General features: G+C 41.9%; 1 protein-coding gene across 2 annotated transcripts; it reads right to left on the bottom strand.

Annotated features, from left to right (window-relative positions):
* Positions 1-38,751: 38,751 nt before the first annotated feature.
* SV2B (synaptic vesicle glycoprotein 2B) lies at positions 38,752-67,934 on the bottom strand. 2 transcript variants are annotated; one of them, XM_026074493.1, is made up of 12 exons: positions 67,406-67,934; positions 55,003-55,183; positions 54,176-54,327; positions 51,712-51,845; positions 50,865-50,954; positions 48,338-48,448; positions 47,144-47,232; positions 46,234-46,398; positions 43,468-43,601; positions 42,309-42,509; positions 39,816-39,975; positions 38,752-38,935 (listed from the first exon to the last, which is right to left on the bottom strand). In XM_026074493.1, exons 1-12 carry the CDS (start codon positions 67,932-67,934, stop codon positions 38,752-38,754), a joined length of 2,130 nt encoding a protein of 709 aa, XP_025930278.1. The 2 variants fall into 2 exon arrangements, with proteins under 2 accessions (XP_025930278.1, XP_025930288.1); XM_026074503.1 differs by lacking the exon at positions 42,309-42,509.
* Positions 67,935-72,089: the final 4,155 nt, after the last annotated feature.

Below are 72,089 nucleotides of genomic sequence, written 5' to 3'. Positions count from 1 at the left end.
TGTTTTAACTACACATGTGAATTTCCATGGTTCCAAACAAAGTGGGAGGAGAATGAATTCAATAAAAGAGCATTTAAATTTCAGACTTATTTTGGATTTTTTTAAATGAAAATTGCTGTAGCTAGAGTGCAGAGTGTCAGTGGAGTTTGTTTCTTTGTATTTTTTTTTAATTTAGACAGTCCTTCTGTTTAAAAGATCAAGAAGCTCTGGGCTAATGTCTAAGCAGAAACGTCAGCCATGATCCCCTCTTTGTCCTTCCCAGGGAGCAGCACTCCAGGGTGGGTTTCTGTCCCCGGGCTATAGAGAAGCCAGCTGCCATCTCCAAGTGGCAAAGCGGCTCTTGGCCCATCACTTAGTACTGGGACCAGGCAGAGCAGAATTACATGGATTAGTCTGGAGCATGTGGTCTTGCTGTTGGTCCTGGAGGGAGCAAGCAGGAGAGCAGGCTGAGCTTAGTGCTGGGAGCTCGTAGTGTCACAACTTGCAAGGGAATGTTCCTGATGTCCCTGTAAAGGGGAGGTACACATGGCCATGAAGCTGAGACCAAGCCTGGGAATCTTAACCCACAGCTCACCTACTGAATGGCCACTGCTGACAACGCTAGAAGATGTTGATGGACAGATGAATGGTTTGTGTTCACCATCACATCAGTCAGACAGTAACGTGCTCAATGCTGAGGACTGGCACATTGCCCTGTTAAAAGGGTTATATGTGGTTCCACCCTGCAGGGTTCCCTTGTAGCAAATGCAGTTTTGTTCTTAGCAGTATCATGTAACAGGTGTTCTCTTGTAATGCACTGGTAAATGACTGCCTCTCTAGGAGTGGCCAAGGGTTTGGTGCTTAAGGGAAGACAAGCTAGGACAGCTAATCCCAAAGCTGCTGCAGAATGTGGAGTCTGAAGACGGCTCAAACACCAGGAACAATTCCCATAAGAGATCAGTTTAGATACATGAGTGTGTGAATGCAAATCAAGACTGATGTGAGAATAGCTTCACATAAAATAAATTGACTATTTAGCCTGAACTTTCCTTCCTTTTTGGAATATCGAATAATCATATGTGATATAAAATAATAAGATACATCTATTTCCAAATCTACTCAGGCTCTTTAGAATAGGTGCAGGACTCATTCACATAGAGCTCACAGACTGATGGAAGGGGGATTCTGGGAGTTTTAGGAAAAAACTCTCACATTTTTGAATGAATACGGAGCCAGTAAAACTTGCAGGACAGTTTCCACCCCCTTACCCCTGCCAGGTTGTCCTCACCTTCTAGAGGACTTTGTCCAAGGATCATGGACTCCTTTCTTCCCACACTGATATCACCCTCATCTTTTGGAAGAGTTTGTTCCATCGGTAGTGTCAAGATCAGCTTGGTACTTGTATATGTCTGTTTCAGATTTTTCCTAGGCAGAATAGATTTTATTTTAAAAAGTGAAATTAGCAGATGGAAAGCTAATTTAATAAGCTGATATTATCTGTTCATTTTAATTAGAACACTACACATAGAGCTGTCTGCTTGAAATACAACCCCAACACAACTACACTATTCCAAAATTTCCAGATCTGATTTTTTCCAAGTAGGAACTTGAGAGTACTTTAATTTCTTTAAAAAATTATTGGAAAAGGTAATATTTCATTTACAATGGTGTTTTTTGAAAAAGATCAATTCAGGCACTTAGAGACATGGAAAATGACAAAGATAATAACAACTGAGTTGATAAAGAGTGAAGACTATCGTATGAACGAAGCATAAAATCTGCAAAGAAACAGACCAGTTTCGCCATCTAAAGGTTTGTTACTTTTTTTATAAGGCATGGGCAGAATGCTACTGTGATTTACAATACAGAGCTTATTTTAATATTCTGCTCTCTCTACACATATATTCCACAGTTGGGAGAACTGGGCTTTGTCTTAATATTGTCAAAGTATTTCCAGCACAAAAATAGCATACAAAAAAACAGACTGACTGGAATTGAATAGAGAGTTTAGGGAGAGAAAAACCTTGATAAAAATCTTGATAACAGTCAAGATGTACCTGCAAGAGAAGAGATTATGTAGACTCTCAAACATAAGGGAACATTAATTTTTCATGTGTACTTATTTCCTAACTCTGCTTCCATTGGAGGAAATTATAATTTATTTTTTTTAATTCTATTTTCATCCTTGGAACAAACTCAGAAACTTATTAGTGGACAGGAAACGTTAGCCAATAGTAATGTGGTTAAGAAGCACATTAGTGAATAATTGTTTTACCTGGGTTAAGACTTTAAGTGCAGGAAGAAATGATTTCTCACTCTTTTTTATCAGAGATTCAGCACTCAGAGCAATTCAGACAGGAGATAATACTGACCGTATTTTACATAGGGAAAAAGGTTGAGACAGAACATGTCACAGGGAAGTATTGGATGAAGATGCAGCCAGCTTTTGTGTACGTGGGGAGAGAGAAAAGAGTCAGACTCAAGGTGGGTTTGAGTTACAGGGTAGACAGTGATTTTATCATTAGGAGATGGAGGATTTTCCCCTTCCTAAGTAAAAATATTCACTTTTTTTCCCTACCACCTAGTACATGTTTAGTAGCCAATGTGAAATGAATTCATTGTTCTTAGGCTGCTTCAGAGTGCAAATTTCTGCTCCACCAGCTCTTGCTTAGCCTGACTTCATTGCAAAAGACCATGAAAATCTTATTCTCTGCTGCTACAGCTGAAGTAACTAGTCTGAGCTTCAGATAGTATGTTGCTGTTGTCCCTCAAGAATAAAAATTAGAGAATATGTTGATTTAGCTCCTTCCTTGAGCATTAGCTGATCTTCATGTGAGCTAGAGGCAAATCCAAAGGTTCATTCCCTAAGAGTCTTTCTTATTTGTCCTTTTGTGTGTTTGTCTTCTTTGGTTGCAGGATGCAAAAAAGTCACTTAAACCTGTCATTGTTACAGCACTATCACTTATTCAGGGAAAAGGCTTGAAAAAAGAAAATGGTTCCAGGAATAACTGCAATTCTAAGGACCAAAAAAGTCTGAGTGACCTCCTTTAAACACCATTGAAACATACTGACAAAGCTTTAACAATTGGGCTGTAAGATGAATATCCATCCACTCATGGTTAAATTTCAAATGAACATGATTTAACCAATCAATTGTTGTTTATTTAACATGCTATAACTACTCAAGTAAATCTAAATTAATGACATGAGTAATTGGATTCATTTAAGACCCTGTATTTTCCTTCCTTGTGCTCTGTTGCTCACTGCTGCTTAAACGGGAGCAGCCAAACTTTTTTTTTCCTCCTCTCTCTGCTCTGTGGGCCACACAGTCACAACAGACTGATCATCAGAATCTGGGTCCTTCTCAGCATTAATCACCATGAGCTAAAAATCTGTATGTGACATACCTTGTGATTAAACTTGCCAGATGAATCTGAGCTCCAGGACAACTCAAATCTGAAAAGATTTCTAGCAAAGAAAAATCAGGTGTACACAAGGAAGGCTATCAAAGGAAGAGGGAAAAGGTTAGCTTGAAGTTAAAAACAAGACTCTGGAGGCTCTGGCATGTGGTATAAATGTCTTCTGGAATAAATGCACACAGCTGAGCCTTCAGGCTGTGTTCAGCAGAAGCAGGATATAAGTAGGATAGGCTGTCTCTCTCTCTCTTTTGCCTCTGCTGTAGTTCAGAGGATGAGACATTGCTTGTTTGGGATAGCACAGTGAAGAACAGGAGCCCCAGCAGGTTTGGCACGGACCTTCTAGACACTGAAGTCTATAGTGCTTTGCACCTGAGGGCCTGCAATCCCAGTTCTTTAATATTCAGTGGTATCTGTTCTCCAGCAGGTTTTCTCCCTGCTCCCACCATGTATGCCTATCTCATGAGCCTGTGTGGTGTGATGGGAACATGTGTAAGTGTGCAAGAGGCCTACTCAGCTTCCCTGGTGTTGGCAGGGTGATGCCAACGTTCTCCCTGGGGATATGGGTCTGCATTATTCTTGGCAACATATCTTGTCTTGAGTGCCTACCTCTGCTGTGCAGCAGGGAACGTGTGCGTGTCAGAGGAGGAGGCTGGAGTCACACACTCAGAGCAGGTTTGCATGGTGGGGATTTAATAGGTTCTTTTAACCTCCACCTTTCTGGAAGGCCAAGACAAAAAAATCTCTAGGAAGCATTTTCCACTTGTAACTTCCTAAAGGCTGGCGTCAGATGAGAATCACTCCACTTTGTCTAGATTTTGTTTAAGATGAAGTAACCTTCCAAGTTACCCCTTTCTTTCCCACCCCTTTCTGTCACGCTCATCTGTGAGATCTGAAAGCCCTTTTATCAGTGGACTTTACTCTTCTCGTGCTCTGCAGTCCTTGACTGTCCTCTCATCTGACAACTTATCAAAACAGCAACAGGGAGCCCTCCGCAATCTGCTTTGTACAGCTGCTCTGTCCCCTTGCTGAGCCAAAAACAACCAGACTCCAGATATTTAGTTTTACTCCAGTCCATGTAAATGAGACACATCTCCTTGCTCTGGTATCTGCTGCTGCTCTAATTACCCCTACATGACGCAGACCTGGCTGGCCAAGAGTTGCCATTTTGGTCAGATATGAGATAGGAAAAGATGCTGATGCTAGAAACAGGAAAAGGTGGACCACAACTTTAAGTATTCCTAGAAAATCAGGAGTAGGAATATCTGAGCTTTAAACAATGAGGCATATAAGGTGTCCAGCTCCTCCTCCCTGCTGTCTGAGGAAACCCAGGCTCTCCTGGCAGCTTTCAGCTGAGTCAGACAGAGGCATCTTCACTGCTGCCCTGAGGAAAACCACTCTGTGCACTTGACGGGAGCCCACGGCAGAGCACTCACACGGTTCACGGACTACATCCAAGCACTGCCGTAGGAGGCAGACAGCTACCCAGGGAAGCCAGCTTTCCCAGTAAATGGCAGCATCTCTTCCAGAGCCTTCCCTGCAAAAATGAACTTCCCCCTCCCCTGGCTCTTCACTCCTTAATGCTCATGGACAGCAGCTGCTCTGAAATCAGGTGGGGATAGAGAGGAGAGAGCATCTGAAGCAGACAGCACCACCTGTTCATCGTTTAACCCAGGCCTGGGGTTTCTGATGAGCCTGTAATTCAGTTATCCAATTAGAAATCAAGAAAGACTGTGCTACACTTTCATTTTATCAAGAAAGGCAGTGGGGGGGGGGGGGCTCCCATTGCAATCCTATTTATAGCCTCCCTCCTGCCCCCAGCTCCTTCTCAGTCAAACAAAGGAACCTGAAGCCTGAGCTTTGGGCTGCTGCAGGGAGAAAGACAGTTATCTAGATAGCAGCTGGGGTGTCAGGTTTAGACAATGCAACATAGCTACTTCTAGTGTCTCCAAGAGCATCTCTGGAGGCTGGCTGTTTTCTCTCAAAAAGGATTCTTGACAGAATAGAACTTTTTATAGAAACAGAGTAGTTTTCACCTAAAGTCTTCAAGTTTCTATAAGGTCCTTTTGATCAAAAAAGGAGGAAACATTATTTTTATCAAAATATTTGGGGGGAGGGGGGGTGAAGCAATGACTTCCTGGATCCTCTGTCAACAGCTCTGTACTCTCAGTATATTGCTTTAAATTGCCCCCGTGGTAGGAAGGCACAGGTTTCCCGAGCCTGAGACCCCTGTTTGCTTCAGTCCAGCTGGAAAGGAGAAGGTGTAACATGAACGAGGATGGAGAGGCAGGGCAAGACAAGGGTGTTTTGGGACAGGAGCAAACTGTTGGAGTGGTTGATTTTCTAACTCTGACCATGCAATTACTGACTCTCCTTTAGGTTATTGTCCCTTACCTTCCATAAACACTAATAGGCTATAAATAAGCTCACAAAATCTTACAGCCAGGAAAAGCTAATGCTGTCGCATTTAGTGGTGTTTAGGACTTTCTTTTCATGCCAGATAAAATCACCTTAATGTCTGCTCTAAATTGGTTTGTAGTATCTGAAATCAGAACTTTGCTTGAACCAGCTCCAAACATTCCCCCGACTTTTGAATCAATGATCCTAGAGCAAATTTTCAAGAGCCCAAAGGAATTAGGAGCCCACACTGAAAGTTATTTTGGTCGTTTGGCTGCCAAGTTTGCCTTAAAAATGCAAGCCTTGAAAATGTACAGCTTTTCAACATGAAACCTACTGAACAGTCTTCTGAACAAGCAGAACTGGTTTTCCTTGGACTCTTACTTGAAATCTTTCTTTGGCTTCTGGTGCCAGCAGCAGGCAAGAAGCACCCACATTGAAAATACCTAAGAAGCAATTTTGAATGCAGCAGCTGCTTACAGCCTGCTTCTTTATTACCCTCCCCTGAAAAGCGTCATCAAAAACTATTTGCTTTCCCTGAGCAGCTAAAGAAAATGCTAGACAAATTATGACTCTGTGCAGATGCACGTGTCTGTCTCAACCTCTCACATCCACTCAATATCTTGGAATCTATCGACAAATTATTTCCTATCTGCCTTTCACAGTTGCTAGGTTCATGAGATGAGAGAGTCTTTATTTCTTTGCAGGGCAGAGCTGTAGTCAAATAGATTAGAAAATATTACTTTTCCATAGATTTTTTCCCTTCAGCTGTTTTATGGAATTCTATATTGAGGTACACTTAAAAAAAAAATCCACGCCAGATATATGATTTTCTATTAACCCCCTCACACAAAATTTCTTCAGACACATTTATTTTCTTTTTATGGATTTCTACAGAATTTTTCTATAAGACCTGAAGAAGTTTAGGTCAAATGAAAAGCAGAAACAAGCCATTTTTATAACTATTTCCTAATGTTCATGTAATTGTCCGTTGCTTTTCAAATGATGAGATTTTTTCAAAATACATAATCAAGTCGGAGACAGGGTCTTGTGAGGCTCAGTGGATTACTTTATAGAGCCCTTCATCACCAGGCTCTGGTTAAACTCCAGCCCTATGTGTTACTAGTATAAGCTTCCAGAAGAAAAGGATTCCAGGAGCTGGAATCACACAGCCCTGAATGGAAAGCTAAAGCTGGCATTTAACAAGAACTGGCAGTGCAAATAAAATCATGCATCGTGGACTGGTATTCACCAGACCGTTTGGAGTGTGTCTGCGGCACTTCTCAGCAGACGAGCCTGCCTGTAAAACATCATCACTGGAACAAGTAGGGAAATGGAGACAGGCAATATTCATCAAACTTTCTGAAACTTGAAAAAAAAGAAATCTATTTCATATATGGAAAAGGTTCGAGACACCTCTGCAGAGGATTTCATCTGCCTTTTCCAAACGGAGACTTCCCACATTTTGTTTGCATGAATACTTAGCAGAGCAATATACGGAGCATTGCCATCAGAGTCTCAATTGCTATTCATAATCAAATGCAACCTCATGCAACTCTGTTTGCTTCTTGGTGGGTTTTTTTTTTTTTTCTACCTGGTGTTTTCTCTCTTTCTCTCACTCTTGCTTTGCTGTTTACTGTGTCCTTTCAGGCATTAATTTCATTGCTGCTGAACATCATTTCCTACTGACTGAGATGGAATGGCAGTCAGGCCTGGATTTACGCTTCCAGTTCAATAAAACCAGTGAGAATTAATTTGTTAAATCAATGCAAGGAAATGCAGGAGGGGAATTTCAAGGAGTTCTGGGTTCATGGGCATGATTACATAGAATGGAAACAATAACTTTGATTTGTTTTGATATGAACAAATTTTTTGTGATCTTCACACAGTGACGGCAGTGCTTCTTTATAATGTCCCTTTTAATACGGGTACCTTTCCTTACCAGTAGGATTGCTTCATACCAGTACTGTCCTTCCTTCACTGCCCTCCCTGCCCAAGACATTTCATTACCCTTTTTCTGTGCCAAGGTGTTTCCTTCTACAAATTCGGGGTTGTTTCAAAGAAGGCTTTTATGGATATTCAGGTCAGTGGGCAATTGTGTTCAGTACAACTTAGAATGATCACACACAAGATGTAAATTCAGGATCATCAGGGCTGGAAACAAGACACAGTAAATCTCTAACCCATCTCCTCCCTGCTTTTGCTTTGTGAAACTTCAGGGCCTTCAGTAGTTTCCTATGAGAAGCAACTAAATGTTGCTCCAATATTCAAATGATCAATGTTTATTGTCTAGGATTTTATACTGAAGTCTGGAGAACTACTTAATTTCAAGGTAGTTCATATCCACACCTAAATCTAATGATTCAGGACGGCCTTCAGAAAACGGCCAGTGTAGCAACAACTCTGTTGAACGCTGGGCACTAATGTGAGAAGCCTGATTTATTTCAGCTAGGCTCCGTTCAGAAGGCAACTCAAAAATTATTAATCTTAATGAGATAGTTTAGGTATTGATGCTTGTATCAGTGTTTGATGTCATTAATTATTGTATTAGGAAATCAGCATTTCAGAATTATCTCTAGCTGTTAACAAATGCTGTGGAGTTATATGAAGTTACTGCCATTTGGACTAGAGCATGATTTTACCAAGTAGATAAATTTGGCTTTATGCTTGCTTTCCTTCTCCCTGGTGCATTGTTTACTGGTGCTCTGTTGCACTTGCCCTTCAGTGCAAAAGGATTCACCAAACACAGATTCACTCCTGTCCACACATCACCGTGTAGTAATGCTGTTATTTTTCTCTAAACTATATCCATCATTGGCCTAATGCACTTGGGGACAAGCACGGAAAAAAAGGATGCTCCAAAGACTTTTCAGTCTTCCTTAGATACGGCAATGAGGTGACCCACATGCAAAGATTGTGGGGAGATGTGCAAATGGAACAATGATTTGACAGATAACTGTCTTGTCAGGTTTTCTTATGCCTGTGCTTTTTTTAACTTACTCTATTTAAGTATTTGCCACACCCAATCCCATGGCAACTCCATATACATACAGACATACACAGATGCACTGTTACCAAGGCATCAGCAACACACACGTTCTCTGTTGCTATGGTGACAACAAATGTTATATGCTTTTTATGTATGTGTGTGTATACACACACATATATATACATATATATATATACATACACACACACACACGCTTGTGTGTATGTATACACGTCTGTTTTGGCTTTAGGCCTAAGTTCAACAAGACAGTGGCACACATGCTTAAGTTGCAGTAATTTAAAACTATGGAGCTTACTTTGAGTGTGGTGAAAGTTAGGCTTAAATTTTAAGCATGCTTAAATTTGCTTTTTGATGAGAACCTCAGTGCCCTAGTAATTCTGGAAGCTCAAGGGCAGTCAGAAAGCCAGGAGCAGTCAGACCATCTAGGGTAAACTAACCCAAATTGTCAAACTCCATCACAGAGCTTCCCATGGACCTTTCATGCCATATGCAAATAGGGCCAACTTCTGCAGTCTTAGAGCTGAGTAGTTTTGCTGTGTTCTTCTCCAAAGACTCTCACAAGTTAATGGGAGTTTCCTTGGCCATCTCCAAGCTATGCACAGCAGACAATGTAAATGCTTCTGAATTTCGCACTTAATCTAAAAAAAATTGTTGGATTATATTTTGGTACAAAGAGATATTGCCCTTTACCGTCTGTAACCCCAATGTTTTCTCAGATAATTAAGCCAATTTGCTGTTGGTAGCCATCACAAGGATAAGTCTTTCCAAGTTGATTAGGTGAACAAAAGAAATGGGCTTCATAACCAGAGTTGTCACTAGCCCTCCATCAACTTCCCGTCTAATTCCCATGCTGTTGCCCAACACCAGGTTCCCGTGCAAGGCTGGCCTCATATTACAGTGCTGACCCCACGCAAGAGCCTCATTCTGTTTGGAGAACATCTATTCCCCCTGACCCCAGGCAGATATAACAACGACTGGAATGCACAGAGTGCAGCGATTACCCATGCAAGTGTCAGAAGTCCTGTCCACAGATTTATTTACTCTCTCTGCTTTTAATTTCGTCCTCGTTCTGCATGCTCTAAAGGTCCCTGTCATGCTGCTAGGCCTTCCATGCCTGTTATTTATTTTATTTACTGGTGAGAAATGCAGAGGTGTATAAATCCATAAATAGCTAATGCAAGAAGTATTGCTGCTGTGACATAAATCTGGGTCTTTCTGCTTCTCGCATTGAATGAATGGTCCAAAGGGCCAGGCAGATCCATCCAGGTCTCCCAGGAACTGGTGACATTTAAATAAAACGTAGTGTTCAGTGGCAGAGAGGAAGAAGGGAGAGAAACTGAATGAGTTATGAAAATATAAATTAAGCTACACTGCTATTGATTTATCACTGTCTGGGTCACATTAGGCAGTCAACGTGTCTGTTCAGAGAGCTTGTCTTGTTACTTTTACATTTATGTAAACTTGTTTCAGTTAAAAAGAGAGCAAGAAGGGAAAAATCGATTGAAACAGAGGATGGAGATTTAATTTAGCTTGGGGGAAATCTGATCAAGGCAGGAAAATGATGGAGATAAAAGTAACCCCGTCCCAATGCAGAGAGAGAAGAGCTGGCTGGCTGGTGTTCATTAGAATTAATTAACAGTGTTCTGCTCTTTGGAGGCCCTGGAGGGTGAGAAGGGTGGGATTTGCTGCTGTTTTAAGAATGAATTAGGCACACCAACCAAAGGCAAAGGGAGCCAGGGATTCCCACTCTTTTATTTTTAAAGAAGGCAATGAGCTGAGAGATCTGGATTCAGACCGACTGAAGTGAGAGGGTTTAACTACAGACATTTCTCACCTCAGTTGCTGCCAAAAAGGGCAGAGACTGATGAAGTTATTGTAGTTTACTAGTAAGAGAGCAGAAGATGTCACTGCATGTAATGGGGAGGACAGAGTCTCTATTACAAGAATAATTGCCGGCCAGGATGAATCTGCAGCCAAACAAAGGAAGATGATTTTGAGCCAGTGTACCTAAGAAAATGAGGTTTATACGATCCACTCTGCACTCTGTTTGTGTGACTGTCTGTCTCTTTGTCCATGGCTCCCTAAAAAACATTAAGTCCACTGGCTGATTTGAACCAGATACATGAACAGACTGAAAGGTATTAAGTTTCTAGAAGGAAATAGGCCTGCAAGAGAAGAGCGTGTATTTGTGTGCAGGCTGATCCTAGAGCTGAATTTATATTTCTTATTAGACGCCAGAGAATCAACACAAGACAGAGCTATTATTAGTGTCCCAGACATGGGAAAAGCTGCAATCAACACCGTACTATACCCAGGATAATCCAAACACCAGACGCAAAATGGCAGGGAAGAGGTTGCATAAATTCAGCGGCTCATATATCAACACGTGGCCTTCTTTTCTCATCTATCACCAAGAAGTGTACTGCCAGGAAGCCTGTTTATGCCAGGCCTAAAAATACTGTCCATGCACTCAGTGCATGCAGGAGAAGGAAAGCCAGCCAGTCTGGGAGATTTCAAGATAACCAACAAACCTGCTTCCAAGAACAGGGTAGGCAGCTGAGTAGAGCTGCCTAATGACACCGGCTTTGTTTGCTTTGGATTGAAAAGGAAACTTCGTTTTAAACTTTGTCAGAGTTTTAGAGAGAGGGAAGAAATCAGTCTTTACCAAATATAGGGAAACAGTAAATTTTCAAAACTTTGAGGGGATCAGAGCTTAAACAAACAAACAAAAAAGTCACGGAAATTAAACCATGCAAATGTACTTGCCGTATTCCTTGTTCAGAAAATGGTGCCCAAGAACAGATAGTTCTTTGGCTGTTAAAATGCAACAGGATATTGGCAGCCTAAAGAAATAAAAAGAACCCCCTGAATAAAGACATTCTGTGTAGCCCGCATTGCCATGCTCCTGCCCTGTGCTCAGGATGTGTGAGGACTTTCAAGATGGTGATCACTGCATGACTTGCACAGTTCCTTTTTCAAAGGACAACTTGATGGGTACAGCTATAAGGCCGATCCCAGCCATGGCATCGGTCCCTGCAAACTGTTTCCATGTGATGCCTGTTCATTACATAAAATTAGAGTGGGTTCTCAGGCCATAACATCATTTACTACCTCCCCCATCCATTTAGAGAGGAATCAAGGTAACTTGCATTGTTCAATCTGGCATTCAGGAGAACCCAAAGGCAAGTGGAGCAATAGGATGGGGAAGAAGTGGAAGATTGTGTTAGTGTGCTTCCATCTCCACCTCCTGTGCTTAAGAAGGCAATCCACTGGGGGACAGATTTTGAAACCCCAGCACCCAGCAGCCAAGTATGAACTATGTTGCTGAGCAGTTTCTTTCATGACTAATCCTGCTGGCTGTTCTGAGAGGAGAAGTAGCCCTTCTGTCCTTGAGGGAAATGAAGCTCAGTCTAGGCCACAGTTTGCACATATAAATCATCTTGAGGGCAATAGCTGGTTCACAGTTATTTCGTGCCATTGAGATGTCCAGGTACCAGGGTTGGATGCTCAGTTGTCAATAGGGTTGAAGAGGGACCAGACAGAGTGTAAGCGGCTCTCCCACTCTGAGTGCTGCACAGAAGGCCACCCACATTGTAAGCTCTACAGGGTGCCTGTCATTTCCAGGACTGCAACCTACCTTGGAGCTGCTGTCATTCTGCAGGAGCCAAGGTCATGTCTCAGTGTGGCCCTTTGCAGCCAGTTCAGGTCAAAGTGTGAGGAGTTCTGCTTTGTCCTGTGCAGACGTAGCAGTTCCCTCGCAGGCTTTCCTGCACCAGAAAATATTCAAACAAGAGAAACTCTGAATTCCTTCTTTTGTAGGAGTATTGGGATTACCTCACTTCCCAGCTTGGGCAACTACTTGCAGGCACAGGAGAGGTTATTAGTAATACTTACAACAATAACTGTGCATTGCATTTTAAAACACTGTGCTTGAAGCATTCTACAAAGAACCAATATTACAGTAAAAGAAACAATTTAGAAATGATCAAGATGGAATACCAACATAGATAAAAACTAAAAAGCTGAAGGGCATCATTTGAAGGAAGGGAAGACTTCCCTTTAGAATGCAGCCATGATACATAAAATGTCTATTCATAGTTAACTTCCATCAGTTTCCATGTCCCTTCAAGAAAAACGTGCGTTAGAATTTATATGCATGAGAATTTAAAAAGCAAACACAGCCACAAACTCTAGATTGTTCTGAGGTCTGGTTTGCTGTAGTTTTCACTAGGTGATCTGATACAAATCTTACAGGTTGATGAAGGAATAAACAGATATCTTGACTGAGCCAGGGTTAAATCCCACAAATGTCTTCTCTTCTCATGCAAGTGAGAGATTAGGATTCTTATGGACTTGAGCCAATAGTTATATTACTACCAGCCAGTTTTACTGGGTATGACCACACAGCCTAACACAGTGACACATGGAGAGAAGCAGGATAGCTCTCAAGCATCGCAGACACAATTTACTATGCTTCTTAGGTTGCTGTGACTGTACAGATTCTTAGAATAAGAAGGTTTTTCATTAAAAACTATTTTTTAACAAAATGTTCTTTTTCACTAGAGGGAAAAATGTTCAAGACATATCTGTGTTTGCCTTCAAAGTTTGGGAATGTTACTAGAAAATTAATGAAGTCCCAAATCTGTTTGCTAGAAAAGAGAATATTTTAGTCTTCAGCTGGAAAATATTAACCAGTGAACACCAAAATTTCAGCTTAACACAGGACAGAAAAGAGCAATTAAAATGTCCCTGCAAGAAAATCAAAATCTCACTATTAAAAACATACTTTTGACAAAAGAAGTAAAAAATGTTCTATTTTTTCATTTGGTGAGTTCTTTTCCTCTTCCTACAAGTTATTTTTACCAGGTCACTGATACAACCTACGTTCCTGTCATCCTCCTCCAGGTGAACTTTGTAATATAATCATGACCACTCTTGTCCACTCCAGATCATGCCTTCCCAATGCTGCTCTTTCTCTACAAAGGCTCGTACCTCCAAACAGAACTCATGTTCACAAGCCTTGGAGAGCTCCTCCATGCAGCACGGGCCTGACAACCCCCCAGACTCCAATGCAGCCAGCGTGGTGCTCTGTCATTCTGTCAGCAAAGCAATTCTCCCACCAGCACTGAGCATTTTCTATGGCGTTTTTTACACCAGCTTCTATGTGAAAGGTGTCCTATGCTACACTATTCATGGAGTTCAAGAACAAGAGAAATCATTAGATATTCTAGTCAAACTTCTTATGTCAGACATCTCTAAAGTTCATCCAGTTAAGCTGAACTGGGTGTGCAAAATGCCATTTGGCTAACGCGTATCTTCTGAAAGGACATCCAGTCTTGTTTTAAAGACCTCAAAAGAAGTGGCATCTGTGACACTAAACTATTCTGCTGATTAGCTACTCTCCTTGTTTAAAAGTTTGTCCTGTGTTCAAATTTAATTGTTGCCATTATGACATTCAGTCTTTTTCATATTTTCTCCAGAACCACACACAGAAATCTAGTAGTCATCTCCACTGTTCAACTTTCTTTTGGTCCTAAAATACTTTAACATTCCTGAATTTTGCCAGCTACGGATTTTTTTCCTGAATGTTTTCATTCTCTCATCAGTTCTCCACAGTTCTCAATGTGATGATTGTCCAGATCCTTACTTTCCATGTGTAACATTGTGTGTATGTATGTGTGTGTGTGTGTATATATATACATATATGTGTATATATATGTATATATATATATACACACACACATACATACACACACATGCATATATATATATATACGTATGTTTCATTTCTAGCATCTAGCACTGAAGCAGGATGGCAGTTAAACTAAGACATCTTTATTCCAGGCTGCTGGATTGTGGCTCTGGTCCCATCTATTTGAGGCAACGGGAGCTAAATATAACCCTCAATTTTAGGAGCTGCAGCCCTATTTGCAACTGCTGAATTGTATGTCATACTTCTGGGGATTACATTAGCTGTTTAGTAATGTTGCAGAGAATCTCAAAGTCATTGGCAATGTCTCTTCTGGAAGTAACCAGTAATGGTCCTTCTTGAGCCAGCAAAGGCACTTCTGAGTGCAGTGAGAGGGCTGTTTCTCCTCCCCTCATCCAAATGGCTGAGCGCATTTCTGCCTTTAATGGCTTGATGCGCGAGGCAGAAGAGCTGGCAAGCAAAGCCAGGCTTGTCACGTGGCACTGGAGACTGCTGACCAACAAGCCACAGGTCCCCAATGCAACATTGTCAAAAGCAATGTTCTCATTTAGTCACTTGCACTCAGTGTCTTTCAAGCCTCATTGAACGCCAAAAGCAGTAAAAAAGTCTTGGCGATGAATGTTATCTTCATCTCCAGGATAGAGATGTTTAGAGGATGTCATTGCCATCACTCTGGCTTGGGTCATGGTGAACTAACTGCTGTCAATCCCATGATGAAAACAGGACAGAGGAATGCTGTTAACAACAGGCCGCTGTCAGCACTTTGGAAACTCTCCTCTGAAATAAGGCCATTTGGTTGTCTCTAAATCTTGTGTTGGGTGTGCATCTTGCTGTGAGCTTCAGGTCCCTTGGTGTTAGGAGCTGTCCAGAGCAGCAAGTGGTACAGCATCCACCAGGACCCCAGCCGAGGGTGACAGCTGTACAGACATCATTACTTCCCACCTCCTGCTGCTCTACACGAGCTACTGCTCCTAGCTACAACCAGCTTTTTATTTTAGTTTAGCTTATATGCAACATAATTTCCCCATGAAGGAGGGCTGATTGTAAATCCAGATGGAAATGGAACAGTTTGCATGAAACGCACTTTAATTAATTAGCTAAATGTTTGCAAAGTGCTTTGAAGATGTGAAACACCATATAAGTGTTAAGCGGTAATAATAATAAAATAACAATAATTAATTTCTCCAGGCGGCATGTGTACAGCACGTGCCCAGAATATTCCTATCCAAGAGCAACAAAAAGTCCTACTTTACCTTTGATATTTTATCGAGGACTGCAAGTACTGCAGTAAAATAAATGCATTCATTTATTCATCCAGAGAGACTTGAGTGTGGATCTAGTTTAAAATGAAAATAGTGGTCACATGGCCCATTAGTCAGTGTGACAGAACAGAAGTATACTTTAGAGCAGTTAAGCACGACAGGGGTGTTTAAATGTGGAGGCATCTGATAAGGGGATCCGGTAACTCATTGTCTTTCAGTTTTCTTTCCCAAGAAAAGCAGTATAGCCCAACAATGGTGACTCAGAGTGTCGGTGTTGTCCTGAGTATTAACTATGGAGGAGTCAGGTGAACATACGGACTGTTGTTTATGCATTTACAAAGTGGTCCTGGTTGGAATCTGGGAAATGTTGCTCCCCTCCCTCAGAAAAAGTGTTTGTTTCAGTGCCTGCATTCATTTAGATTTGCTTTCTGCAAACATTTAGACAAGAAGTTAGTGAGAAGAGGAAGTCATTGCAAAGTCTAATGCAAATATGTATTTGCCAGAGTATTTTGCTCTGGAAGTACTTGAAGAATGTCCTGATGGTTCCATGGGTCTCGGAGGGAAATCTTCAGCTCAAGTGCCAAGCTTCCTTGTGCTGTATCACCAGAATTGCATTTGCCGAAGGAACTGAGCTGGATCATCCTCAGTTTAAGAGAGAGGGAGATGACAGTACAGTCTTCCCTCAACTTTGCAACAGACTTTCACTTGAAACTCTCAAGCTTGTTAACTCACCCATGACATCTCATAAAGTACATCTGCTTGTTCAGCTCACAGTAGAGACTGAAGGGTAGGTTAGAGACACTCTGAAGATGGTCAGATTTTAAGTCTTGCCTTTTCATGCTTTATACAACTATATAACTGCAAAGATGAATGGTGAAAGTTTGTGTCATTAATCTGTAGTTTATACCCACAGCATTGGGGACTTCAAAGCTGAGGAGATAACATGAGGAATGAAAAAATGATGCAGACTAATGGAAAACAGTAAATTAATGGAAAACCTTTTCCCTTGATGTTCATTCACTTATATGGCAAGAGTGCACTTTCAGAGTGGAATCAAACTCATTAAATGGTTTTGATGGATATGGAAGAGAGAGGAAAGCATCATTTATCACTTGGACAAGCTTCACACAGCACAAGAATGGCCCCCTTATGGAACCAGAGCTGCAGGAAGTGTTATCACTCCACAGAGCCTGCGTGATGTTTCTCCCTTCCCATACTGCGCATGCACACATAGCAAGTAAGGCATTAAACTTCTCTCCAGAGCCTGGGTTCATAAATTTACTTTTAATCAATCTCAGGATTACAGACTTGAGAAGGAAAGAGACTCTACTACCAATTCAACCAAGAAGAAATGTTTTGAGCATAGGTGAGATTCACAAGTCTAGCAGAATTTCATGATGGAAACAGCTGTTTAATTCCAAGTCCTGTTGTGTATAGTATAGTATCATGTAACAAGAGGCACTAAAATAAGAGATTTTCGCAAGGTCAAAGCTGGACTCTATATTTATAAGCAACCGGAGCCAGAACAAATGGTTCTAGATGCATTCTTGCCATGAAGGCTGAGAAGATATTCAACCTCCACCAGAAAAAATAACAAAGCAGCATTTAAAAGGATTTTTCACATTTTTGACGCCAGGCATTGTCCCTAAGCAAAACCTCAGCTCTGCTCCCAAAACTGAAAAGTATCTGACAGTCATCCATGAGAATTTTATTGAAGAAGATGCCTGGAGTAAGAAGAAAGAGCTGAAGATTTTGAACATGCAAAAGTAAGATCTCCTTATACTGACCCCGAATTCATCCTGGTTTTACAGAGAAGCAATGGGAAATTTGAAGTCCCCACACAATCCAGACAGCACTAAGTGAATAAAAAGAATGGGATTGACCTGCTGAATTTGACCATTATTTTATTGAAAAATTCCCACGTAAGGACTAAAGGATTTGGCCCTTAGAAATCCAACTTGTATTTGCAGAGCTGTTTACTGACCTTTTCTATAAGCCAACATAGTCATGAGCAGTAAGATCAAAGGCCTGATGAATGTCTGATGTGAAGAGAAAAGAAAAGGCTTCAGGCTCTTTCCCTTAGAGACTGATGAGCACTCATTTCTAGTTAATTTAATAGAATATATGCTGAAAAAGGGACTCCTGTATACAGTACATTGTATTTTCTCCGCCTAAGTGGTCGGTCTGTTCTACTGAGTCTCTGTGTTAACAGATACCAAATATTACATTTGTCAGATGAACATACCTCTTCAGGAGCTCATCTGGCAAGGCACGGAACGTGCTACACTTCAGATATCAGATACTCTCAACACACTGCAGATTCAGGACAGATACATAAACTTACTGCCATGTGCAGAAACCTGACTGGCTTGAGACAAACAGACAAGAGGAGATGACCCAAACTTCCAGTGGCATAAAAATCAGTAAAATTTCACTGATTTCAGTGGAGCAACAGTGACTATGAACAACACTTCCTTATCTTGCAGTTCCTTGATTTTTCAGGTACATTTACATATATCCCTGAAGTGACACATTATAAACCTGACTAGGTCCTTAATTTTATATATTGGTAGGGAGAAGTTAGAGAAGAGCTTCTATGCATTAGATACACATTTCACAGAAGAGGGGAACATATAGAAATGTTCCTAGGTGTGGGCATAGTGATATTTCCTTACCCAAACCCCTCCATATGAAAGTGAATCTCAATAAAACAAATGTGAAGAAACCAACTTCTTTATTATTTTACAAGTGGGAATGAGACAAAAAGCTTTTTAATTTGTCCCTATATGTAATGACTTTGGAAGGGGCATAATGAAAGGGAAGAGGGAAAAAAGTTCATACCATTCAGCAAAATCCATTTAGCAAAGCTAAGTGTTTGGTCTAGCACTTCATTTTGCACATGTCAAGTAAGTATAAGAAAATTATATTTCCAGGAGGCAGCAGCCCATGCTCGAGCCCAGGTAGCTACATGACTGTGACCAACTCCATTAGGATTCTGTCCCCTGGGACATTATTATGGTGATCATCTAAACCTTTCAGCTGTTAATTTGATGTATTTTGCAGTATGATGAGGGAGGCACAATGAAGGGATGAAGTGCTTAGAGAGAAATTGGGCACTTAACTGTATTTTGCTACAACAAGTAATTACAAAGTTGAGTATCTTGGATAGTCTCTGATTTTGATGGTTACCATCAACATACAAGTCCTTTGTAACTGCATCATTTCTTAAGTAGCGGATAAAGAATCAGACAGTGATGGGAGTCTTGCTTTCATGAATTCTCTGTCCCTACTTCTTTTGTCAAACCCATGTGTAAACCTGGAATTTGGGTGGATCTGTCCTCTAGATCCATTGAGTAGAGTCAGCTCCAGGAAGGTGACTGTTCTCTCAGGAGCTAAAAAAAGTCCAGAAAAGCATCATTAATCTTTGTCAATGTAGCTGGGACAGTCAGGGCAATGAAATGGTGCAATGCTTCTCTGTGCTATTAAAACCTTCTCCAGGAGACAGAGTAATGGCAGAAAGCCTGTGCATTTACCTTTGCAGGAGATCTGAAAGGTGACTTGCTCCTAAGAGTACTGTTTACCAGGGGAAGCTGCAGCAGCTATATCTGTGCTAGCGAAGTGCTCCTCTTACAAATTTGGCCTTGGATCCACACTCTCTTTTCTCCACAACTCAGGATGTTCCCACAATGAATCAAATGGATTTAAGATGCTACCAGGCTGGTGTCTGAACCTGAGAACTGCTCCAAGGAAACTGTAAAATATGTCTATTGTAGCAGATCCTAATTGCAGAAAGATTAACTAAATTTTTGCCATGATTAACATGCTCTCCCCTTTCAATCACATGGATATCCAAATTTATATGAAAACAAAACCTACAATAAAATAAGCTCAGATCATAAGTCAGTGATATTGAGGCTGGCAGCAGGTGCCTTAGCTTCACCTCTCTGAAATGAAGCAAAAACAGAAAAGCAAGGAAGTTTACTTTCTTTCCATTATTGTGTCTGACAATGACGGGCTTTACATACACCCACATGTCCATGCATGGGCATGCAGTTTGCTGCATAATAACAGTTTTTCTGGCTTGGTCTCAAAGCTGACATAAATCAGAATACCAGGAGCTTCTCTACCACTAGTTTATGGACTATGAATGAGATTGCACTTACTCTGATGAGCCTTCTATTAAGCTATCATTCATAACCATAAGATAGACTGTCTGTAACAAAGAAAGGACACAGCCACACAAGTAGATCTGTCAAAAGGAGCCAATGTATCACTCTGAACACGCCTGTGACACAACCAATGCCTATTTTTCTCTCTTCTGTCTTTAATTCAATCTAGTTTCTCTCTTTTCTAGTTCCTTTCCCTTTTTACCTGCTCACTGAATGGAATCTGTGCTGATAGGAAGGCAGAGATACCAGCTGCTCTGCAGCTATCTCCACTTATCTCTCTTAGGTCCCAAATCAGTCAGGTGCTTATGTGCATGCTTAACAATAAGCACTTGCTTAAATCCATCCTTATTCAGTGAAACATTAAAAACTCATGGTAAGCCCCACTGATACCAAATGGAGTTAAGCGCAGCTAATGTCTTGCTTAAAATTCAGCTCAGATGAGTAGTGCTTCGTCAGATCATTATATGGCACTGGATACTTTAGCAATGCAGACCTAAACCACATCCAAAAAGCAGATTATTACAGTTGTTCATAGCAGTTAAGAGCAAGTACTTTAAGGTGTAGTTAAGAAAATATACCTGACTTTAGATCTTTGCCACTCACAAGTGAAAGTTCAAGGAACCTTAGAGAAGAAGGATTGATTGGCTCTCATAATCAGAAAAGCTCTGAGGAATACAGGTACAAAGATACTGCTTTTAGAGCTCTCAAGATAGCAGTTGGACATAGAATGAAACCTTCTGGGTTTTATGGCAGCTATCTGCCTAAAAAACAAATTTACAAGTTGCAAAGCCTGTAGGCAACTCAGGGAGGATGTTTTGTTTTCACTGAGCATCCCAGTGAAAACCAGTGTCTCATTTACTCTCCTGATCCATCATGACCAACAGAGATAACTCATTGCTAACTCAAACAGTTCATTTGCATTTCAACAAAGACAAAAATAACCTCCTGGAGGTTATAGTAGATAGACTATAAAAGGGCCTATGCTAAAGTACAGGCAATGAGGACTCCAAACTGTGCTCACAATCTATGTATCCTCAGGAACATAAAATAAATAAAACTGTTTGTTTCTGATCTGAAGGAAATTTGTCTGTGGAATTTGTAAAAGCCATCTGTTCCCCAAAAGTTCATCGACCATTGCACAAATGGAGTGACATGCCTAATGGGAGGTGTCTAATAGGCAGATGAAGAGAGCAAGGGGAACAGCTCGGTCTCTAACTATTAAAAACTGGCTTTGCTTGAACTGCCTGGCTGAACTGCCAATGGCTCGGCAGTTAGAGGGCTCAAGACGTTTATCTGCAGATAGGTTTAGGGCTCTTAACTCAATCAATTTTCAGCACGCTGAAGTGGCTCTTTCTAACAAGCTATAAATTCAGCCTGATCTTTGAATCTGCCTGGAGCTTTGTGAAAGATCAGGTTAAGCATCCAGAATGGAAGGTGTGTGACAGTGATAGGAAAGCAATAGATCTGGTGAAGGGAAACATTTCAGTCTGTATTTTCCTTTCTCTCAAACATAGTTGTACCAATATCACCAAAAAACACCAGAAAAGTCTTTTCAAAGCAAGGATTTTCTGAGGCCAGGTATTCATTCTGTGGAGGTAGCAAGACCCCAGCCCTCACTGCCATTTGCAGACAGCATACTTCAGTGCCGCACTTCTTTCTATGTAGGAAGAAGTCCTACACCCCAAACAAGTTCCCATGGAGCACAATTCCTCCGCCTCGCAATACACTCACCGTGAGCTTGCCAGGGATGACTCTACGTTGCACCACTCCCCCTGTTTTCAAAATATCTGCTGAGATATTTACGTTTGGCTCTTACTACGTGTGAAATCTCTCCTCAGCCTGGGCCCTAGTAAAACAGCTTTGCTTCATTGATACACACCACTGAAACTCAGAACTAGTAAAACAAGGGCTGAGACAGGAGAAACAACCTTCACAGGAGGTAGATAATGACGATGCAGCTTGCAAATGATAGCAGACGTCACCACACTCATCCCAGGCTCTCCAGAGAGCTCATCGGTGAGTTCCCTCCACCACCTCTTTGCACATACACAGCACAAGTGCTCACGCACACAAAGCCAGTGAACAACTGTATGGAAATACACATGCTAAAACCAAATCGAACTATGCTTCTCCTGCCAGCTGGAAAGGGAGGGTTGGAGCGTTCATTTTCCTGTTTTTTCACCCACACAGCAAACCATTAGGTCCTGCAACGTCGGGGTGCCAAATAAGAATCTGTATAGAAAAGATGGAGCAGTGTGAGGAAGACAAGAATACCTGAAAAAAGACTCAGCTGCTTTGCACAGAAGGAGCTGCTATTTCATTTCAATGCCTGCTGAAGTTGCAGATTCCTCCCTTGGTCTCAGCAGTGATTTTCTTTCCTTAATTAATCAATTACACATGTAACTGTGGTCCATTAGCAAGGCAGATGACTGTCTTCAGACACTGATTACTGGTTTTGAAATAGGCCAAAAATATTTCGGCAGGTTGAATAAATTCTCTCTATGACATTTTAATGAGACCATTTAGTGGGCTTTTTTTTAAAAAAAAAGAAGAACTGAAATGAGCATAATAAGCCAACTCCACCTGCATCATGCACTTGGGAAAAACAACAGGCCCCAGTTTCAGACCTTGTCTGCACCTAATTGTACTTGGAAGAGTACATAATGGAGTACTAATGGTACCTATGCGTTTAGTTCACTTAGCACCACAGAGGGAGTGATTTCCTACAAGCAGTATAGCACTTTGGTTTGCTGTTTTATAAGATAATGATCAGGACACATACATTAGTAAGAGACTGCCAGGACTAGGCTGCCCTGGGTTATAAAACCCAGCTGGTCATGATCATAGTTATCAATAATAACAGTAATCTACATTTCTAAAAGACCTCTGACCGCAAAAGCTACCAAAGTCTGTTTATATAATAAACATATTACTGTAAGTATAATTTGGTCTGTATGTACACATATGAATATTTTTCAGCATGGGGGCACATTTTCAGAAAAGTCCAAAGCTAGGTTCTCAGAGCAACTCAGTATACTGTGCCAAACATGAAAATCCAACCAGGATGACAGTACTTACTTTTCGGACATCCTCCCATAGTGTATGTTGTATGTGTATTCCTTTCATTAACACATTACTGACAAGAAGAGATCAGGAGTTTGGTTTTAAATCTCATCTGTAAATCTGAAAGTCTCTTAGCAAGTGCCTGACCTTGGGTCACGGCTACTATTATGTGCTGATTTGCATTTAGATTTTTTTATTTTTGAGGCTGCATTGTATTTGGTTTCTTCTCCTATCCACTTTTTTTCCTGACACTGAGGATGCAAACAGCCATCAACGTGGGACATCAGAAACAACTCAAAACTTTCCAGATCCCTGTTACTTTCCCTCAGGCTTTCTTGATTTTTTTTTTCAGATTATTTTTTAAACTTGAGAGGCTTAAAGTCAGGAAATTCCTGAAAAACTAATTCTGGACTGAAGTGCTAAAAATATACATTTTATATAATGCTGAAAAGAAGACAAAGAGCACCTTCTTCTACATCTACCAAAGCATCTTTGAAATCCAAAGAAATTAAACAACTTTTTCCATCATGATTGCCCAGGGGATGGATACAAGCATCTTGTTCTCCTCCTGTAGTGAGCATTAGATGACAAGTGAATTAGACATATTGCGGGATTCGTTCTATTCTTTGTTTTAGCAACACTAAAGAGACACCGCTGTCTTTGAATCCTTGCTGGAGCAGTGTGTCCTACATCCCTGCTGGAACATCTCCAGAGCTCCTGGTGCTGCCCCAAGCTATGAAGTCTGGGAAGCACAGCTGGGCTTTCACTCCTCTTTCCTCTGAGGATATTCAGACTCTTGAGGAGTGAGATGTCAGGAATGCACAGATAAAATGGCCCAAAAGCAGGGATGAAGGCAGCTCAGTAAGAAGTAATTTGCATTGTAAAAAAGTCTCATAAATATGCAGCCTATTAATAACTGCCTCCATTTGTGACAAGTGTCACCAGGCTGATGTGAGTTGTTTTGGAGGAGGAACAGATAGCAATTATGTATCACCACAGAGAAAGTCTCTCTCAACAAATGATTCAGATTGGGGGGTGGGGGTTGTTTTTGTTTGTTTTGTTTTCCTGACTAGTAATTTCAACATTAAGTCCTAGTTTTCAAAGGCATCAGACCTTAGATCACTTCTGTTGGCCATTTGCACCTCCCCAACCCATCAGCCCTGTTGCGCTTTGTCTTTGCACAAACTTGAAAGCAAAACCTGAAAAGGATGAAAAGGCAATGGAGAAGATTAAGCTTTTTGGTATTTCACCTAGCTCTGGAGCTATGATGGCTGAGAAGAAGTTTGCTGAATCACCAGAAGAGGTAGCACTCAGCAGGCACGTCCTGGTCGTTGGTTTGACACTAACTCTGGAGCTGGAAAATGGTCCATGTTACCACTAACCCCTCACAGAAGCTTTGCTTAGGTGTCCATTCAGTTCTGTCCTGGCATGGGCATAGATAGCACCAGGCTGATAAAAGAGAAATACAGACACCAGTGTTGTCTACGCAGATCTTGCAATGAGCGTTGTATTGACTCAAGTTTTCTGGAGCTGTGACAATATGACGTTATATAAAACTGACCCCTGAAGGCTTCCTCTTCAAACTGCAGAAACACGAGTGAAATCAAGAAAATTAGATTCTTCTCCCTCATTTTCATTCAAAATTACACAAGCTATACACCGCACTCAATATGTTCAGTTTTGAATGTGTGTTTGTGAAGATCTTCTGGAGCTGCCTCTGGAGGGTCTTCAGAGAAACGTGCAAGTACTTGACACTCACTGTAGGCTGTCATTTTTGAGCCATCTGCCATAGAAGAAGTGCCCTAATGAACCCAAGCATCTCAGCTGGCATTTACAACATTCAGAGAAAGAACCAAACTCCAACAGAGGCAAAAGAAATCATTCTGATTCCCCTGGTGGACTCCTAGCAAGGAGCTCGTGAGACAGATCCACTGCCCCGTCCCTGAGTCCGAGATAGCAGGAACAGAATCGGTCCTTTACCTAAAAGTGGCTGTTGATGGGAGACGGACTGTCAGTCCTTGAGAGCACAATTCACAGAAGATAGAGTGCAAAGTCAGCTGCAAAAGTCTCAGCTTCTTCCCTCTGCCACAACATTTGCATCTTAAACTGGGATGATTGCAAGGAGAGCCCTATTTCATATCTGCCAGTGACTGAATCTCCAAATTCCCAGTCAGATGCTGCAGCAGGTTGAGCTATTGCTGAAGTCAGTGGACTCAGCACTTTGTAGTACTGGGCTCTCTGCTGACAAAATGATCACATGAGATACTGTGACAAGCTAGTACCAGATTACATATATATCCCATCCCAAGCAGACACTGACTACAGGCTTGGGGCTGGATGAATTGTTTCATATTCTATTCTAAAGGTACTAGTTCCTCACTGCCATCCAATCCTCACCATTCCTCAGGCAGTTTAAGAGACAATAATGGCAAAGTTTTCAACACCTTCACATTTTCTGTTTTGTTACCTCCAGTACAAATATCAATTACACAGTCTGACAAGAAGAAAATGGAATTGCAAAGTGTTAGACTGCAGGTATTTAGTTTAATGATTGGAGCTGTCTTTAAAACACTATAATGACACCAGCCCAGTCAGATAACAGAGAGATGGGGCATTATGGGCATTCCTACACTTTGAATTTAAATTAAAATTTGCTGTGATTTAAGATGTTATCACCTTTGAAGGTCTGTGCTTTCCTTGGAGAAAATAATTATTCTCAGCTAATAATGTGAGTCGCTAGCCTGGCGATTAGTATTTTTGCAACAATGTAATTTTGTTTCCTATTGTTGAAGGCTTGGGTACATTATTTACTGCATGATAATCTTGAGATGAAATGAATCCTTGACTTGAAAGGACAGCTAGTCTTTAGGGTTCATCATCATATTACTCTGCTTTCTGCTTATGCTTCAGATTGGAAGATGCATTTTGCTTTGTGATTTGCAGAAGTCATTGCCAAATGCTTAAAAGTCCATCAGCCAGGTTACCTTGATAACCTTTTAATGAATAGTAATAACAACAGTGACAATAATGAAGCTAAGTTATGTCCAAAGAGAAATTATGTAGTCACTTGTGAGATGCCACTGCAAAGGTAGGTAGGAAGAAAAACAGAAGTCCAGAATATAGGTACAAGCGACATCATCCCCTATGTCTCATTTTGAAACCCGGTTAATCAGGCTCCCAGTCAAGGACTTTATTCTTATGTCTAAGATAAGGCAACAGGCATTTTTTTCCAGAGGGAAAGGGGAACACAAGAACTAGTAACTCAGGGTTATGCAGCTCAGGACAGAAGATTGTAATGCTTTATCCCTAGACCAGCTCAAGGGTAGACAACAAGCTAACACAAAAGTTTGTGTTTTCCCCTCTGTTGGCTTTAATGCTTTGTGCGGTTATACTCACAGTGTAAGCCTGGGGACTTTTCTACCTAACAACAGCAGAGAATAGTACCTCAGGGGCTATTCTCCAGTAAAATATAGCCGTAATGCTCTACACCTCCCCTTTCAGATGAACCTCAGCAAAGTGGGCTTGCAGAGACCAGCTCTCCAATTTTTTGCTACCAGAGAGCCTTCCTGTACTTGGATAGTTATAGAGATGTCATACACATTAACCTACAGCTTCCCAGGTTCTGACAACAGGCACCATCAGAAAGTAAGCTATGTCAAAGCAGTGAGTATATGTTCTTCTTACGCATGTGTATGGCTTGGCAAGGAGCAGAAAAATACTTCTACAGTAGGAACAAAGATGTCTGGCTATCACTCATACCCAAGTAAATCGTATTTGGGAGATCTTACTCTAGCCCCTTAGAAGAATCCTGCTCCAGTGTACCTATTTTACTCTTTGAAAAGCAGGACATTTGCCGTGGAAATCTCTGTTGTACAAGAAATGTTTCACCTTGTGCTGGTTCCTTGTTGTGGACATGGAACACCTGGCCAAGACGCGCATGGTAATTAGCTCAGCCTGTACTCTTTTCCTGGCACTCTCTCACACACACTAGGAATTTCAGACTCAAAGACTATGTTGTTGATAAGGGAATTCTGGGGACTACAATGACTGGATGTATTGGATTTGCATAAACCTGCGTAAAAATCAGTATTGCACTTGGACCATGTTGCCAGATTTCAGTTGTATCAAACAAGGGTAGATCCTTGGGGAAGTCATACTTGAGGATGAAGAGAAAAAAAGGAGAGAAAGAAACAAAGACAGAAGCTATTTTCCCAGATTTTGCTATGATGTGAATCATCTCAGCAGAGATCTGGTTCAGAAATTCTTTTGAAGTGAGAAAGAACTGTCAGCCTTCCAGAAAGCCACAGCACGATCCTTTTTTTCATTCAGAGAATCTGCCACCCACACCTGGGGTTGGTTTGGAGTTTGCATGCACGACAGAGATTCAGGTTGAGGCTTTTGCATTTGCTTTGCATCATGATCAGTGTTGCACTGGGAGAAGCCATAACCTGTTGGAAAACCCCATTACAGTGCCTAATATCAAACAGATGCCAGAGGTTAGAAGAGGTTTATTGCCCTCTGATTAGCTAGATAATTGCTCTTATTTTAGTCCCTTCTTCTTCGAGCATAAGAGCTGTCAAGCAAAGACTTTGTCAAACATAGCCACTCTGTTTAAGCTTGCAAGTTTACTTAATTTGAAGTAACTATCTTGTGCACACAAACTTTTGGTCTATGTTGCTTCTGTTTCTTGGAAATTATTTGAAATTGCTCTGTTTCTTTTGCAAGGGTTCAGCATTGTACTAGAAAGACAATCCTGGAGAACAAAATGCTCTGCACATCCGAAAAGGTCCAGACAACATCAAATTAAACTTCCTCTGCAAACCTGACTCTGGGTCTTAAGCCAGCCTTAACAAAGGAAAGGTAGTAGAAAGAGGGTATTGATATATCATGGCTCATTCACTCTTTGAATTTCCCCTCAGTTAGGGGCTGAGCGGAGCCAGTGTTAAAGCCACTCCTTTTGTTAATGAATTGACTCCTTTTGTCAAAACGTTCTCCCCATGTGAACGTGATTTCCAGCAAAGGGCTGTGTGTTCCCCCTACAAACTCACAGTGTGAGCTTCAGCAAGTCTTTCAACTTGTCTGTGACACCATTTACCCATGAAAGAGTAGATAAAACCTTCCCAGTTTGTCTCACTCAGAGAGTATAAGAGGTTTATCACCTCAGTGCTGTTGATGGAACAGCATGAGGCAAGTATCATTAGTCTGTTTAGGCTATCTATGTATTGTCATGAAGCTGAGCGTGATGTCAAAATTTCCGCACAATAATTTCTCCCAGGGTTTAAAATGGAATGACCATGAGAAACAGCAACTGCAAAACCTCCGATGTGAAGACCAGATAATGACCAGAAAAGGATTTAGATTTGAGTCTGGATTTTTCTGTTTGTTTGTTTTTTAACACTTTCCTGCATCATTTATGGATTCCTTCTCCTTTGTGAAATCCTCTCTCTAAAGTCTATATCTGAGGCAACTTTTCTTCCCCAGTAGGTATTGGAAGGTTTCAATGACCTTGATCATGATTTAGGGATATGCTTAACTTCAGCAAGAGCTCCTCTGATCATGTTCTCTCCTGTTATAGGCATGAAGGAGCTTTCCTTTGCTATTAAGCAGTGATCTATTTTCTCACTTCTTTTTGTTTATCTTGAACCAACATTAAACAAACACCAGAGACCAGTCCTGCATTGGCAGGGGGGGTAGACCAGATGACTCAATTAGACCATTCCTGTCTCTCAGCTCTGTGACTCTGGAAATGTTATTCTTCACAGGTTATTCTGCAAGAGACAAGAGAGATTGAGCGAATCAATGAATTGGTAACAAGACATTGAGAGTTTACAGGTTTAGCCCTGGGATTTTAAGGGATTTGGATCAGCAGTGACTAAAGATTGTCTCTCTTGGGATTGGTGATTTCAGAATCATTCCTGGAGTGCTGGTGGGCACTCGGGGCCTATCTATACTGTACTTCAAACATGCCTCCATCTGCTCCTGAGTTGGACGTTATCTCAGATCCGCACTGTCTGGATGCTGTGACACTTCGATGTATAACTTAAGAAAATCTTGAGTTGTGAGAGAAAGTTTGGACTCCCAGAGCAGAGAGACACATGCGTACCTGCACAGTAGATGGGACAGACACTGTGGCTCTCACCATAAGCCCTGCCTTCCCCGGTGACAATGTTATGATGTGTCCGTCTGTGAGGGTGGAGTGCACAAAGACATATTTGCAAGGAGTCAGTATAGCCAGTGGGGTACATCAGGCCCTAAAGCAATTCCAAATATTCAAGATCAGAAAATGAGGCCTATTCCCAAGTCTGTCTGGTACAAAGAGGGCTGTGCTAGAACTTGTTATGGTAAGACACAGTACTACACACTGTGCCAGAAGAGGTCATCTGGGAGAGGGAGAAGAGAGCAACTGAGAAGGCAGGAGGAAGTCTGAGCCTAAAGACATCAAGCACCCAGTTAGTGACTGATGAGGGAGATGAAGGAAACTCTTTAAAAAAATGAATAGTGGAAAGACACTGAACAAAACTCATAGCTCAGTCAGAGGAGCTGGATGTGGCATTCACCCAGTTACTTTCTTTTTTCTGCTTGAACAGCCTTTTACACCCTCAAATTTTCTACTAACCATTGACCTAAGCAGATAGAGAAGCTGGTTATGCTGAGTTAATTCTGCACCACATAAAAGAGAAAGCTGCTATAATTGCTCTGGGAGAGGGAAATGTTGAAATTCCAGAGATAAATTCTAGCCAAGTAACAGAGCATCAGGACATTAAATAGTAACTGGCACATCAAACTAAAAACCTATGAAAACCTGCCTAGGAAGGTTTCCCAGGCCCCTAATGTAGCAGTAGAGATTATGCCCAGCACTAACCACACACAGAGCAAGAGATCTGCCCCCGCCCAGAGACCCACACAAGGGTGACACTATTTTTCTTCTCTTACAGATGAGATGGGGAAAGGAGACAAAGTGACTTAACCAGGGTCCTACAGTTGGTCTGAGCCAGAGCTGGGCACTGTCTATGGTCTCTTTGGAGAAGGTCAAAGTGGAGCTGCAAAAAAAGTTGTTCTGAAATATTTATAGGCCTAGGGGCTCAGTATGTGGTTGATTTTTGCGGAGCAGTTTGTTGTTAAGAAGTTGAAGAGAAGGAACAGTGCTGCTGGGAAGTTTTCAAAGCTTTCCTGTTCTGCTTATTGTGGACTTTCAATAAGAATGGATAAAAGTGTTGAATTTATCTTTCAAAGATACATTTTGAAAGGCCAAGTACACTATTCTCTTCCCAACCTGAAGCAGAAGATTTCAAAGCTAAGAAAGAGCTCCATCTAGAGAAATATCATCAGCCTCTTCTGCAATCATTCAACCACCTCCGAGCCTGCTCCAGCTGCTGTCCTGCCTGAGGCAGTCTGCCACAGAGTGGCTGAAACCTTATGAAAAATATTTAATCCCTGGCATAATTCTCTTTACTTCGCCAGGCTTACAAAATAGAGGAACAAAGCCAGTTGAGAACTGGCTTTGTTCTCCTTATAATTAGTTCTGTTTGTACTTACTGGATAGCTTTTTGTGTTTGTTTCCTACAGTGAAGCAAAAGCTTTCCAGGGAAACTTAGTGTTCCAGTTCTCAGAGAGAAACCATCAAAGCAAAACTCCCGGGGTGGCAGCAGCTGAATCCAGAAGTGATGTGAGCATGCTAGACAGAGCAGGTGTGCATGAGACCAATGATAAAACCCCTCTCCTCTTGTACTAGACTCCACCACAGATTTCAGGATGGGGCCCATGGTTTCTGGCTCAGACACAGAGCTCAGATCTTTACTGGAGGCAGCTACACCTGTACCAGAGGCTGGAGAAGGAGGAACCAGTGAGGCAGTGCTAGTGACATCTAGCCATGGTTAGCTGGGCTGGAGAGATTGTCTAGCCAGAGCGTCAACTGCAGCATCTCAACAGGCTTTCCTAGGAGTTACTGCTGATGCTGACCTGTTCCAAGGTCTCCTTTTAAGGCACTGTCCAACCCAGAGCTTTTCTTCTCTAGCTGGGGTCCCAGCCACATTTTGACAAGAGATTTGCATCTCCACTGCAAAACACGAGCTGCAAGTCAAGAAAGTCTGAAAACCATTGCACTAGATTATTGAAGCAGAAACCCTCTTATCCCCCTCGCCGTAATTACATTTGCTTTGCTTCAGATTGTCACAACTCTATTTCAAAAGCCTTGGCAGTGGACAGCGATCTTTCCATTCGCTTTCTAATCTTTCCCATCATTGCTGTCTTTAGCTCCTTTAGCTCCTCCCCTCCCCCTTTTAGGGGCCAGACCCCAAAAGGAGCAAGAAAGATGGCTATGATCTGTAGCTTCATGGCACTGTGCCTGGTGTGGGATCCTGCCCTGGCCCCAGCTCCTGGGTACAGCCACGTGCAAACAGCACAAGCGCTTATATGCAGGGACCAGCAGCTCTTTCTGCGTGTAACTGCTGCCATCTTCTGGTATTACTGAGACTGATTTCAAGGCCCAAACCTGGAACTGAGGCAGAATCAGTAAGGTCGTTCATGACAGTTTAGTTGGATGTGTAAATGCACATGTATGCATATGTATAGGTACAAAGAAGTTTGTATAGGCCAAACAAGTGCTGCACAGTTTATTTATATCTCACTTGTAGTTCACTTGTAGTTTTTTTCAAATAGAACTTTTGAGGATCAGTTGGGTAATATTTATATCAGGCTTAAAAATTTTTAAATGACATGTAAATCCTGTTTTCATTAGCATGATCAAGAAGGCTGTGTGAAGTTGCTCAGCTGATTCTTCTGACCTATTGAAAATGGTCAAAAAAAAAAAATCTGCTGCAACCTTTTTGGTTTATTCTTTTCGTGTTGTACACATCTGCTAACAACAAACTCATCTGAGAAATACAGACTCACTTGATATCAACCACAAAGCTGTACTGGGGTTGGTACATTGGCAGAGTGTCCTAACTCCAGCAGTTTCTGCCACAGGCTGCAAAAACAGGGCTCCATCTCCCAGCATTAAGTGCCTGGGCCAAGCTGTCTCTCTTCCCATGGCTTTTGAATGGCCATGAAATCAAATTGCCAAGTCTGGTCTCAAGTTTAGGAGTCCCAAATCCAGTGAAGGTCTGAGATGTGGGACCACTGACACAAAGAAGGACCAGTTTACCTTAATCTGATTCAAATCATATTCCCTGTGTCCAATCACTTCAAAATTCAAAAGCATCACCCAAGCCTACTGCTGGATTTGGTGACTGCTGGAAATGCTTTGACTCTCATCTCTCTTCCTCCTCTGGTAACCTTCTGTGACAGCCTAGCTGAACCTAAGCGTCCAGGGAATCTGCATCATTTATTGGTAGCTGTGAGAGTCCATGCCAGAAACTTCACATGGTGAGAAGCATGAGATGGTCAGGGGAAAATTATCAATATGGAAAAACTGGAACACAGATCTAGAAGAGACTTTCTGATCATCCAGTCCATCCCATGCTATCTCAGGCAACCATGTAGTACAATCCCATTCTTAAACTCCCTGAGCCCTACTTTAAAATTAGTCTTTTTTTTTTTTTTATGTACAGCTCCTATCAAAAACCATTTCTGCACATTCAAATATGGGATTTTCCTACTTACTGAGATTTCAGCCTTATGCAGAATGTCAGCTAGCCTGAAGTAAGGACCACTTGAAAGCATCTGCAAGGCTTTCAGTGGAAATCTTTCTGACCTTTATTTAAAAGCCCACTCTTTCTAAGCAAATGACTTTTGATAGTGGCTGTTAACACACAGATTCCTGTATAAAGGCAAGATACACACAAGGGGCTTATACACTGTTGACTCTGTAGCTCTGTACTTTGCAGTTAGAAATGGCTATTGTAAAATACACGACAAGCGGTTTCCCCCTGAGATCAGTCCTCACCAGCTCCCCCAGATTGCTGCTGACTTTTCTTCACCTGCTGAGACTGCAGCTTGGATGGGGCCTGGCTGGAGCTTAGCTGAGGAAAACTCTCTGATTCAGTCTCCTGATGCCTCAGTTACCTTCATGATTCCTTTATTACATTTCCAATATGTTATGACTCCTTATATCTCGTTTGAATACTAGCCTTAGTGTGTCACATATGAAGTGTATGTGAAGAGTGCACTAAACACTGATTGAATTAACAACCTTGCACCAACTACACGTCTTACCAACAAGGCAGAGTTGAATCAGAGTCAAAACCATGCTGGCTTTCAGTGAGCTAGGGTCAAGAAAGATCAATGCATTTTATGGAATACATAAAGTTAAAATTCATGCATAAACCTGAGGTCAGCCTACCTATCTTCCAAACTGTCTTCCACTGTTTGCACCACGAGCTCTTTTCCCACTCAATTTATGTCACGCAAGTCTCAAGCATCCTGCTCTGAAAGCTTGGGGTGGATAGCTGGATTTATACACAGAACTGCAAACGAGAAAAGCCTGCACATACCCAGAAAAACATCCAGATGAGAGTATATGTTCCAGTCAAATGGTGAGCCTAGCTACAACAAGAAATGTTTTTTATTGGACATATTCTTGTTACAAGGCAGAGTTTGGCTCTCTGGTTTTGTATGGCATTTAAAAATATTCCATGCTTTCTCCACCAGAAAACTTTTCAGGCTGTAGAGTTTCTCATGTAGTATGTTAGGAAATACACAGTGTGATAAAATTGTGGTAAAAAACGAGGCTTAACTGAGGTGGGATCGTTTGAGAGTGCAAGGACATACACGTAGCAAACATCAGAGGAAGTCTCCGTGTTTTCAAAGCACAAAGTCACTGGCCACAGCCCTTGCAAAAGGACCCAAAGTGCACATTAAAACACAAACACTGCAAGCAGCATTCTTTTTCTTCCAGCCTTTTAATGTAACGGACAGAACAAAAACAAAATCCATTGGAACAGCTGTACTTTCCAGTGACAACCAGACACAGATTAAATCAAAAGAAAAAAAAAAAAGGTTTCAAATGAAAAAAGGAAACAAGGAATTGGAACTGGCTATTTCACACACACAGCCAGCAGAACATCTAAATGAAACTTTTCATTAATGCACGACACTGGGTATTATTTACAGTGGAACTTACAACGTGAATACATTTAGACAGCGCAAGCATTACATACAGCAAAAAGTTTCTTTTGTTTAGTTTCCTTCGCAGTTCCCTGGCTTGATTCTTTCTAAAAGCAACATTTGCTAAAATGCGGGCGAGAAACTGAGGGAGAAACTTGATGGAAATGTAATGTATGGGTCTCAAATATACATAAACTTAAAAACATGGTCCCAGGTTTTGTGTGTCCTTTGAAGAGTGAAAGGACATAAGCAGGGGACATAAATGGGCCCAGAACTCCTTAGCAGTAAGAGTAAACTATGTTGCTGAAAATCTTAAAGCAGGACCTAGAAGAGGCCTTCACATCTGCAGAAAGCTCAGCTCTGCGCACCTGGCTGTATGCCAGCCACTGAACCCCTCCCTGGGCCTGGGAGGCTCCCAAAAGCAGGGAATAGTTGCTCACTGCACCTCTCTGGTGTAACTGGGTGATATCTAGCTGCCTGACCTCTCCTCGGAGAGGAGAATGTTTGGCTCTGGGCTCATAATTTCCAACAGTGACCCTTTCCTAGTCTAAGAGATCCATACACTGCCATGTATAAGTCACACAACATTGTAAGGAGACAAGGATCATGTGTTCATGGAGAAGGTCACCCACCCAATCCCAAGCTGCACCACCAGTAGGACGTAGCAGAACCAAAGGTGATAGCAAAAGCAGTCCTGCACAACTGAAGTGAGGGGAGAGGTATACAAAAAACAGTCAAACCATCAGGGAATACTAAGAGGCAGAACTCCTGTTGTAATACTTTTCGTCTTTTATAATAATAACAACACTGCTTTCCATTCCTCCAATGACTGTTTCTGCATACTTGAAAGCCCAGTAACGAACTGCTCCTGTGACCCCCCCCATAAGTCTGCTGTACAGATAAAGACACTAAGACACCTTTTCCGTGTCACAAAGTCCCTGGCTAAGTGGCTGGACAGATGTGCCATGGATGAATGAAGAAGTCCAGCTGTTCTCTAGAAGAGATCTTTGAGGTTTAAGGCAGGTCTCTGTCTTCATTCTCTGTGCCATTCTTGCAGTAATATTCATGAATCCAAGGAAATAGTGCTCTGCAGGAGTTGTCAATGAAGTGGGCCTTTGATTGGCAGGAGTTTTCCTCTTCTCTGCGGGTGGTCCACTATATCAAACCTCCAAGACAAGAAAACTATTCACTGTGACAAAAGTAGACAGGGGGAACCACTAGACATACTGGTCCTTGCTCTGCAAGTGTAATGCTGATTTGTCATCAGAGGTGGTGCCCAATGAGAAATCTCCTGCGCAGTGCTTTGGGGCTCTGTGGCTTGGGCTCAGCCTAGTACGTGGTCCACACTCAAAACACAGCCAATACTGAAGGGACTGCACCCAACATTTTGCTCGAGAGTAGTGTGAGACCTAAACAGATCTGGAGCATCGCAAGGACAACAAGCAAACATGTCTGGGGTACTGGCTCCGTCTTGTTTACACTGAGGGTGGGCAGAAGTCATTATCACTGGTAATCACAGGTATCACAAAGGTAAATGCCTGAACCTGAGCTGTTACTCTGGATATTTCTGTTATCAAAGGACAGGAAAGGGGACATCTAGGGCAACCTATCTCCTCCTAAGCATGGCTATTTCATATTGACTATTTCTTTCAACTGAGAATAATGGGAACCCAGGGTGAGTAATTCAGATTCAGACATCTGTCTAACTTTTAGGTATCTAAGGCTAGGTTATATGGTTTCCTCTTAGATTTTATGTTCTGCCTTCTTTGTTCTTCACTGGACTTTCCCATGCCCTTGTGCTACCAGCTGCAGTGTGTGTTTGCATTTTGTATTAGGTCATGAACTCACTAGTCAAATGTCAGGGATAGGAGCATTATCAAGATAACATCCTCTGCCCTTGAACCATGCATTTTCAGAGGTGCAAAGAGTCTATTTATTCATGTGGGTAGCAAGGTGACATAGACAGCAAGTTCCTATTACTCTTTACCTTGTCCCAGCTAATCTCCTGAACATGAAGTTTACCGAACCAGACTCTGTGAAAGAGCAATTCTGTAAAGAAGAAAGGCTTATAAGATTGGGTAACCTTTCCTAATATTACCTTACCATTTCTCTCTCCTTAGGACCTCGATTTCCTCCATCTCAGAAAATTAATTTAGAAGTTTTCAAAATAAATAATGTCATTAGAATCATTGTACAATGTCACTGGAGAACACAAATAGTCAGGTTTGCTGTCTCAGCACCGGATACGTACCTAACTAAGAGTGATTAGTAAAATAAATAAAGATGAGTTCTGACATCACAGAGCAGCACAACACAATAGTCCAGAAGATGAAACAAACCATTCCCCCCACCACCACCACCAAATACAGTGTGGTAACTGGCATGAGCAGTCCAACAGGATGGTTGAAACATAAAGACTATGATGATCTTTGTGGTGTTGAAATATTTAGCTGCTTCTCACCATGCAAAAGGACCAGACATTCTTTGAGAAAAAACACATTCTGGGCTGTGATTCTCAACAGAAGCTGTGAGCTGCTGCCAGACTGAAAGGACATAATTATACTCACTCCTACCTTAGAGAAGGAACCTTGCTGTTTTGAAAACCATTCAAAAAAGGTCCTAAGCTACCCATAAAATGATGAAATGAGGCATAATAAGCCTAGTTATTACAATAGCTCATGATTTTATCAGTTTCATAAACCTCAGAATAAATCTCAAAAATCCCAAATAGCCTATTGTAGCCTAGCTGCTCTGTAACTGCTTATCCCTGATGGATGTGATGACAAAAGAGTGATGCTCACTAGATGGTTTGTGTCATGGGCAAGGACTTGCTTCTTGTGATCTAATGGCACTCTGTACCCTTCTTCTGTCCTCTACAGCGGTGCTGAGGCTGACTTCCACAGCTGTCTGGGACTGGCCCTGATGAGAGCTAGTGGTATATTTGACTGCCTCTGTGCAGCTAAAGGCAGTAGTGTTAAACTTCAGCCCTGCTGCATTTCAGCCTAGCCCTGCTTGTTTTTCTTAACAAAAAAAAAACAACAAAAAAAAAGAGGGATCCAAAGAAAGATTAAGAGCAAGATCGCTAGTAAAAGTATGAAACACCTTTTCATGTCACAAAACATCTTAGTGAGACAAATTCTCTGCATTATGTGACAGTTTCCTGTCAATTCTAGCCTATCACTGAGTTTGCTAGGATAGTATAATCAGAATTATCTGGGCAATTGTGATCATTGGTATTTCATTTAAGAGTATGCATTTCGTTCTTGCTTCCCAAGAAAATATATCAAAAAATGAATGATTCATTTTGCTCCTAGATGCAACAGAATTGAAGTCATATGATAAAAAGGGCATATAATTTTTAAAATGATCCTTACAGGATACCAAACTTAATTATCACACTTAATAGAGAATTTAATGTTCTGTACAGTGAAAGCTTGCTGTGTGCACTCTCTGTATAACAAGTTAAATGACTGTAAGTAAGTATGCTTAGAGCATTTCAATGAGACCCAAATATATAAGAAAATCAAACATTATATCCTTTCACTAATATGGCTAAAATGCTGGTAAATTCTTAGTCACCACATTATAGATATTAGACAAAAAGTCCCCTATTTACACTGGATAATATGTACACATTTGGTTTGATGAATGCTCCAACATCATATCAGTTTCTCCTCCATGAAATTTTGTAGGAAAAAAAAATCTTAACCATCATAGAAATATAAACTCCTGGTGATCAATACATTTAAATATTTGGTGTCTGGCTATGAAGAATGATGTGTCTCTAAATTAGTCATCACTCCAGATAATCTTGATTTAATGAGATTAGTTTTTAGTGTCTCTTTTAAGGTCTTCTTAAAGATGCAAAAATGAAAAATTATAAATTTCAATGGGTGATCACTTCAGTGTGTATATGTATGCAAGTATGTGTAAATACCCACACATATATATATATAAAATTATGTATGTGTGTATATATATATATATCTCCTAGACCTGGAAAGTGCCTAGTGATTCTGCATGCCCAAGTGAAGACAACAAAGGGCTTTGAGACCCAGCTTCTTCTGAGAGAGCTGAGCACACATCCCCATAACCTCCAGAAATCAGGGCTCTTTCTGGTGGGTTCAGACAGTAACCCCAAAATCAAGAGCGCTAAGGTCACCAGGTGCATTTGGAGCTCTTGTCACTATTGCTGGATCTCACCTAGAGTTGGTTTGTTAAGTGCCTCCCATTCTGCCTTTCGGGACCAAGCGTGGCTTTATGAATTGCCAGGGAGAGCTTGGCAAGGCAGGCAGTATCTCACAGCTCTGCAAAGACGTACAGGCGTCAGGATCTGTTCTCCCATCAGACACACTCACACCCACACAGGCACACAAGTGCACAAAGCTGTTCACATCCTCTGTCGTTACACCGAGATGGAGAGGGAAAAGATAGACCCCCAAGCATTCCCCAGTGTAGGCAAGATTAAACACGAACAGCCAAGCTCTGCAATGTGTGTGCCATAGCTGCATGCACCTGTCATGGCTCAAAAAGGGTCAGAAATTAGGGGTTTTATCCCTTTGGGGTCTTCTTTCCCCCTGCCCCCTCTCTTTGAGGTATCGACAGAGCACTGTACAAGTGGACGTTTTGATTTTTCTAAACATGGCTCTTTTTTGTTCTTCTTCTGCATTACCCGCCTCATCTCCCTGGCTGCAGTTCCTCACATCAGGACCTGGTCTCGAGTCTCTGGTAGGCGCAAAGCTAGCAGGCCACCTCCAACCAGAGCAGAGGAAGCCAGAAGGATGGGAATCACTTTGGTTATCCCAACGAAGGAGGCAAAGATTGAGTTCCCCAGGATGGCACCAAACTTGCAAAGCCCATTGAGGATGCCAAAGGCTGTTGCCCTGTGGAGAAGAAAAGCAGAAAGCAATGGTTAGGAATGAGGTTCTCAACATAACTACAGATCTCAGTGGGTTATTTTGTGAATGCTTGTATGTTGCCCAGGCTACATTCCTAGCAAACAAAGCCAGACAGTATAACTAAATATATCTGTTTTTTATGTCTGTGTGAATGAGGAGAATGTCTGTGTGTACTTGTTTCTCCTTTTTATCTCAACTTCTCCCTAGACCTTGAGTTGCCCACTATGACAGCTTTTGTTCTCCACAAAGAAAGCAGGACACAACCTTCTCTAGAACTTGTCAAAGCCCTTCCAAGCACTGGTTGGAGTGGCTTGTCATCAGAGAAACAACCTGGGCACTCCTCCAAATCCTGCTTCACCCAGCAGCTGAAAGCATGCTGCCTCCTGGCTCTCCCCAACAGCCTGAAAAAGGCAGAAAAGGCTCCTAATGATGTTGCCAGAAAGGATCTTATCTCCAGCACATGCTCCCAAAAGTTTCTGCACTGCCTCACCTCCCAAATCATTCTCTGCATGTGGTTGCCTCCAGGTTGTGGAGGGGAAGGCTGTCATGGTGATGAGCTATGACAAGAGGCCGGGGGATACAGTCTGAAGGGCCGGACTTCCATGCATCTTTGTGGAAATGACAGACTGTTCATATTTTATCTGCCCATAATTTACATTTGCCCACATAAATTCCTGAATACAAGCTACCATGCATTCAGAGTTACACCTGCAAATGTCAGGGCTGATCAGGTACAGCTACAGCACTACTCAGCCCTTAAGTATTTGTTAAAACAAAAAAATACACCTCCTGCATCTAATGTCTGCTGGAAGCGAAAGGCCAAAGTCAGAGGGTAAGGACTGAAAAGGAAGAATTCTCTGAGCACCTCTTGTTGGTGGGATAGAGCTCAACGGTGATCACATCCAGGGCATTCCAGGCGGCAATGCTGGCCCCACAGAACAGGCACTGCCAGCCAATCATTGCCGACTCGCTGTTGCCAAAGAAGAGAAAGAAGCAGCACACTGCAGAGATCAGCATTGAGCCACCTGCAGGAGGGAGCCAAGAAAAAAATGTTGGCATCAGTTTCCCCAGTCCATGGCCAGTCAACCTCACCATTGATAAAGATGGCTTTCAAATGGCAGTGTTTCACCCCCAAAATGAACAAAATCCTCAAAAGCCCCAAAATACCTTTATGCTGCCTATCTGTCATTCTCTGATGTTGGAAACCAGCCTGAAAATGTTCTCAATCCATCTGACCATCTGATCTTGCTGATATTCCTGCTATATAGAGACTCTGAAGACGGGCTTTTCCAGGCAGGTTTCCAGCATCTCAGGCTTCCAGATGGACCCAGGAAGAGCAGAGGCAAGTAAACATGAAAGTCAGTGAGGAGGAAGAATCATTGTGAAGGTTTTTCTACTTGAGTTTTGAGTGAAGAACTGCAATTCATATCATATTCAAATCACTTGACACATTTCTAGTCTCAATTAGGATAATTTACAGTCAATTGTATAAAGCACTTGAGGTCTCTTAATTATAAGAACATCATTAGATTTCATGGCACATTTGCACAGGAGCCATAATTTTATGAATACCACTGAGGGAGGAAGTGAGAGCGTTCATGCTCAGTTAGTCACAGTTCAGACTCAGAAATATTATTGGATACATCACTACCTTCTTCCCTAGCTGGGCATTTTCACCTGAAGGATGCAATTTTTGCAAATCAAAATATCTTTCACTGGAAAGTTCTGTTGTTGCTGAAGTATTTCCATTTACTATCAGGAATCCAAAGAATTGTTTTTGCTTATTAGCTTGGTTTTGAATTAATTTGACACAGACCAAAATAATTTGAATGTTAAACTGGAACAAAAGTGCTTCATTTCGGATATTATGCCCCTGCGGTGTGCAGCCTATGGAAAGCTGCCATCCGATCCAGGACTCCATATACTCTTCTGTTCCGTACTACCTGGCCAAACTACATCCAGCACTGTGCTCTAGGATTATTCCCTCTGCTTAAGAGGTACAAATGAGGATCACAGGAGGTACACCAGGAGAACTGACATTTGGCACAGGAGACGGTTTAATGGAATGTGAGAAACCTGAAGTCCCAGTGAAGCACATACCACAAAAGAGAAATTCAGTTTTTGTGGTGAGCTGACCAGAAATAATTTGTTCAGCAGTCTGATATGGGTGGGATGCCAGAAGGCTCTGTGTCAATTAAGAATTCCATAGTGAAACATTCCTTCATGTCTTTACCAATTTTTGTCCTGTACTTTTCATTCTGCAGAAGAAATAGCATTTAGGATTCCAGCTGTCATCTCAATTTCAGATGAAAATACTGAAACGTTGACATGTTTGCTGGGTGGATAATCTGATTCTCATTCAGCTTTATTATTTTTTTTCCCCTCACAGACCCTCTGTTTTTTATGGGTCTTTTCCAAATTCATTGCATGAACCCTAATTTTTTCCCCGCAGTGGACATTGCTGACGCACACGTGGGGTCATCTTGCTTGCCTTTTTACCTGACTAACACTGAGGTCATCAGGCTAAGCTAATTAAATTCTTAGAAGAGAGAGACAGGTGAGATCAAGAGTGTGATTCAGTCTTTACACCTCAACCACATTCCTCATTTTTCCAGACTCACTTGTCTGTCTCCCAAGGCATGATCCCCATTGTGCCTAGAAAGCAAGGTTTGAACCTTGGAAGAAAGGACACCAGAAACACCCAAAGTAATCATGAAGTTTATGAGGTGATAACTTAATCCTGTAAGACTAAAGGGTGGCTCTCTTTCTAAGCCTTAATGTGGTCAATTAATCTACTAGACAATCTCTCAAGATGTTTGTATTTCATTTGGAAATCAGAAACCTAAGAGAGAGAATTCCTGGGCTGCCAAACAGCCACAGCAAATAATCTTCATGAATATTCATTGCTACCAGCAAAGTCTTTCATTTATTTGTACAGAATGTTATGGACATCAGCTTAACTCAGTAGCACCAAAAAGTCCCACAGCAGCTCAGACTCTGTTGTGCTGAGCACTGGATAAACACACAGGCTTTGACATAAAAGTCAAAATAAAGGAAAAAAAGCAAGATGACATAGCTGCACAGAAAAGGCGGGGTGGGAGGAGCAGATAACTTGCCCAGCGCCACAGAGTAGATCGCTTGGAGAAACAGAAATAGAACCAAATTGTTCTCGGTCACTGTCTGGTGCCTCACCCTCGAGACTTTTCATCTTTCAGCTCCATTTGATACGGGAATGATTCATCTCCACCTGAGCCCGCTACACTTGCGTTCATACATGTAGATGCAGAGGGACCTTCACGCTGACCTTGACTCTGCGCATACTCATGACTCGCGCCACGCACCTATCGTCCGCACTCACCAATCATCTTTATCCTCCCTATTTTGTCCATGAGTAGTGCAGAGATGATGTTGCCTGGCAGCACGGACAGGCTGCCCAGGAAGCTGACAAGATAAATTAGGAAGTCATTGTCCTCCTCGAAGTCCAGGTGACAACCTTCTTTCTGCTTCAGAAAAGTGCTGTTTATGAGTCTGCAGTTGATGAATTTGTGTTCGTAGAGATCTGCCAGGGAAAGAGGCAAAGACTTGATCCCACTTGACTCATATCCCTTCACACAGCAGGAACAGGAGTCAGGATCAAAACTGAATCGAAATCTGAGAGGTGGTCTCCACCGAATGGAAATGACCATTTCTAACTGATACTTAAGTGGCAAACTGCAGCTGCATGCTATGCATCTGGTGGGCGTAAGTTCGTGGACTTCCTTATGTTTGTGGAATCGCCTGGACCAGTGCCCCCGTGTCACAAGGACCAGGGCGGTGCAGGCTGTCACTGTCATGGTCCTACAGCTTGTTCTCTGCCAGAGGAGACATGAAAAGCTTTTTCAGGATAAATTAATGAATATTTTATTGCTTAGGATCATCAACCAGAAGTTAGATATGAATTAAAGAGAAAACCGAAAATTGTATTTTAAGCTGAATTTGTTGAATTGAGAGCTGGTAAACTGCTAGGCATTTTGCCACTATTTTAGCCTTCCAAGGTCTGAGAGCAGATTTCTGCATTTTCCCTACAGTAGGAAATAACACCAGAAGCCATGTGGTTAAAAACACTGATGGCAGCTTGAAACCTCCTTTCAAATGCATTGTTAAAAACATGGAATTAAGCAAAAATTGGAACCTAAACCATAAATGAGAACAGCCTCAACCTGTGGGGAAATGCTGGTGGCAGCAAGAATTTTCTGACAGGCTCATGCCTACATGGACAGCTAAGCTCACTTTGCGGGAAAGGAAAAATGTCTAGCCAAGCTATAAGCCAAAAGCACTATGTATTTTCTGGCTTTCTTCCAGAAACCAAATGGTCATAATGCTAACACAACAGCTGGTCCCTTTACCCTCTTTTTTCTGTCATCACTGTCATTACCCAGCACATATACAGACACACAGATCTCTATCATCCTTTCTCCCAGAGTCTGATACAATGCTTCCTAATTATAGGGACTAGACCATATTAGGAATGCCTTTACCTGTGTTATAAAAGACAGTGGACACGATGGTGCAGTTTTCAAAGAAGGTCTCACTGGATGTCACATCTTCAAAATAGCATTCCTCAAACAAGGAATCCTCAAATCTCACTTGCTTGAATTTCATGCCAATAAATCTGTGGGGCAGGAAACAGAGTTTCATTCTGTGCTGCGAGGTACGTCCTATATTATATAGTGTGTAATGGCCGTTTCAAGAGACAAAGCAGTAATGACGATTTCTGAGGTCATTTACAGAAAAAGCGTTGCTTGAATGCATAACTGTATTCTCCCTGCAAATTCCAACCCAATGCTTATGCATTTTGTATTTTATTAGGAGAGATGGGTTTGAACAAGTTTTTTAAGAGATGTGGAGCTTTTAGGATTTCTGGCAGCTTTTCCATTCCTCAAAATAGTCACATCTAAGAAAATTTGCTGCTGAGGCAGACTGGACACAAATCCTCTCACTTTCGGTACTCATCCATCTGAAGAAGACATCATTTTGCTCAGTGCATGACATTCTCTTTGTGAGCTGACCTTGCTGCCTTCCATATCCTGCTTCTTCCTCAAGCATAAATAAAAACAGCCATTATCAGATGCCTATCAAGCCATTTGGTGAAAAGCTTCTGACAGTTGTTCGAACTAGAAGTGATTGTTGAAGCAAAAATGCATGATGATTTCTAGAGGGAGTGGGGAGATTATCTGTGTACCACTTGTACCCATCTCTGTCAAGGACTGCATATAGTGCAAAGAAAATAAATTACACCAAGAATAATCATTAGTGTGAGGTGATTGATTTCTCCTCTGATGGGAAGCTTGACATTTCTGCCCTGCCTGCCTGAGGGATGACCCAATATTGATTTACCAGTAAGATTTTGCAGGGATGCTGGGAAGATGTATTAGTTAATGCACAGGCATGTTTTGAAGATATGAAGAGCTATTAAGTGCATGTGTTATTGCTCAAGCTAAGGAGGCCACAACTGTCACCAAACAAAAAGGCTTCTAACATATACCCAGAAATTTAATTGAACTGAGCATTTACAAAAGTCTAATGTGATGGGTATTTACACCATTAAATGAACACTAGCTTCTAACAGATACTATTAATGCACAAAATACATGAAGACTACTCAAGTCTTTTGCTCCATCTAGAAGGTATCTCAGGTTACAGCAAAACTTAAGCTGACCTGTATTTGCTCAGTAATAGCTTGTGATGTATTTACTCTTAAAGGCTGTTAAAAGCCCTTTTAATTTTCTTTCTTAATTTACATCTTTAAGAGAGCCACATAGCAATGGCCTGTGTTCAATGGTGTTTTAACTCACAGCCAAGGCCTGGGGGCAACAAGAAACTATAAATCATATTGAGATATGCGCTAGGCATTACTAGAATGTAGCTTGATCAGGTTTTGAGTTATTGAATCGGAGAAGGCCAGTGAAGGAGTATAGTGATATACAGGACAATTTTAGGTCTCCATCCTGCATGGTGCTGACCGTCTATTCTCAATGATGTTAGTGGAATCTGAGCACCTCATCCAGGTGCAATACAAGGGTCCTTGGGCCCTAAATCTGACCGGCATCCACTTCTCACCATGCTTTGTTTGACTGCTCCATAGGCAGGGAAGTAGCAGTTATGGCCCTAGGTTCAGACCATCAAGGACAACTCCTTACTGCAGTGAAGGTTTCTGGCAGGATGTAGGAGCACGTGCCAGGAGGACCTTCATCAATCTCCATCAGATATACACCAAGGAAATGTAGACAAGTAGTTTTTAAGGTAAAAGGAACAGTCCAGATAGGCAGCGGGGCTTAACTGTGAAGAGCAAAACAATGAGTATGTTGTATAACACTGAACATCCAGTGGGACCTCTCCACATAGCGCAAGGGAGCTCGAGTAACACCATGTCTAGTCTATTGGGAGCTATGGGATCTCCATAGAGTTTACATAGGGGTAGATTTCCATCCATTGCCTTAGGATATAGAAAAGTATAAATGGTCTGCTACAAATCACTAGGATTTCTACTGCGTGGACCTCAGAGTGATTGAGGTGCAGGCTGGTTACACAGGTCCAGGTCCAGTCCAAAGAGGATAAAGGCAGGAAAACAATGACCTGCTAGAGTAACGTCATTTACTCCAAAGCAGTAAAAGAGAAGGTGAAACAGTGGGAAGAGGCAGACTTAATGTGGGAGAATCACACCAGTACAGCTGAGGGTCATGACACAACTTGCATTGAGGGGCTGCAGGATGGAGACTGGGGTAGGTTGTATGAAGGATTTTAAGTGAACATAGCTTTTTGTTTTCAGAAAGCAGAAAAAGAAGCTTTGTTACAGGAGATGGTCTCTGCTGCCCAAAGCCAGTAGATGTCAGTGTATCCTAAGGAAAGAGAAGTCACCTCTTCATTCAGAGATGCCCAACATATCCAGGTGTGTGCTCATTCCCTGCTCATTGCTCTTAGCAAGCAGCTGCCAAGGGGGACTACCAAGAGCTGGACTCTGCAAAAACTTCTCAAATGCATTTTCTTGGGTCTGGAGATGCAGGTGGCTGAGGCTGAGTGTGTGAAAAGCAGGATAAAAAGAATATTTGGTCTGTGAAAAACTGCTGCTGGGATCTGAGTTATAGACTCTGTGCCCAAAAGAACAACCAAGATCCTCAGCTTTGTGGAAAATGAAGAAAAGGAGTTTCCTAGAAATATATTTTAGTTCCTTTGAAACCAGAGTTACTTATCCAAATGTGCCATTTCCCCATCAGTACTAATCAAACCAAGCTCTATTCACTTACTTATCATTTTTATATTCCCCATTTCTGTGGATCTGGTTTTCCAGCGTGAAGTTAAAGGTGAAGTGCGACACTTCTTCCTCATCAAAGATTTTCACACGGGATTCATACGCCTCTTCTTGGAGATACCGGATCATGTCAGGGAACCAGACAATAAGGCCATAGTAACTGCAGCCAGATGGGAGGAACATGTTAGGCATACAAGATCCTGTACAAATGTCACAGTGCTTTTCCCAAGATCTATTTCATAACATGTAAACCTGTCAGCTTCCTAAGGTGAATGCATTTCTGATGCAAATTCTTGCTCAGCTCTGACACTGGGCTAAATAATGTGTTTCTCTAGTGTAAGCACCTGCATTATATAGCATAAACACCTAGCTGCTCTCAGAAGCACATTGATCCATTTTAGTTAACCTGAAGCAGGACAACTCATTTAATTTTCACTGACATTGACTCCTTGGCTGGGAAATATAGCAATGTGCTATACTTGCTCCCCAAGAGATATGCAGAACTGTGAGAAATATGGGAGCTCCTCTTGGATTGCAGGTTTCTGCAAGTGTGAGGCCATACTGAGGTTTAGACTGTTGGACAGCTGAGACACAGGTAGATTTTTGGGGACAAAAGACATGTGGACAGGATCAGATGAAAGATCTGGAGGTGAGAAATTCTGTATACTGGTATACACTAGTAACCACCCCTCAAGTCCTGGTCTGTTCAGAGCACATTGTATTCTCATATAAGCAATCAGATCAGTCAATATTTCATAGGGTAGCAAGGCTTAGTACACAAATACTCTAAAATAAGAGCAGGATTCATTTTGTAACTGTTTATTTAAAAGTGCAAAGTAATTATTCAAACTCTGAGAGCCCTCAGACAACTCTAGTTTCCTGAAAAGACTGGAGAAGTACCTTACCTTAAGGCCATTGTAAACCAAACCACAGCCAGAATCAGTGTGTTCATCCTGTACTGGGCTGTTAAACAATATAGCACATTGTCCCAGACCTACAAATCCATGAGAAGGAGTCAGTTGCAAGGAAATCCTAGCAGAGATTTGCGAGATTAATTTCTGAGTGCATCATAAATTTAATGTTTGTAGTAAAAAGGGCTCATCTGAGGAAGGTCAGATGTGTGGCTTAGATTCAGTGTTTGTTCAAAATCATATTTATCGAGGTAGATTCCTGGCTTACAGAAAGATCACGTATTCAGCTTATGTCCCGGGGTACTTGATCTGAACCCTCTGTAATGAGCTGGAGTGCATGACTAGAACTGTGTGTTTCACTGATGGGCCAGGATAATGCAGTGTATCCCTCAGCTTATGCCAATTAATTGTGGATATGAGCCTGTTCTTAGACTATCTGACCATTCCATCTTTTCACAGGTACGTATAGTCTCAGGGCTGCTTTCAAACTGAGGTATAAAGCTAACTGGAGAGCAAAAAGCCAAACATAGTTGACACTAAGATGAGTGGGATGAACTCAGGTGTGCATGAAGGCAAGCACACCAGGAGAGAGACAGAACTCCTCATGCTCTTATCCTTGCCATATACACATAGTAACAGCACCTGCATTGCTAATAATTAAGAAAGACTGTCCTTTACTTTAAGTACGTCCTCTGAGACCAGAAGCATCTAGCAAGATTTTCCACAAAGTTCTGCATGGGGACAGGTAAACCATATAGCATGTGGGAAATATTAAATTAGGTGAAGAGATAATATAACTGTGCTAGAAACACCCTCAGCAAGAGCAAGGAGCAAGCACTCTTATGAATCCACTGGGTGTTGTAAATTCACTTAGGCTTGGGTATAAGGGAATCGATATTTATCCATTCAGAGGAAAGTCAAGTGCTTGGGGCTCTGTCTCGTCCTGGAAGCTTTGCCATTAGCACGGCTTGACTACCATGGTGGTCATTTTGGGACCTGGCTGGCACTATGGCAGTTTGCATGTACATGCGTATGTATAGAAAGTGCAATTGGATTACAGACCTTAGCAAACACTTGCAATCTTTTTGAGTGAGGGTCAGGATTTCAGGATGCAATGGCCTGCCTGAAGCTATGGAGCACGGGAGCCCAAAGTGCAAAAGCTCCTTCTGAGATGTTTTTTCTTCTCACCTGTTTGAAAGTGGTCATGAATCTGACCAGCCACCGCTGATACCAGGTCCCTGTTGAGCTCTGGATTTCAATAAATTCATCTACTTGCTTTGGAGTTTTGATATAGGAAACCTGAAAAGAAAAGAAAAAAAAATGAAACAAATTTTCCAGGGTTGATCTTGGGTGGATTTTACATTTCACTGTCTTCTGGATAATGCTTGCCACCAGGTATCCCTTACTATCTTTTTCTTGAATATTATCACTAGAAAGTGAGTTAATTGATCTTCTTATAGTGAGAGATTTTATTACAGAAAGAAGTCTTCCTTCCTGCCTTCTTCCTTTCTCTCTCTCTCACTCTGTCTTTATCTCTCCTTCTCTGAAACATTTCAGATGCATCGCATCCCCTTCAATCTTTCATTTATTAGTTAATGCTTGTGCACTAGGTGATTTCTGTAGCCCTTAGATTTTCCATCAAAGATTAGAGCTGGGCAATTACCATAAAAAGTCTCTCCATGATTAGCCAATTGTATCTACATCAAACTGTGCCCTCAGGATTTTTCTTCAAACACAACCGGAAGGAATATTCCCCAATTCGGCACGTTTTAAGAACCGCTAGCAGAACTTCTGTGACAAACGGATGTGTAGATGGGAATCTTTGCACCTGAAATGCATCCAGTCATGAAGTGAAATCACACCATACAATCAATTGACTCTGTCAAAGCAGTCTGAATTTTCAGCACTGTACACCTTAACTGGACTGCTCATGAAGCCTCAAAATGAATCCCGGGAAATATGTGCTGAGTAACTTTGAATAAAGGACATATTCAAGGAAAGCATGATCTGTTTGTAAACATTAAAAGGAGGTGAAAATTTACTGAATAAATTACTGAGTAGGAATGATTCGCTTGGCTTGGCTGTACTGTCACTGTGTTCTTTTTGCTGGCACCGTTTAAATGTCAGATCTGAAAACTGTCCCCGTGACAGCTGATTCACGACAAACTGGCAACTTCTGGCCTATCAGAAAAACACAAAATCTGACAGTTTGTACTACACCAACTGAACTGAACCTCCACCCATGCCAAGGGATGTCAGTAAATCTTGATTCAGCAGACAACATCTCAGTGTGCAATATTTAAGATCAGTGAATCACATAGCAGTCATGTCTCTGCTGGCTGGAGTAATAAGCACTAATGGGTGCTCTATGGCCTCGCCAAATTCCTGTAGCCAGCACAGATCCTCACCGCGTCCTACTTGGAGATACACGTTCCTGAGTCTCATAGGTGAATTCAAACTGACTCCTAAAAGCCTTGGGATACAGCTTGTGTTAGAAGCAGGAACAGCCCCATACAGGCATGATAGCACCCGTTCCCAGGCAGCCCGCAGGCTGGTCCCTGAAAGGCATCTGAAAAGCCCTCTGATGTCCGCCAGCTGAGTACGCGTGACTCGGCTCAGCACGCACATTCTCCGTGCACGTACAGCTGACATGTCACAGCACGGCTTGTAATCTCCGGGGCAGGTTGGGTCCATCAGGGACACACCAGGCTCAGCGTCGGACCCAGCCCAGCATATCAGAAAACCCGGTTAGGGATTTCACAGAGATGCTGTTCTTGGTCACCTTTGTCATCAAGGTTTGCAATAGTTGAATGGCCTGTAGCCTAGAAATAGCATATATGATTAAATTCCTATCTTTACCTTCACACAGTTGTCATCTACATAAATTAATCTTTTATATCCTTGAAGGATCATTCCTGAGGGACCCTGTCTCATGACAACTCCTCTGAACAGGGAAACTTGCTCTATTCTTTGCCTTAAAAGACATGTTTTACACACAAATATATCTCCTTTTCTCCCCTCTCTGCATCCTTCAAGAGCATGTGTCCTCTCATCTTTAAAAGCATAAATCAAAGACTATTCCCTGTCTGGCTCACTGACAGTTTACAACTGAATTATAGTAATTTGCAGCTAACCCCAGCATACATCTTTTACCTGATTTTACTATTAACCTAGTCCCCTGGTGTGACCTTTTTCACAACAAGCAGCAGACTAGTGAGTAATAACCACTCATTCACTTTCCCTTGGAGAGATTAAAGATTGGGTATGAGGCAGATAGATAGAATTTGGGAAGCTCATTAGGAGGTACATGAAGTTTAATCAGAGTTTGATTAGAAGCCTGAATGGAGAAAGGAGTGATTCAGATCTCCCACATGACTAATCTTTCTCCTGTTTGTTTTTAGTCTCCTAGAGCAGACCAATTAAGTGCAGATGTAATTGGAAAACCACTGGCCTGCATGCTATAGTTTAACACCAGGAATGAAGAGTATTCACTGCAACTGAGCAGGACTGACTAATTCTTGAAAAAACAGGCTGGTATCTGACTTTAAACATGCAACATGCTACCCCAGAGGCTTTTTCTGATTGCTGAGGGAGGTCACATTGTGAAGGCACACTTAAGTCCCTGGAAGGAGGAATAATACCGGTCCTGTGCTGCACCAGGGAACATATGTCCAGCTTTTTGTTTTACCTGCCAATGACCTTGCTAACAACTCACCGTAAATACCCTCTCTGGCTCGCCCTTGGCCCTCATGTTGGTGTCATGAACTTGCTTGAGGATCATCCAGGCTTCATCATGTTTGCCTATCTGGAAACACCAAGGAAAGGGAGAATAAACGTTGCTGTTCCCAGCTCTGCAATTTATTAAAGCATATAGACAAACCAGCACTAGAGGCCCAATATAGTGGAGACGCGCACACACACACCACTGGCTGTGTTAAGGACAAAGAGCTGAGAGCAGGGATTATATTTACAGGGAGTGCAGCATTTCTGTGACTGGAGAAGGGAGTTACCCTAAAACCATCTGGGGCAGGAGAGGAATCAGGGATGAAGTGTTATGTTAGACAAGAGTAGAGGAGATGTATCAGCAGACCTGAGCTCTATTCCCATCTCTGCTAAGGACTTGCAGGGTTAACGTGAGCTAGATATTGCCACAGTGACAGCATCTGTGAAATGGGAATAAATAATACTTGCATCAGAGCTCTTAGGTTTATGTATTTTACCTTGCTCATCTGCTTGCTCTTCACTCTTCTTCCAAGATTCACTAGTTACAATCCCAAACTCTGAGAGAGATGTTTTTGAAATGTTGGACTTAGAAAATCCCCAGCCCTTGCTGCCTTCTTCCTGTCTGTCTTTTAGCAGTGAAACGCTAACCATTTTTGATTAACCCCATAGTCTGTAGTCTTTAGGTTTTAAGTGATTCACAGAGTTAGTGTGTGTGGGTGTGAAGGAGTGCTTTTGCTCTGAACTTGTTTTATACATTTTTGATGGGACAAAGACAGACAGATGAGGGCACATGAGGGACCAGCTATCTTCTTCTGCAAAGTTCAGATGAATCATCTTACCTCCAGCAAAAACCGCGGGCTTTCAGGCATGAATTTCAGTGCCACCAGAGAAGCAATACAGGGCAGAGAGCAGACAAGCACAAAGACTCTCCAGCTGTGGAAGTGGTACTTGGTTCCCATACTGAAACCCCAGCCTGGAAACAGTGAGAGCCAAAAAGTAAAAATACAGACCAGGCATCCTGATTTTTCTCTCTAAAGCAGCTCTGAACTGGACTGTACAGCTCTGCACAACACAGGGACAGGCTGAAAGCTTGCTATACTTAGTAATGACCTCTTTTAGAGGCTCAATAGTACGTTCAATAGATAATAGCACATGAGCTCATGTTCATTACAGAAAAAGGAATGCATTCTTGCTCAGGATCTGTCTTTCTAGAAACTTCCTTTATCTTTAGGTTTAGAAGTCATCTATAAATAAGAATAGCTCCTTGCAGCTGTAGGCGAGCAAGGCTGGGAACAGGGATAGGATCCAGGGCCATAATTTATTGCTTATCGCTGATGTTACAAAGAGTTTACAATAGTTAAGTCTTCTCTGATCTGAAAGGCATGTTAGAGACAGCTCCTTCAAGTCTCATAACTCACACTTGTATTTCCTTTTTCTGTAGAAGTGAGCTAGGCAAGTAAGATTATTTTTTCCAGACCTACGAAATCTAGGATTCATAATCAGAAGAATACTACTCCTGCATTTGGGCTCCCCTGTCTCCTGTCGGCTCCCTGCCGCCCCACAAGGTCAGGTAGCCCCTGCCATGGAGCAGCAAGTACAGTGTCATTCCTGTGCTGCTCCTTTAGGGACCTGCGCCAACACAAACATTTCCTTAAAATACACTGAAAGGCAATTACAATCAAATACCACACGTAAACTTGAATAAAAGCATTTTTTTCTCAGTTTACTTTTTCTAGACTCATATCTCAGAAGAAATGTTTTATCTCAATTTTCTTCTATAGACATTTTCATTTGCATAACAACAAAATAAAAAAACAATGGCTTTTGCAGAAGTCTCATTTCCCCCAGTCATGGTGCTGCACTCCTTTCACCAAGTTCCAGAATAGTAGGGAATCATGGGAAATCAGAAAGAAAAGTTACAGCGCACAAAATGTAAAAACACAAGTTACACAATATCAAAAGCCATCTAGAAAATAAATGTAATGTAAACACGTAAAGGTAATGTAAATATTATATTTTAAGGGCTTTTTAAAGCAAATGCATTTGCAGATAATGAAAGATTATTTCAACGTGACATCACTAGGCTAGGTAAGTTTATATATTTGTTCCAACAATCTGCATCTTATTGATCAAAACCATGAACATTTCTTTATAGTGAATATATTTGAAGCATATTAAAACAGTCATCATAGATAGATAGATAGATGGATATTTGTGCTTTTCTTCAGGGTCTTTGTGGCCTGCCCTACTTTCCTCAAACAGGATTTTGCGAACAGCTGGTGTCAGTGGATACTGACGGAATTAATCTTTTCCAGTAGATACTTGCTGTCTGATGTTTTCCTAGGAATATGCACATGAGTTACCAGGAAGACCATGTGACATGCAGATTTTTGTTCCTCAGGGCACTCACATATTTCAAAGTCCTCATGTCTACTGTTTCTCTACCATTTCCAGCACTGCACAGGGAAGCCATTCCACTTCTGAACTAGATTAGGTGAAATCAGACGTGGCCCCCAGCATGTTGCATGCCCAAGAGACACGTCTCCAAAAACACAATCCCAAGAATATTGGCATCTGGCTAAGGAAAAGAATGTGTTGTCCTCACTACTAATATTCTTAGCACCTAGTAATTCTCTCCTTGAAGTTTTTTTTTTTTTTTTTCCATAACTGGCCCAACTTTATAATCAATGTCAACATGAGCTTTGCAATCAACATCAACATAACCTCAGTTCCGTTTCCCCTGAATTCACTGGCATTTAGGCTAAGGGGTCAGGATCTGACAGTATAACTCCAAATGATGTATTTGAACCTTTTGATACAAAGCAGCCCTCATGTCACAGAGTCAATCCTACTTACAGCCTCAGTCATCAATCAGTCAGTCAATTTATCAGATCACCTATTTTTCATTGCTTTAGCTTTTACAACCTTGTCAATTGTGCCAGGTGAGTCTCAAATGTGTTACAAATTCTGCTGTATAACTGCTCTGGAAAAAAGACAGTCCTCCACCTTAAGACAGGTAGGATTTTTAAAACTCCACAATTGTAGGGAAAAGTTTGGTGTTGATAAAAGTAAGACTAGTTGTGGTTTTAATTCTTGAAGAAGTTAAAGTGCCTAATTACAACACTATTGTGTTGGGAACAAATGTCTAACCAGACCTCAAGCCCTGTGCATTTAAGATATCTATTATTTTCAGTGTTGTTTATGCTGGGATGTGTAAGGACTAATATTACGTGTGTGGGCCTGAGGTAGTGTAGTCACGCATGAATGTAGCGCTGCCAAAAGCTGAAAGCACAAAGCAATTACCGTAATGTGGAATGATGCTCCAAGCCATCGCTGAAGCAAAAATGCCACCAATCATCCAGAACATGCACAGCCAGCTCAGGTGTTCCCCCCTCTTCTCCCGAGACAGGAATTCAGAGAAATAGGCAAACACGATGGGGAGGGATCCCCCAATACTGAGGAGAAAAAATAACACAAGAGAAGAATAAAAGTCTTTTTTCATGTCTTTATATGAATGTCTTATGATTGCTCATATTAAAAAGGAAGGTCACACTCACAGATTCACTGCACACATGGAGAAAATGTCCAAATCTCTTTTTGGCTGGACTGGTCTTACATATCAGAGATAAGGAAGATCCTTGTTATGCTCTGAAAGCTGATTTTACTGTGCAGTTTATACAAAGGTAGTGTAATGCCCTGCTCTTCATGTAGACATCTCCTCTGTTGTTCTTTGGCAAGTTCTCATTTTAGGGAGTCCAAAACCAGCTAGGCGATAGGAAAAGCAAGGGTTCTTTGGAGGCCCTGGCACTCAGGTGAAAAACTGAGGTAGACATTTATCAGTCTCCCTGGACTTCATCCACAATTTGGGCAGTACAAGAAAAACATCAGTGACCCAGCTTTCTTACTGATAATGCTTCCATTGACATGACCAAGGTACCTCGACCATACTAGGTGAACAGCTGGGCTGTCCCAGCTCAAAGGCTGAGACACATCTCCAGAGAAGCCCAGCCAGTCCTTCCTTTTTACAACCCACAAACCAATCCAACCACTGCACAGTTCCAGCTGAGCAGTGACAGAACCTTCATGGGAAAGGGGAGTCCCTGGCTGATAGACTAGCCAGAGTTACCCACCCGAGGCCAGAGATAAGGCGGCAGAAGAGAAAGAATCCGTATCCCTGGACGAAGGAGGAAAGGAACGCGAAGGCAGCATTGATTGCAAGTGATATGATGAGGCATTTCTTCCTTCCCAGTTTATCAGCTAGGCCACCCAACACGACAGCCCCCACCATCATTCCTAGGTAGACTATCAAGCCTAGAAGAGAGAGAGAGACAGTGAGTTAGGTAGCAACCACTCTCCCATTTGCTGAGTGGAAACAGTTTGCTATCCCAAACACAGTCAACATCAGCCACTGTTCCCCCAAATTGTAGACAACTGCTGCCCAAGATCTTCCTCACAGAGGAAAATGGAGATGGAGATACTGCTGAGGGCCTCACACATATCCTAACCATTTCAGTGAAAAGCCCATTTTTTTATGAACCAGCATACATAACGTAGAAACAGATACAACTTTTCTGGGCTCTGTATGCTTCTTACAATTTCTCATTTTCCCAAAAGCTGTGGAGTCAAAGCATTTCAAAAGCAGTGCATGAATTTAAAGAGAGCTACTTTCAGGCATGTCTAAAAAGCTCTTTGAATTTTGCAAGCACCCTCAGGAGACACTGTTACTGTCCAAATAATAATCATTAATATTCCTTAATAAACAAAATAGGAGCTGTCCTAAAATTTAAAACTCTCTAGTAACTGGTTGTTCATTCGTTCTAGGTTTTGCACCTTGGGAATCAGCATAGCCTGCTCTGAACACAAGGCAGATGCCTTAAAAAGCCTTAAAAAGTTACCTCTACACTTCACATTACACGTGGAAGTAGAAATACCTCCATTCACCCATAATGAGCCATCTCAGGTGCCAGAAACACTCTAAACCTAATTTCCCCATCTGCCCATTATCTTGGATCACTACCTACTGCATTGCACTTTGCAGTATAGACATACCCTCATTCGACCAGACCCACATCTTTCTTTCCCCAGTCTCACTGCTCACATATCCCCTGCACATAAGCAATGGCCAGGCATAAGCAGCTTAGCATGCACATGTCCCAGCTACGTGCCATCAACTGCAGAACAAAAGTCTGATGTCTTGACTCCACTCACCCCCCTGAGCACAATGGGACTGAGGATGTGTAGGGAAGAGGCTCCCTCTGGTCACTGTTTACAAGCAGAAAACCATGAGAGGTGAAAGACTGAATGGATAATCTCTGCAGGTTAACTATTCTACCCATGTTTCCTTTGGAGCATTTAATCTCTTTCACTTTCCACTTTTCATAGCATTACCTGAAAGAATCAGGCTATAAATTCAGTCTGACCTGTGTAGCACAGATACCTGCTCTGTTACTGAGCCAAGATCTTATGTCTAACTAAAGGACAACTTATAGAAAATAGTAAAGTCTTGATCTGAAAATTTCAGGAGAAGGGAAATTCCACTGCTTGTCTTGACAGTTTGCACTTTAGATTAATCACCTTGACATTATTAAAAAAAAAAGTTATTATTTTTAACTTGACTTCATTAGATCTTTCACCATGGGGTCTTCAAAAGACAGTTTCAGTGAATATATTTAGTACCAAGCTGAATAGGAGAAAATGGTTCTCTTCTCCAAATACACTCTCTGTATCCAGCTCACTATGTGCTTGCAACCCTGGCCCAGAAAGCAGGGCCATTGTCCCTGGCTGTCCTACCAAGACTGCCACCAAGAGGGCCACCTATTATATTGCCTTTTCTCTTGTGGGGGTAGCAGTGTGAACAGAACTAATTAGTAACCTTCCCAGCTCCAGGGATTTTGTTTTTCATTTATTTTATTAACTTTCAAGATTTAAAGACTTCCGTTAGCAAGAAGAATATTCCCAGGAAGACCCACAAGCTTTGGTCCTTTTGCTGGCAAAATTCCTGTTGAAGCCTGCAGGAGTTATGATATGAAAAGACAGCAGGAGCAGATATTAAACACTTAAAATATGATAGCATACAGTGCAAATCAGTACTTGAGAGGCTGGAAATGATGAGCTAGAGTGAAATGATTTGCACTGCTGTTAAGGGAAAACATCTGGGAATCGATTAGTCCAGCAGCTGGCAGCAAATGGACCAGGCCTTTGAACAACAAATAATACGGTTGTATTTGGCCTCTGCGCTTAATTTTTTTTGCTTTAGGCTTGTCAATAAACAAATCTTTGTTCATTCCTTTGAGCCAGGAAAGATATAAGGATGGAAGGGATCAGGCAGGAGCATGTGCCTCCAAGACTCCTTTGAGTGAGCCCAGATGAGGAAAGACTGCAAGGAGACGAACTATCAGTAGGTCTATTTTACCAAAGTTATATCAAGTTTCACCACGTGAAGGACAAAGCCCTTCACACTTTGTCCATGTGCAGTGTGTGGCTTGTACTGCCCCTGTCCTCGCACTGCAGGGCCAAAATGCTTGGTGACCAGGTGACTTTCTTGCACATCCTGCTGGCCTGCTGACACCAAGGGCTTTGGGCAGCACATCCAAGCAGAATTACTAAGGAATATTACTATTTCTTAGCTAGCAAAGGACTAATGCACAGAGTTATTTGGCAGCTGATTCTGCCTTTCTTTTGGATTGCAAATGTCTGCACTTGATTTGAAATAGATTACTAAATTAAAAGCTATGCAGCAGAAGGCCACTGCAGCATTTCACAGGATGCTGGTCTCATGTTGACTAGAAGTGGAAAAGTTCAGACTTCCAAAATCTCCCCTGTTCCATAAGCAGAGCTGTGGAGTTACCTCTGTGAATTGTTCTGCTTTTTTTCTATCCACACAATGTCTACCAGATAATCAGAATTTTGTGTATTAAAGGCAAAAGACCCGCTCAGATCTGTTCCTGCCTCTTAACTGCTTTTTTACCAGAACAGCAGCATAGGATTTTGCCAGCACCCTGCGTGATCCTATTGCCACAGTAAGCACTCAGCTGTGTGCAATCAATACCAATGCTCATTCCCCTACCCTCTCACCCAAGTTGTTCTGGTGATGTGATCTAAAGGTCCATAAAGGTTTCAGATACTGACTGGCAGCAATCAGAGAAGACACATACATATCTGGGAATATGGGATCTCTCTTTCTATTAACTTTGGCCTACAACTCCTTCACTGAAGTGTGAATTGCAAGGGAGAGCTTAGAAAAAAGCATACAAATCCAAAACCTTAATGAAAAAGGAATCATAATGCAGTGCTGTGGGACTTAATGCTTTTACCTTGGCTCTTGAGCCACATCTAATGTAGCAGCTCTGATCCCAGCTAGCAGAGAGAAGTGATGATGCAGCCTGTATCTGTCATAGGTATTTCACAGGCACCTATTCCGAGGGCAAATCCTGCCAGCACAGCTCAGCCTGCACTGCCAAACCCAGATGAAAAATGAATCATCAGGGAGGTTTTTGGTTGTTTTTTTGTTGTTGTTGTTCTTCCAAGAGAAAATCCTTGGATGGCAGATGTTCATCCAAAAGCCTCTTAATACCAGAAAATGTCCTAGGTTAGGAGGAGAAGGTGGAGAAGGTTGCCACTGTGTTCTAGCCCACGATTTATTATAACTGAGTACCTTTGCTGGCAGCAGAACAGCCCGCTGTCTGGCCAGGGACAACTCCAGCAGCATCTCAGCTCAGAGAGAAGAGTGGATGCTCCATGCAGGTGAATGTGTTATGGATAACTGCTTTTGGTCCTTGCATACCTGGCTTGGCCATTTCAGCTGCAGCAAGTGTTACAGTTCCTTCTGTCAGCAAAGGCTCTCAGTCATTATACTCAGGAATACCCACAATGCTGGGAACTCATTTCTTGCACTGACATGCTGGTTTCCTTATTTTATTTAACCTGGGAGTTGAGTTTGACTTGGCCTGCACCATATTGTATCAGTAGTGACCAAAGGGACACAAGAGCACAAACTTCCCAGTATAGCTCCATCTTGCAGTAATTTCTGCCTTGGATTTACTCATCAGATCAATAGCCTATGCTTTCCAGAGCTTAACACCACCGAAGTCCAGGCAGAGGACTACGCCTAAAAAATATGAAAATCACTGGTTGGACAAAGAGCTTGGAGTCAAACTTCTTGGTGCCTGATTCTGGTTTCCAGTGCCCAGAACAGAGCAGACAAAGCAAAACCAGTTACCCCTGTCTGGAGCACAGAGAGACTTATTACTTAAACACTGCACTGATGCATGAATCAGGAAGGACAGGGCAGTAAGGCTAATAGACCCATCAAGAATCTTGGGCTGAAATGGTGATCTAGAGAACTCCAGTCATTCTTAGAAAATGTTTAACAGCCTGAGAAACACTCAGATGTCTTCCTTTGTCTCACTCTCAAATTTTTTCCAGTTGTATTCGTTATCCTACTAAAGAGTCATACAACCCTAAACACTAACTCGGGGTTCCCCTCACTCTGCATAGGAGTACGCTACCCTGCAGGATAAAGAGGGTTCAGGGCTCGTCATGGGAAGTCGCGACAGCCTGGCACTGTGTTTTAAACCAGCCATTGAGAACTGGAGTGAAGCTGCCTTTGGGGGCAAAGATCTGCAGACTTTGAGTTGAGGAGCCCAAACATGTGGTATGAGGGAAGATTATACCTCCACCAACATTCATTATTCATCAAACAGCAACATGTCTCAAAAGTGAGCTACATAAAAAACAGCAGCTCTGTTAATCAATGCCACTAACTGACACTTAGAGGATGTAGCTTTAATTGGTTGTTGTGTGTGATAAACCAGTGGATGCATTGTCCCTTAGAAATTTGAAACAATGAAGACGTGTAGTAGAGATTGCCTCAGGGACTATCCACTCTGGACTACCAGAGACAAACCATGTGGCCAGTTTCTGAGCTGAAGGATCTTCATTACAGAAATGTTTACTCCAGGGCTGAAATAAAATCAGCAGGATGTTTTATTATGATGGAGAGGTCTCTTCTGGGAAGACTACATGTTCCAGCCAACATCATAAAACCATCTTTCAGGGCAGCTGCAATAAAACACTCCATCAGATAACTGACCTTGGGATCCAAGATATAGAACAACTCCAGGGCTTACAGATTGCCGTGTCCTGGATTAACACCCTACCTTGGCATTCATTCATCAATAGCTAATCATTTCTAAAAAGAGTCTCATGCATCACTTTGAGCGTTTCCAGGAGATTGCCTCATTCTTCTAGCAAACTTCTACCAGCACTTCCCTTCCCGTTGGCTCGCCAATGCCTTTACCCTGCACTTCTCAGCTGCATCAAGAGATTGGAACATGGTACAACTACAGACCTGCTGGGTTAGAAAGTCTGGCCACTGCAGTACTGCAGTGTGCATGATGTCATTTCATTAGGCTGTGGAGAAGAAACAAGCTGATAGAGCAATTGCTTAGTCAGATCCCACCCGAGTGCTGCCCACACTTACCGGATCACTAGATCACTGATACACATACAACATTGTAGCCACTAAAACGCTAAACTGTTCAATAACGTAGCCGGAACCAAGGGGGAAGGGATGTAGTTACTCATGTCACCTCCATGCAGGAGGGAGAGTCTGCTGAAATACTGTGAGGAGAGACATAGCAGCGACTGTTACCTCTGAAAGAGATCTGGCTCATATCAAGTCTTGGAAACTCAAATTTTAAGGAGAATTGGACAAAGAAAAGCAATTCTTTGGAATAACTGAAAGAAATTATATTTCTTCTGCTGTTTTACTTCTGTCCACAGAATATTCTAAGGAAAAACATTACAAGGGTTCAAACCAGAAACTTGACTTCACACCTTGCAGTTATCCAGACAGATCTGGACTGTGCTAGGAGAGTTCAACTTCCAAATGAACACATGCAGCAGATATAGGTGAAATATTAAGGACAACTTCACATACGCCATTATTTGCAGACTATTCCACTGTAATGTAATACAATGAATGCCTGTGGGAAAGTCTGCAACAGCCTCACATAAAATCTGTGGAAAACCAAAGAGCTGAAGTTCTAATAAATTTCTGGTTATGACTCAACCAGTGCTGAAGTTATAAGGAAAACATGTGGCCGCTGGGCTTATTCCCACCAGAAAAGAGGTAACATATAAAACATTTTCATATTAAGAAACTCATTAGCCTTCATTGAAACCGTGCACCCTGTGTTAGGCAGGAATTGTGAATTTAAAAGCTGAAGTTCTAGAAATAGAGACAGTTACAGTACATGGCTATGTACGTGCTAAACCATCTTGTCACTATTTCAGTGTAATTAGAAGTGGACTCATCATGGCGTCAAACACGAAAAGGAAAAATGCAAAATTGATCCAGATCTCCATCACAAGCATAAATTGCTTTCATTGACAGTCAATGGGATTAAAGTTCTTAGAATTTAGGAACATCTGAAAATAGTCCCTTTCAAGTCACAACAAGGAATCTGGGAATAAAGGGAAAAGTCAAGCAGAAAAAATAGCTCGATGGGAAGAATTAGTCCTAGAGTGCTTTGCACCGTCAGCAAGGTGAGGAAGCTGCCTGGGCATGCATTTATCAGGCACAGGAGCATCTCACCTCTGTTAACAGGTTTACACAGAGCCAGTAGCAACAGAAACGTGGACGTTCTTACCTGCTCTCAAAGCACAGGACACTAAAGGGACACGAAAAGAAAGCTTCTGATGGAGGAAGAAGCATCTTGACAACCCAAAAGGATTACGACCTTATATATCCTGCAGGTCCTATTGTAATACAAGCCAAATGCAGACAACCTTACCCAAGCAGCATCTGTCATACAAGGATGCACTTCATAGACACAAACAAAATTTTGTGAGTTAGGTCTGCATTGTTTGAGAGATGGATGAGGCAAGGCACAGGATCAGATTACATGCGAGTGATTTGAAGAGAGAGCAATAAAACCCAGTAGCCCTGACTGATTTGTTCTCTAACAATAGTCAGCATTTCCCAGAGCGGGCAACAGCCCCAGCAGAGGATTAGCTGAGGGATGAGTGGCCTTTTTTCCCCCGCTTCTTGAAATTTCTTATCTTTTTTTGCTTGTAGGCTTATTGGTGTGTTACCCGTGAACCTCACTGACTTTGTAAATGGAAATCAAATGAAAGGGTTTGCACTTGCCATGTTGATTAAATACAAGCAGAGATATTTCACCTGCTGCTAATGGCCCTACTGCCGAGAAGCAGGTCATACGACTGAAACAAGACTTTCCATTTCCAGAAGTCCGGGGGTGGATACCAGGCAAATTATGGCTGCCAAGTTCAAGGGAATTCTGCACATTCGAGCAAAAGGTGGATGCGTGAATCCACAAGCTCTTTGATGTCGCACTGGAAATGCATGCCAAGGGTTTCAGCGAGCACTGCCAGCATAGCGTGGGTGGGTGTTTACGCTTAGCTGGTTTCACAGTCCCCCCACAGGACTTGTCCATCAGTACAATATTCATAGGACCATCTGGTTCCCTGACACCCAGCCCCTGCACTAAATCAAGGTTTTCAACAGTGCAAGCCTTCGCTGTTAAACGAAAACCTGTCCCTGCTGGCTCTCGTCAGATGAGATTCCCATTGCGTCTACAAAGGGGGACTCAGCCTCCCCATACGGGACCTGCACAGCGCTCCACTTCCATCGCAAGGTGTCCTCATGGCACAAAAGCACCTTTTTTTTCCTCCCTAACATACACCGCATGCCACTGGCACCCCGTCACTGCTCAGGGTGCTGCCTCCTCTCGCGCGGCAGCCTTTCTGCTGAGAGCAGCCAGCTACAGCAGAGCGAGAGCACTGCTTCCAGGCTCCTGAGCATTTATCCCGGGGTGGGGGGGGGAGTAGAGAAAAGCTACTGAGCTTTGCTGAGATTAGGATTTACTGTTAAATCAGGTAGATTTGGGTCAATGAGAAGCTGAGGCTAAATTTTATCTCAGCTGATAATAAAATAGCCTCTTCACACAAGTAAGAGCAGGGATGTTGTTGCACATCCTATTTAACCTGACTCACATGGCCAAGCTTGAATTTCGCCATAACTGCTTAATTACTAATAGGATTTTTTTTTTCTTTTTTTGATCTAACATTCCTAAGCCAAGAGTCTGTAAGATGATATTCTCCTTAAAACCTTATTACTAAATCATAAAGAGAAAGGGAGGCGTGTGCCCAAAAGACAGATTCTATTCTCAGTGTTCATGCGGTTGTTTTGCAGTCATAGACAAAGTGCTTAAATTTTCCTTGTTTCACTTTACTGGGCTGTGAAATGGTAGTAAGATACCTGCATCTCTGGGGATCTGGGAAGTCTGGTGTTTAACTGTGCCTTTAGGTTTTATATGCACAGTATAAAAAAGTTTAAGACATGATTATGACACCATCTTTTATATGAGCTGTGTACTTACTGCTCTGTGCTTGTAAATATAATGTTTAGTCTACTGAGAGGCAAGTAATAGCATTTAAAGATGTACATATATATGATATTTCCCCAAATAATAAGATTGTATGCCTCTCAGTACATGAGTGTATATAACATTTACGACTCTTCATTTGATTGCCCTTAACAAATAAAAAAAACAGGAATATTCTGTTTCAGTAAATTTAATAGATGCCTTATTATTATTGTTGCTGAACAAAGCTCAGCAAAAGCAGGTCTATCAAATGACTACATGAAAATAAACTTGTTAGAAGTTAAAAAGCTTATTCTTAACAACTAGTGTTAAAAATCTATAAAATCAAAGTGCTAAAATATATACAGTTGTTGGGTTGTTTTTTGTTTTTTTTTTGGTTATACCTCTGCACTTGTCTTCAAAGTAGCATTTCACATCACAGAAAAACTTAAAATGTGTTTTGTCCCACTGGGAATAGTTAGGGCTAAAATAGCTGTTAATTTGCATGAGATGAGATGTTTATTTTCAGAACAAAAATGTAAACGTTTTCTAAGATGTGTCATATTCATTTCACACATTTCATGAAACACTGTGGGCATCTGTTTATTTGCAATTTTTGCATAATTTGGCCATAATTTGCTTGATATTTTTCTACTCTTGCTTCTTGAGGGAGGAAAAATATGCAATACACAGAGTACTTAATGCAAAATGCCCTTTTAGCAAAAGCCAAACTTCTCTAAATTGGTCTTTAGGGGGCATCTATTTTAGCTCTCTTATTTGTCTGTTCCTGTTTCTGAGAGGGTTTGACTACCTGCCTGATTCATCTCCCATTTGTTCTCTCCTAGCCTCGCTTGTTATGGCTGCGACATTCTCATGTGTTTAAACATTAGCAGCTGCCCAGAGGCAACCCTAACTCCATCTGGGATAAACTGATCATGTTCCCTTAGCAAAAATGCAATGAGATAACAGTCACCTGAGAATAAACATGAGCTCCTGTGCCGAAATCTGTTGGTACATAGCAATAAGGTAAGGGACAGCAACTCATGCATGGATAATGACCCAGCGTCCCCAGAACCTCATGACAATTTGAGCAAAAGCTCTGCCCTCTCTAATCAACCTGCCATTCATTTCATGCAGACACACTCTTGCAAGAGCATCACTGCACATTAGGCATAAATTGAGGCAAAGAGCTCTGATTGCTACCCATTATTGTGACAAATCAGCCTATAAGTATCATTGAACCTTGCGTATTAACAAGATTAATTTGCAATAGCACAGCCCATAGAACGTCAAGGAAATGGAAACCCCAAGGCAGTCGAGCATATGGTAGAGGCTCTGTGCTTTGCTATGAGATATTTTTCTAGTCTGTGGCTGACGGGTGCTGAAGCTAATCCAGGAAAGGCTTTGAGGAAGATTATGCTCGTTTCCATCAACAGCACTTTCCCAGCCTCCCTCTCCAGTAGCTGATATGTGACTGTCCTTATCACGCAGAGCACCCAAAGCTGCTCAGAGGAGGGAAGAAACCCTCTTGCGGGGCACAGTACGTGGGACACCAGGCTACGCTGGAGGTAGGTCTGCCAACAAACCTCCTGTCTCTGCTGCGATCCGCTGTCTGCCAAACTACCCACACACTCTGCTCCCTGCTGCTGCCCTCTCACCATGGTTAGTGCAGCAGAAAACTGCCCTCCTGCTCTGCGGTTCAGACCCAGAAATCTGCACTTTCCCCCTCGTACGCCCTCCAGCAGCCCCATGCCCACACCAGCCTCCTCGCCGCCTCGCTGGCTGGCACACTTCCTGGTGCCCTTGAGTATTCATTATTCACATCAATGCACTACTCTGCAATCTAATGCTTTCTAAGCCACTCTTAATCCCTTTTCACAAAGGATCATCTCACAGACCTCAGATCCAAAAGGAAACCTCCCACATGTGTTTAACCTGCTGCGGCAGAGAAATATATAGCAGCTGAAAAAGTATCTTCAGCAAAAAAAGGCATACTGAATCAGAGCCCTACCTCTGGTGCAGTACCAATAGAGTATTACCATAAATATCCACTTTCCTTTCTGCCTTTCTAATCTCCTTCAATCTGACGTGAATCAATTTATTTTTAGGAAAATATATTTTTTCCCCCTTCTTATTTAAGCCACAAGATAGCATGAATGCAAGCTCTGAGAGCAGACCTCCAAAACCAAATAGGCTAAGGAGAGAGGAAATTGTTCTGCAAAAACCAGGTTCTCAAAAGGGCTCTTTAAAAGCAGACAGAAAAGGCAGCAAGAAAAATGCTGTTCCCTAAATTAGGAATTCAAGATTAGATCTGTTAACATGCAGTGGGCTGGAGCTGGGGTTGGATACAGACCCAAACATCTCCTTGCTTATTCAGAGCTTATCAGAACACTCTGAACTTTCAGCCTTGCAAATACTGAGCTGGAAACGGCAGGAGAATGAGCTCTCATGAGATTTCTTATTCTTTTTTACCTGTGGTTGGGCCAGAAATACCTCAAAGATAAATTTTCTTGTGACACTTGAAGTTTTCCGATTCTGGTGCGTACTAGAAACAGAGTTCTACAGAGATAGAAATTCACGGGGTCAGAGTTTCAAGAGAGCTCTGCTTTTATTTAATCACCAAAATAAATGACTGATTTTCAAAAAAAGCCTCAACACTGAAAAGGCACCCAGCCGGGTGCCCCATAGGGAGCTGGTGAATTCCGAAGTCCCTTTGAAACCAGGATCCAATTGTGAGGAACTTCTTTTTAGAAATCTGACCTGAGCTCTATCAAGTTGGGAATTTTAAGTGTTTTTTAAAGCAAACATGTTACCAAATTCTTTATGGCACAAAACTTGATAGAAAATGAGCTAAACTGTGGATATAAACATCCTGATCTCCAAGTTCAGATAAAAAAAAAAGAAGAAACAGAAGAGAAAAAAGGAAAAGTGTCTGAGATCTTAGTTGCACCAAGATGAGAGCTCTATATAAGGATAATTACTGTCTGTGATACATGAAAGTAATACAAACAGAATGGAGTCGAGGCCCAGGGTCTAATCCAAAATCTACCTTTACTTTGAGTCAGGCAGGGCTTCTAGGCCAGAATGCATTATCTACTGATGATTTCCCTATGACCTTCGTACACATCCATCCAGACACACTGTTCCCCTCCTAAAGTGTTCTTCCAAGAGCTACTTTGTTTGCCTTCCAGATGCACTGTACAATTGCATGGCTCGCTCTCACTGTGAGACATGTTGGAGGCTTTCCTGATTCTTAGATATATGGGAGACTTCATACAATATTTTGTTTATAATGCGCAGAGGGAAAAATTTGTTCCTCCAAACCGTTCCACCCAGTCTCAGTCACAGTAACTAAGCCTTCGTGTTTTGGCCACAGGGAGGTGTCAATGGTGATGCAAAGTGGATGTTGGGAGTAGCCTGACCCTTTAATCCCCATGCAAAACATTAATTTCATTCCACAGACCTAAGAAGAAATCTCCGTAGGCTACTTCTGACCCAGCACACATTAGCAAATAGCTCTGGCTGAGAATTCAGCATGCAAAAGAAACTGGCTGCACAGCCGATCTGCCGACTGGGACTTTGAACTAAAGAAAAGGGGAGTCTAGACAAAGTGAAAAACTTTGGAGGACAGGGAAGCACTGGGAGCCACATTGTAACAACCTGCCAAATGTTCCAGAGCAAACAGACCTTTAGCTGTGACATCTGTCATACTTGGACAGTACTGTTTGTGAACCTCTCACTACAGTTTAGTTTCTAAAAGCATTGAAATCTGAGTCACTAGATGCTCAGGTAGGAAATGCCATCTTTAATCTTCCACATATTTGTCTCTGAACACCCCTAAGAGTTTTTCCTTGTGGACCTGCTGAATGCAAGCTGCCAGGTTCAGTATGGTCCCCCAGTGCTGGGACCATAACACATTCAGAAGGTGGGCTGAGATGTGGTGCAAGTCTCTTGCTTTTGAGTAGCTGCCTTCTCAGCAGCATGCAAAACCCATCTCGAATCAGATCCACCCAGTCATAGCTATGCATGACATGCAAAACAAGAAAGGGGTCACCAGAAGATCCTGAAATCAACCAGCCACTAGAATAAGATATTTTAGGTACTACCTACTGTGTAAGAAGAGCTGTTTGCAAGCAGCACTTACCAAGCATCCCTTTGTTTGAACTGGATAAACACATATCCTTCTCAGCGCTGGGCAGAACAAATCCCACCACAAACACCTCCACCCCATCTGCCATCAGTGCCAAACCTAAAACAAAGAAAAGTGTCCACTGGAAGCGTCCGTGGCCGCACTCCTCAATGATGTTCTCGTACTGGTGGGCGAGCTGCTCCTCATCCTCCATCCTCTCTGCCATAAGATCAGCATGGTCTCTGTACTCATCAGCTGCTTCAGGGGTTCTCTTCTTCTGCTTGGCTTTAATGTCATCTGGGTGTGGGATTCCCTGGTACTCCCCCTCATAGACCTCATCATCTTCATCATGGCCTTCTGTAACATCGCTCTGGGCATCATCTTCATGAGCAGGTTCATCCCCACCACGGTAGTAGCCATCATTGGGTGCATACCCTTCGTAGTTACCATCCTGGTACCTATAGTCATCTGAGACTTGGTTTGTCTCCCTACCTATGCCCCTGCTCCCTTGATAGAGGTTTGTATTTCTGTATCCATCATCCATTCTGAAAGTAGATTTCTAAGTGCTGTAGATCACTGTGTGTAGATACTCTAATATATATATGTATGTATTTATTTGTGCAATTTCTGGTAAAGGTTACTTAAACATATCTTCTCTGTTCTTTGGGATTGATGCTGTACAGTTTCCCAGGCTCAGACGGAGAAGTACTGTGTTTTTTGTCTTTGAGAGTGCCTCACACAGCTTTTGATGTTTCACTTTTCAGCTGTCATTTGTGCCTTGCTGGCTTCTTCCTTCCTTTGGGTGGGAAGATGTGAGGCTACTGAGTGGTGAACAGCAAGAGAACAGCAAATTGTATAGCCAGGGAGCTAGAAGGATTTGGCAGATTTTTCCTAATTCATTCTAGTGGTGAAGGTCATGTCCTGAGAAAGAGGAAACAACAGCAATGAGAAAGTGGTAAGCTTGAGTTTAATGCCCAGCATTTTGAAAACACGCTTTTCCATCTCAAAAAATGGCAACACAGTATTTGGGAACATTATCACATCTTCAAAACAGGGAGAACCCAAAGTCTCAGTACATAAAAGGGCATTAAAGATTACTAAATAATCTAAGTGGAAACCTAAATTAGGATCTAAAATAATGTCTGGTCCCAGACTCTGTCATTCCTAGAAATCCTGTCTCCCAGATGTGATGCTGATTTCTACAGGGAGCAGAACAATGTGTTGTAGGGTTGCTTGAACAGAGCTTTCAGGTTACTACAGATATTTCTGTCTACCCCAAGTGCACTCATCCTCAGTACCTGTGACTGGCTAACATCATAATGACGCAAAATGGGTTTGGATTTTTTTCATCCAGATTCCAAATTTAGTTTTATTTAATGTTTTGGGTTTTTTTTCTGCCAATGTCTCCCTGCCTGTGCGACAGATGTGGAACTGACAAGCCACGTCTGCCAAAATAAAGTCACCCAAAGTCACACCAAGCATTGTTCTTCCATCAATGCAGGATGATTTTCACAGAGAGTATAAAATTAAGTTAATATGGAATCACTGCTCTCTGCAGGGAAAACCAAAGGAAGCCAAGTCACATCTAAACACATTCTCATTTTGGACACCTGACTTCCATTATCTTTCAAGCGATTTTCAGTCAGCTGGCTCTCCAGTGCTCTACTGCATTTGTTGTTGCACAGAGCTGTTGATAAGGACTTTGAAAGGGGACTTGTGTGGAAAACTGAGTAGAGTCATGCCAGAAGAGCCAGTATAGAGTACACATGGATAAAATGTAGGCTTCACTTTAAATTTTGAGCTAGTTGCCTAAATAAAATTTAAATGAGCTGTGAAATGATCTGGGTAGGCACATGCATGTATATATGCGGGCATTCTTATCTATAGTCAGGTGACCTGTAGAAGTGTACACAGATGTGTACACACACGTTTGGCCTTGAAATTGGTACTGTAGATAATATGCTAAGTAATAGTGTGCTTCAGGATGTTATTTCTATGGTATACAGTATGGATTTAAAAATCATACAGCTAAAATGACTCCAGATGAGAAATTCAGTAGAAGCACTCTCACAAAATGGTCAGAGGCACATCACTCCTTCTGCAAGTATTGTGGACTTTTCGGCAGCCCAAAAGTTCAGGATGAAAGGCAGAGCAGAGGACTGGTCTCTCGTGTGTGGCGTTCCCTCTACCTGCTGGAGTCATGGCCATGCCTGGTCTATACTGTTCATGGGAGCTTCCCCAAGAAGCTTCATAAAATCTGCCCTCTGCATTTCTGTTTGGCTACATATAAATTTATAGCACATAATTATGACATTGCCTCTGCAGGTCCTGACAGAGCATCTTCCTTTGCTCTGACCCCTCTGCCATTTGTCACTGCATTCAATGTGTTTTCTGTTCCCTTTCCTTTTGCTGAATCATGTGATACATTTCGCATGAAGTTAAAAAGGCAGCAAGGCATTTTTCCAGGACTGAAAAAAGGAATCAATAAATTCAAAAAAATGTATTCTGATCAAGTTAGAAAGATCAAGAGACTATAGTGCATGTAACAATAAAGAGAAATGTTTGCATCCAGGACAAAGTATTAATATACAAGGGAGTTAATAACATTTGTCAGCCATCAGAAGAATTTAAATGGGTTTTACAGGTATTGTTTCAATGCTGGAGCATCACCATTAATGGTTAAAAAAAACTCCAAGAACTTTTGAGTCTCAAAAGCCTCTCATTTTTGAGGTAACTTTCTTGATTACACAGATTTGTGCCATGAGTGAACACTATGTTCTCCAAGGCAATAAAAATGTAGTTCCACAGAGACACATTCTTTTGAAAACTAGGGAAAAAGCTTTTTTTTTTTTTTTTAAAGAGAAAGAACAATGTGTGCTAAGGAACATTAGACCTGCTTTGGAAGTCTTCAAGTGTCATTTATGGGCAGGTTATGTTTCAAAGTGACCTCAAATGACAGAGCAGAAAATGCAGTGACCTCACTGTTCTTGTCCTGTTCCGGTTGCTGCAAAAGTAGATTGAAAACCAGTCTTAGGAAGTAAAATAATAAAAATATTAATGATTAATCAACAGATAAAGTCTCAAGTCATCCACAGAACTTACACTTAGACTTTTCAAAAGGTAAAAATATGTTCTGGAAAACCAATCATTGGAAAACTTTTCCTGCTCTACTAAGATGCCAAGGCTGGAAGCTGGGCTTTCTGCTTCCTACACTAACAGAGCCACAGAGGGTGACAAACTTAGAGAAGATCTATTTGAGCATCTGTGCTCTTGCATTGATACACCAAGATTGTTTCTACTGTAATGCATCACTTGCATCGTGGGCAGCAGAGGAAATAATAGAATTATTTGATGAGTCTCATAGACCTGTGAGAGCCACCTGTGTGCAGAAGAACATGCCACACTGAAAGCAAGTCCCAGCAAATAATAACCTTTGGTTACCATTCACTTTGTAGGATGGATGTTTGTGGGGTGCCCCTAGGAGAAGGGGCAGTAACCATGAGGAGCAAGGCACCCAGAAGCAGGCTGCAACTTAGAGCTCTTAAATGCTTCAGTTAGACACTTCACGCTACTTGCCTTCTTTTATTGACACCTATGCACAGGCTGATTCACTCTAGACCCGATTCTTTAACACCCTTTCACTCAAGCTGAGCTGCACTTACTCATATTAGCAGCCCCATTTAGCATTTAGATGAGAAAACATGACATCTTGTAAGGATTCAAGGCCTAAATTTCTATAATTATACTTCACAGCAACGCATGAGAGCTTGAGACAAATATACACATCACACTGAGCCTATTACAGCCTTGGGCCCTTTAAAACTGACAGTTGCTGCTCCAAGACAGGCAAGCAAGGTTTAAACACAAGACAAATGCAAGGCTCCCCAAGGCACAGGGGGAAGAGAGAGAGGCAGAAGCAGGAAAGCCTTATTCTGGTTTTCTCCAAAATAACACATTCATGGGGGTATTAAGCTCTGCCCTCAATAAACCAAGCCTTGGAGACAGAAATCTAAAGTAACCGGGAATACAGTTCCCTTCTTAGCTTGTGATTCTCCATAATACCTATCTATTTCTCAACACATTACCTTGCTTTTTCTTCCTAAGTATTTTTTGCACTATAGCTTTTCCTCTAAATTCTGCTTCAGTATTTACCTTAATCTTATTTCCCCACCAAACAGCCCATCTCAGCAGTTATCCTGACACTAGTAAGCACATATCCTTCACTCAGTCCTGTCTCCCATGCTGTAACTTAGCCTGCATCAACTCTTTAATACATACTATTCACCATACAGTTTCCTTGCACCTATTAGCTCTTTAGCCAGTTCAGAAGTTACATACTTACCCAGCAATTAAGTCCTTTAAGCCCTGCAACTCAAAACAGCAGCACACAATCTTGCATACACCCACAACAAAAACCCTACCTTCACTTTTTTTTTTTTTTTTTTTTTGGGGGGGGGGGGGGGGGGATGGACCTTTAAGAAGAGCTGCTAAATACCTGCACCTGTGAAAGTGCATATACGGGAGGTGCCAGGAAAGCTCAGGTGATGAGCTGTTGGCTAAAGGGCAGCAGGGCTGGGAGGGGATGCAGGTGGGGTAGTTTCTTGTAAGAACAGCAGGAAAGCAGCCTGACTGCAAATGAAGAAAGTAGAAAAGGAGTCTAGGGCTTGCTGGAGAGCTGAGCACTATCAGAGAACAGTCC

The sequence above is a fragment of the Apteryx rowi genome, unplaced genomic scaffold, assembly GCF_003343035.1.
Source record: "Apteryx rowi isolate R43461 unplaced genomic scaffold, aptRow1 scaffold_11, whole genome shotgun sequence".
Classification (NCBI taxonomy): Eukaryota; Metazoa; Chordata; class Aves; order Apterygiformes; family Apterygidae; genus Apteryx; species Apteryx rowi.
This window is presented reverse-complemented; position numbering and strand designations above follow the sequence as displayed.

What these genes read in the sequence shown, in the direction of transcription:
- SV2B (XM_026074493.1), bottom strand. Translation starts at nt 67,934, where the DNA reads ATGGATGATGGATACAGAAATACAAACCTCTATCAAGGGAGCAGGGGC. An exon ending in CGCCTTATCTCTGGCCTCGG is followed by an intron (nt 54,328 to 55,002) that starts GTGGGTAACTCT and finishes TTTTCTCCTCAG; the next exon opens with TATTGGGGGATCCCTCCCCA. An exon ending in TCATGACCACTTTCAAACAG is followed by an intron (nt 47,233 to 48,337) that starts GTGAGAAGAAAA and finishes ATGGATTTGTAG; the next exon opens with GTCTGGGACAATGTGCTATA.